We start from the raw sequence: 56,778 nt of genomic DNA on the forward strand, positions 1-56,778 counted from the left end.
ACTTAGTTTTTCCAGCTTATATATCCAGATATGTTAGAATAAAGTCCTCCCTCAAATATATAAAAGCATAGCACCTCCTGAGCTTTGAACCAGCAATCATCGGGTTATAAGTCAGTGCCCTTAACTCTTACAGAGGTAAAAACAAAAAGGTGGTAAGTGTGTCTACATACTGTATATAGTAGTGCAGGACTAACAGGAACTGTGAAAGTTCTGCTTATTTGGAGCGTTCTAGGAAGAGGTTCAGATCTTACTTTACTTCCCAGCCCCACTTCTTGGCTTCTTGACCACTTTGTGTCTTTGTTGAGCCAGTCCACTGACAAATTTATCTCCATGGCAACAGACTGATGCTGGTGATGAGGGATGAGTCATCACAGTAATGCAGTTAAGGCAAGGAGCAGAATTCAACAGATAAAACAGAATCTGACTTTTCAAATACAGAGTAGCACCCTTGTTACAGTTCTCATTTCCTACCAATATAATGGCTGTGGGACATTGTACTTGGACATAATTGTTTGTTGCTTAAAATTAAAATAATTCCACTGTCTACATGGCAGTCTTCTCAATGCTTGACCTAACATTCATCTGCAAGTCCAATAATCTGCCCTCAGCCCAAGTCCTCAGCTGCTCCTTGCCACATGCACTTGGTTCCTGAATCCCTAACTCTTGCCTGCACACACTGCATCCATCCTTGAAGTCCTGTATTTCTTAGAAGTAGTCAAAGCCTATTCATTACTTTCACATTGGTTTGGCTCCTGCTGAGACAAACAAAAGTGCTTGCAAAATGAGACACCCTTCTATAAATGAATTAGTGAAATTTACTAGAGATCCAGGTGGCAAAACTGTGCTTTACCTGTAACAAATCAGGCTTGAGACCAATGAGTTATGGCTTCAAGCCTCAAAAGAACTAATGTTTAACCCTGTGTGTGGGTACATAAATTCATTCTGAAAGAGATAAAACCACACGAATAGAAAAACTAATCTACATATATTGTTTTGTATTCAGGTTCTAGTGGAGAGAACATATCTCAGTTTGGTTGAATGAAATCCTTTCTGAAGTCTGGAAACCATGTTTTATGGCTAGAAGCAACCACAGTGGCTTGACTTCCCAGTTTTCTGATACTGTCAGGAAAGCCAGAACAACACCTTTGTGATGCTATCACCACATGCCATAGTTTTTGCCTAGAAAAGGTTTTACATGGACAATCGGGGTCTCTGAACACCTCCCAAAAAAAAAAAAAAAGGTCATGCAAATCAAAACTATAAAACCTTGTGATGCTTGTTAGGTAGCACTTTCACAGTTCTAAAGGACAATCTCCAAACCATCTTTAAACCCTGGTACTGGAGTAATATGAACACTCAGGCACAAAGTAGTGAGAAGTCAGCCATGAGATACTTGACCAGGTTTTTAATCTCCTGTCACAATGACATTTGACAGTGTTCACTACTGACAGACTTACTCATACCTTCATGTACACAGAACTGTCATTTAAACATTGCACTTCAGTTTTGAAATATATTTTCCCCATCAAGGTTACAGAAAAGACACAAACATAAAAGCAGCTGTATCACAGTAATACCACCAGAAAGTAATCTCGGAATTTAGTTTTCAGAATCTAAATTAAATTTTCTATTTTAAATATGTTTCTTTTTCTAAAAATGTTAATGTGATATGCCACAGGCTTTCTACTGGTTGTGTTCTATAGTCATCAATCAGCCCCATGTCCTGAGCTTTACTTCTCTGGTGAAGGAACAGGAGAGGACCATTTATTCATTTATTCCCATGACTTTAAGGATTTTCCAATTTTCCATTCTGAGTCACTCTCTGAGTTCCATGAAGCCTTCACACAAGGCTGGATGCCACAAAACATGTGCTTTCTTTACACCTTATGCATTAGCTGTCCAGCCATGGAAAAGGTCTCATCGCCCTGCACCTTGACGGTACCATGGGGGAACAAAGAAGAACTCTGAGGTGACTCTGGTGGATAACCCAGCTCATTCAAACCACTTTCTAAACCAGGAAGGCACTTTTATCACTGACCCACAAATGCATGGCTTTGACCTGGGGGGTTTCAAGAAAAAAAGATGATCCTAAAAAGACCTAAGCTCAGGGATGCTAAATTGCCCTAAATGTCATGACCTGAGTGGAAGAGGCACTGAAGAGGCTGTACTCTTGATCTCCCAGCATCTTCAGTCAGTCTCCTGCACCAAGGCTTGGGCATGTGGGCCAGTGTGACATCAGAGTTGAAGCACCAGGCCACCACTCCACCTTCGACTCCTTTGCATCATAGAGCCACTGTTGCTCCTGTGAACAGAGGGCATATGGGTCCTGAACTGGCTCCAGAGGTGCTCTCCCTGACTTCAGGCAGGACAGGGTGTGGCCCAGTGAGAGTTGCCGGGCTACTCAGCCTGACCTGCACCAAGATCAGCAAGGTTTGAGTTCTGGTTGGGTGCCTCTGGAATTCTCAGACCAGGATGCTTATCTGGGTGGGGCAAGTGGGAAGATCTTATGGGAAACTGACTCCTTGGTGTGTTGCCAGACTTCTTTGGGGCATATGCCATGTTTTGAGTTTGTGTGAGTGTACTTGGCAGAGATTTTATTGGGTGGTCGCTAGGGGTGACAGCTAACTGGAACTTCTCCTCACTGTTCTGGTCCATTAGGGAGTTTCTGCTGCCCATGTCACAGTGAGGCACTGTATCAGCAGTGGGGGATGATGGTCCAGCACTGGACACTGTGCTAGGGGGTCCACTATTGTCTGCAAACAAAAAGTGACAGAAATAGTCACAAAGTCTCAATTATTTAAAGAGAATCACTGTCAAGCTATGGCAGATCACCAGCTCCAGCAGAGAAATCCCCAACAATGCACCTTGACAACAGAAGATCTACGGAACTTACAGCGAAGGGAGGCTGCAGGGGACAGCACTCTTTCAGGGAGGTAGTTATCCACAGAAGGCTGGCTCTGACACTCCAAAATGGTAGACAGCGCTGGAGGGATATCCGCATCAGCTCAGTGACAATGCTTTTCAGCAGTAACTTTAAAAAACACTCTTTCAGTTTTTAAAAGCACATATGACAGGCATATCTATGATCTTAATAAGAGTTAAAGGCCACTCTTCAAATACTGTTGTGTATGTTATATTAAATTTATCAATTCAGCTGACACTTTTCTCCAAAGCAACTGACCATGTTATGTTACTTATAATTACTTGCATAGTTATACAGCTGAGAATTGTTAGAACAGAGTAAGTACCTTGTTCAAGGGTACTACAGCTGCAGGTGGGAATCAAATCTGCACATTTTGGGTTTAAAAGCATTGCATTTATTCATTTAGCTGACACTTTTCTCCAACAAAACTTATAGTATTAAGCTATTTACAATTACTTATCCATTTATACAGCTGGGTAATTTTAATGGAGCAATTAAGGGTAAGCAGCTTGCTTAAGGGTACTACAGCCAGAGGTAAGATTCAAACCTAGAGCTTTTGAGTCCAAAGGCAGCAGCTCTAACCACTACCCTACCAGCCATCCCCTATGTTAATGCTGTGTGCGCGTGTGTGTGCGTGAGTGTGCGTGTATGCGTGAGTGCGCATGTGTGAGTGTGTGTGCAGTTCAGGGGTACCTTTACTGGTTCTGGAGTCCCCACCATTCTCACATACATCTGTCAGGAACTCGTCCATCTGTTTGAGCGACAGTGAGTTGTGCAGTGTTTCCAGTGGGTGGATAGAGGGCACCATGGAGCAACCTTCAAAACCTGCAACAGAGACACACAGGTACAATCTCAATTATCCCCCTGTCAATGTGTGCCACAAAGACCCTCCCACACATGCACAAATCCTCTCTAGGAGGAAGGGAAACATACACACTACTGCCCCAAACTAGGGCCAGTTTTCATGCAAGATCTCCCTTAAATCTCTGACAAACTGTGCAAAGCAACCAAATACCCATCATAGTATAGCGTTCTGACTATTAATCTAACCTTGTGTATTCCTTAAATAGACAGGTCTTTCATGCTGCTACTTCCAGCAAGATGGTGAAGTCCTACATATAAAGTGTTCCTCATGGCACGTGTAGCCCACCCACTCAATTCTGATGTTTTTTTTAACATTACTAGCATGGGAGGTGACTCGGTGGTGTCTACAACACAACTTTGGGATGCGTGTACTGTTGCTTCCCCAATTGCAGGGTATGACTCTCGCTAGGGTGAGGAGAGGCCCAGTTAGCGTCGTGCAGCTATACTGTTATACTGTGTGAGTACAAACCTCCCATGCATCACACTTAGCAACCTCAGCCCCTTTTCCTTTCCCCAAAAAAAACATTTACACCCACACACAGGGACTGTCACAAGATTCAGGTGAAATAAACCCAACAAACATTTAATATAAAACGTCCACACAAATAAACATTACACAGTATTCACACCAACAAAGAAAACGAACACTTCTTTTGTGCCTGGGTTTTTTCTTTTTTTATATATGACTCATTCTCTGGTACCGTCGTCTCGTTGGCGCGCTTTAGTCTGGAGCTCCTTGTCCACCACGGAGGAAAATTCCCGCCGTTACTCACGGTTTTCGTGCGGTGCAGGAAACCGACAGCGACCTGTCCTCACATCCACCCTCTCTCCAGCGAGGGTGGAGCGATGATGGCGAGTCCTGGCGACACTCTCTCCGGGTCCAGTCGCACTGGCCAAACCCTAACACTTCCACTGCCCCACAACTCCGGAAAAAAAACTAGGTGCAACGCGGTGTCTCCCACACACGTGCTCCGTTCCCCCCTCTTTCTCTTAAACTAAACTACTCAAACCTAACTGACTGCACGCCAGCTGGTTGTGTTGCTCGCGCCGTTTTTTCCAAACACCCGAGCGAGAACGAACCCAAACCGGCTTGTTCTCCTCACCCGGTCTCAAAAAAAACTCCCTTTCTCCCCACGCGGTGTTCCAACTCTCTTTCCTACTCCATCTTCTTCCCCTTCTCTCCCGGAACATCCCGCCCCACAAGGTCGCAAGCACTTTCCCCACCAGCACTGATTGGGCAGTCCCTAAATGACATTTCTCCCACCAATAAACACCAAAAAAACATACAATATACGTCACGTTACAAAACCATAACCCTCTGCATATTTTTATAACTATTTTCCACCCCAAATATCCAACTACACATGGGAACAAGTTGCGTAGGGGCTACACACGTGTAACTGCTTTTGTACAGGATGTGAACAGTCCACATGGTGAAGTTAGGTTTAGTCTCAGCTGACAGATTCGCACAAAAAACTTACTATAGAACAATGTACCATAATACAATGCACAGTGAAAAGTACAACTCATACAAAACAACTCAGCAACTGCTGCAGCGTTCAACACTGTCGGACACGAGATTCTACTCTCCTCTCTTAGTCAGCTTGGGATCAAAGGAACAACACTAAGATGGTTTGAGTCCTACCTATCTGACAGATCCTCTCAAGTGGTCTAGCAGGGCTTCCGTCTTCTCCTCTGCCTCTCTCAACCTGTGTCCCGCAGGGCTCGGTACTGGATCCTCTTCTCTTCTCGATTTACACCTCCTCCCTCGGCCCTGTCATTGCCTCCCATGGATTCAAATATCACTGCTATGCTGATGATACCCAGCTCTTCCTCTGCTTTCCACCTGGACCATCAGACACTTCCGCACACACTGCTGCCTGCCTGTCGGACATCTCTGCATGGATATCTGATCACCACCTACAACTCAACCTCTTCAAAACAGAACTCCTATACCTCCCAGCTAGCATATCTTGCTGTTGTGAACTCTCTATCAAACTGGACAACTCATTCATTTTGCCTACCTCCTCGGCTAAGAGTCTGGGAGTGATGATTGACTAAAGTCTATCTTTCTTTCACCACATTAAAGCCACAACCTGGACGTACAGATAGATCCTGCATAACATCCTCAGGATCCGTCGTTACCTCACAACAGACTCTGCCCAAGTACTTTTCCAGGCTATGGTGATATCTCGTTTGGACTACTGCAACTCTCTCCTGTCTGGCCTTCCCACTACTGCCATCAAACCTCTACAGCTGATACAGAACGCTGCTGGACGAGTTGTGTTTGACTTCCCGAAGCATTCCCATGTAATCTCCCCTACTCGATTCTCTGCACTGGCTTCCCATAGCTGCCCAGATCAAATTTAAGACCCTTGTTATGGCCTACAAAAGCATCAACAGAACTGCTCCCAGCTATCTACAAGACAATCATTCACTACATGCCAACCAGACTGCTATGCTCTTCCACATCTGCCCACTTGGTGGTCCCACACACAAAAGGTAAAGCACGGAGGTTCTCGGTCCTGGCTCTGTTGTGGTGGAACAAGCTCCCCCTCTCACTCAGAACTGCCGAATCTCTGTCCACATTTAAAAAGGGTCTTAAAACTCATCTCTTCTGGACTCACTTCACCCATGATCTCTTAAGTCCATCTAAAGAATAAATGTTCATGATCACGCTCAGATCATTCCTTTACAGAGCCACTCCTGCAATGTAACGTAAATGTTTACATTTATCTAAAAAAAAACTACTAGGAAGGTGATTAGGAATTGTCGATATCCTGGTAAAGGTTTATGCAGCTACCTGTGTGACAAACGTTGATGCATATGGTGAAGGAAACAATCTGTACTTAAGAGCCACACATCTGCAGCTGTCTCTTTCTCCTAAGATAATACACAAATTGTATTTTCTATGAGATATACATCACTTTGGAGAAAAGCGTCTGCTAAATGAATGAATGTACAGTAAATGTAACTTATATAGTATTGTACAGGAAGTGTTTTACAGGAAACTGATTCTTTTCAGACAGAGCATCTCTGAATCTAATCAAATGGAGACTTGGATACTTCAACACATCAAATCTGACAGTAATAACAAACTGTATGCACTGAAGCTGGACAAAGATGTACTTCAGCTGTTTACTACTACTCTTCCAGTTTTGCACAACCAATGATTTAAACCTGTCTTTTACACACAGATGATATTGAGCTGCCAATAAAATAAACCAGTACTCCTATGATCACAAAGAAGGGGCTACTGAAACTAAATCAAATCCTGAGATTCGGAAGAAAAAAAACTGGTTTTTGGGACAGGAACTCGGTCACGGCCATTTCTTAGGGAAGAGCATATGAGGCTGAATGAATCTAAGCAGTTTTTCTCAAAAGAGAACAGGATGAGAAACGCCTACAGGGAGAAATATTCCTTATTTAGGTCAACATTAGCAAATATCTAAATAAAAAAAGAATTGGCACTAATGTCATTTCAGTTCACGCACTTTTTCAGGTTAGCATACAGCTAGGGAAACAGGACATGTTATCCGTAGAGGGGCACAAGGGCATCCTGGAGAGAAGTGAGCCAGTTTTGGAAGACACATAGGTGGTCAGAGTGATGGTGAAGGTGGTCCACCTTGTCCAGCTTGAGTCAGCACCTTGTGGGCTGGTCGCCAGAATAACGCCATCTTAACCGGGCCATGTGTGGTTTTAGGAAGGAAGAAGAAGTATAAGGAGGAATAAGGTGGAAGAAGCAAATTGGGGAAGAACAGGGAGATAAGAGAGGCAGAATGAGGAGGACAAAAGTGGACAAGAAGCGCAAGGAAAAGGAGGAAGATGGAGAGCAAAGAATGAAAGAAGACAAGAGGTGATGGAGAGGTACAGTTAAATAGGATAACCAGGACAGATCAGGTAGATAATGAGGTAGAAAATGGGAAGAAAACAGAAGGTATGAGGACGAGAGAGAGGAAGAATACCAAACAGCAAGAGCAAGGAAAGAGGAAGTAGAAGTGCCTGCATCAATGCAGCACAGGGGAACTGCCGATCAATGTGCCATTTCTCCAAGCACCTACCTCCAACTAGGAGTGTAACTATACGTGATGATGGGCTCCCCGTAACCTGTGGCTAGTTAAGTGCAACAAACTGTATGATGACACCGCAATCTTCCGGGGTGTGCTTGTGCCTATCAGCTAAATGAAAAAAATCCTAACCAAGCTCCCATTTTTGATACGCAAGTATAAAATCATAACACTGGGACCTTCATGCAAAAGGACCTGCTCCTGTCCAGAGCTAACACACAGACCATCCTGTCCTGACCCATTTTAAACTAAGAAGTCCAAGTCCTAAGAGCAATCTAACAAACTGTGGCAATTTCCAGTTTCATTGTCCCTTTACCAGCCCTAACCTCATAAGAGGAATCATGGACACCTACTTGGGAGCTATAGTCACCCATAAAGCTTACTGGGTTTAGCTTGATAAGCCATCTTCATTGCCTGGTTTGGGGGAAATACTGTGAATCTAAACAGTGAGTAAAACAATTATGAAAGTTAAACCCATAAACCTCATTATTCAAAAACTGTAGTCACGTGAGGAACAATATATATTCACATGGAATGAGTGTATAAAAAAGGAACATAACTAAGCTTCCGATTGTTACCTCATACAAAGGATAAAACTGGCAATGTTTAAAACTGAAAGTTAAGGGTTAATTTCTTTTATAACCTAGTGCTGCTATTTATTTAAAAAAATTATTTTATAGAAAGGGGGATGCAGTGGCGCAGTGGGTTGGACCAGGTCCTGTTCTCTAGTGGGTCTGAGGTTCGAGTCCCGCTTGGGGTGCCTTACGATAGATGGGCGTCCCGTCCTGGGTGTGATCCCTCCTCCTCTGGCCTTACGCCCTGTGTTGCCGGGTAGGCTCCGGTTCCCCGCATGGGACAAGCAGTTCAGAGAGTGTGTGTGTGTGTGTGTGTGTGTGTGTGTGTGTGTGTGTATATATATATAATATATATATATATATATAGAAGAATGTAATAATACAATGGCACGGTGGTACAGTGAGTAGCGCTGCTGTCTCACAACGCCTAGGTGGTGTGAGAGGATGTGGGTTTGATCTGTGCTCAGTCTGTGTGGAGTTTGCATGTTCTCCCCCTGTCTATGTGGGTTTCCTCCCACAGTCCAAAGACCTGCTGTTCAGGTTCACCCATAGTGTGTGAGTGACATGGAGAGAGTGTGTTCCACTGATGATGTGTGACCCTTTGTAAGTAGTGTATCTAGCAGTGTAAGTCACCTTGGTGAACGAGGTGTGTGGGCTGATAACGCTACATAGAGTTTATTGGAAGTCACTTTGAGGAAAAGTGTCTGCTAAATAAATAAAAGCTATAAAAGTCAGTGACCTAAATTGCAAACTGAGTTCAGTTATTAAGATTCAGCAGACTCTCCAGCTTCAGACAACAGCGGCTTCTGAAGGAGCATGTTAGGTACAATACTGGGGTCATATGTGCATGATCTCAGGTTGAAGCACATTGCATTCACATTAATACAACAGACACATTTCCCCAGAGAAACAAAATTGCTCATGAATGCAGGTTTACATGCCTTTGTCCCTCATGTTCAAGAGCACCATGACATTCATAGCATACACACACACACAGCCAGCCTGAAACCGCTTGTCCTGAGCAGGGTTGCAGCAAACCGGAGACTAACCCAGCAACACAGGGCACAATGTTGAAGGGGGCAGGGACACATCCTGGACAGGACACCAGTCCATCGCAAGGCACCCCAAGCAAGACTCAAACCCCAGACCCCCCCAAGAGCAGGACCTAGCCAAATTCGTTGCGCCACTGCGCCCCTATTCATACTGTAAATTCCATAAAACCAGTCAGACCAGCAATCTGTCTTCAGACCTTCTACTGTAATGACTGAGATGTCACATACAGTACTGTGGTTCTCCTACAATATCCATCCTTTTTCATTAACTGCTTGCCCTTATCATACTTCTAGAATATTTACTCCTAAATGCTTCTCTATGGTTTATACAGCTTTCATCAACAGGGTAAATATGATGAAGTCTGGGTATTCAGGAACTCGAACAACACAAAACTTCTCCAAAGACCTGTGCCTCTTAGAAACCTACGGCCCTGCTTCCTTCAAATCTCACTCAAGAGGCCTTCCAAAGCCTAGCAGTGAGTGAGAAGCAGACAGCCTCCCAAGAGAACGTCAAAAGCAAATGAACTAAAGTGTGATCCATAGACAGTCAGTCAGTAGCCTGTCGGAATGCAGACCTTCCGTGGTCAGTAGCCAGTTCCCTGGTGAGCCAGCCTGAGCAGGAAGAACAGAAATAGAAGGAGTTGCAGAAGGAGAAATGGGGGTCAACACGGGGCGCTGCAGAAGTCCTCATTCACAGCTTTGTAGTGCAAAATGCACCAAAGTGGATTTGCACTCTGAACCATCGCCCCTGTCCTCTGTGCTTCTAAGACCAAAGCCTCTAACCATGTCCTGAGGCCAGACATACACCTTGTCCTAATCACCACCCACTAGATCTTAGCTGCTGGAAACAAATATCCTCCTCGCTTGTAAACCCTTCACAGGTACAGAACAGTACAGAAGTATAATGTTTAAGGTTTGTATTAAAAGTAATAATGCTTCAGGGATGGCTGGTAGTGTAGCAGTTAGTGCTACTGGATTTGAACCCAAAAAAGGGCAGGTCTGATTCCCACCACTGGCTGTAGTACCCTTGAGCAAGGTACTTACCCTGAATTGCTCCAGTACCCAGCTGTATTCCGCACGCATTGCTGCCTGCCTGTCGGACATCTCTTCATGGATGTCTGATCACCACCTCCAACCCAACCTCTCCAAAACAGAGATTCTTCACCTCCCAGTTGGCCTGTCCTCCTGTCACGATCTATCGATCAAACTAGACAACTCATTCATTTTGCCTGCCTCCTTGGCTAAGAGTCTGGGAGTAATGATTGACACGAATCTGTCTTTTGCTCAGCACATCGAAGCCACAACCTGGTCCTGCAGATACATTCTGTATAATATTCGTAGGATCCGTCCCTACATCAAACTTCTACAGCTGATGCAGAATGCTGCTGCACGAGTTGTGTTTGATTTGCCAAAGCGTTCCCACGTGTCTCCTCTACTCATTTCTCTGCACTGGCTTCCTATAGCTGCCCGAATCAAGTCCAAGACCCTGGTTATTGTCTACAAATGCATCAATAGAACTGCTCCCAGCTATTTACAAGACTTGATCAACCGCTACACCCCAGCCAGACCCCTTCGCTTGTCTACTTCCACTTGCTTCGTGGTCCCGCACACAAAAGATAAAGCACGGAGGTTCTCGGTTCTGGCTCTGTTGTGGTGGAAAGACCTCCCCCTCTCACTCAGAACTGCGGAAACTCTGTTTACATACAAGAGGGGTCTGAAAACTCACCTTTTCCCGACCCATTTTGCCAAAGACCTCTCCAGCTCATGTATGGTGTAAATGTAACTTCACGAGCATCCCCAGATAAGCCTTTATACAGCCTTTACTCTGGCATTGTATGTGATTGTTTGTATATCTCATTATTAAAAAAAAAAGAAATGATAGAAGGTTATCAGGATTCAGGTATCCTGCGTTTTATGTACCTGCTCGCACAATGAACATTGGTGGATCAAGTGGAGGGTAACAAACTAGGTTTACTTAAGAGTCACATGTCTGCAGCCATGTCTCTTTCTCTTCATGTAACGCACAAATTGTATTTTTGCTGAGATGTATGTTGCTTTGGACAAAAGCATCTGCTAAATGAATAAATGTAAATGGGTAAATAATTTTAAGAACTTTAACATTGTAAGTCGCTTTGGAAAAAAGTGTCAGCTAAATAAATAGATATAAATGTAGGGTAAGCTGCCTACCTGTTTGTGTATTTCATTTCCTGTGATAAGCCTAGCGAAATGAATCTGATGGATAACAGAGAGATGTTTCAAATTCCTAGAGAAATATGATTATACTCTCAAAAAAAATCTCAGAGAAGCAAGTTGCCAGGCAAGACAACTCACTGCTGTTACAAAAGTACTCCCAAGGGAAGCAACAAATTTCCTCCTGAGGCTACAGAATAAAAGTGACACCAGACCAGCCACAGAGGTGACACAAAACCAGATGCAGTTTCTCTCGATGTTCACTTCCCACAAGCACACATTCCCAGGTGATAACCGATAGAGCAAGTCCAGAAGATGTGCCACTGGGTCGGCGCTTCGATCTCCTTTCTCAGGCACTGGTTACCATGAACAGAGCAACAGAAAAGTGCATAGAAAGACCGCCCAGATAAATTCATTTCTGCATTAATGAAAAGTACCTAAAAATACACACACACACACACACACACACACACACACATACACTGTCTGAAACCACTTACAGTCAGCTAAAATACATACTGCATTTTCTCCTTTGCAGCAACTGGAAATCGGTCATTTCCACAAAAAGTCACCACAATGAGGTATTGGCAACGGAAATCCACGTCTAAAACACAGCATCACTAAGACAGCAGAAATTTCTGGATCCTAAGTGAGACAACACATGGCATTAAAGGAGAGCAACTGTCATTTCCAGTCATTAACTGAGAATTAGGTGATAATTGTAACTGGGGCCTCAAAATATTTTCTATTAAAATTATCCAGGCAAAGTGCATACACAGAAAAATGGACCCTTGGGGACGGGCAAGCTGAGTGAACACGAAAAGTCTCGCTTGGGAAGCTTGGGGAATTAAGAATGCAATTCATTGCTATGGCAACAAAACCAAAGTATAAGAGAATGTTGTGGCTATGGAGGATGAAGGACAAAAAACAAGGGTGATGTAGCATGTGAGACATGTACCACTATTCAGATGCTTTGCAAAGAAGACAGAAATGCACTTTACTGCTGGAATTGACAAAATAAATTAGGAAATAAGAACACTACTGTTGTTACCGTATCAGTGTCACAAAGCAGTTTTCAGCAGGAGGAAGTGGGGTAGAAAAGCATAACACCTGTAAGCTGTGGGAACCACAGGTTTAAAACCTTGAGAAGATGACCAGTCATTATAAAGAAGCATTGATAGATCAACTAACAGCTCTAATGAAAAGTTATGAAATAATACACAGACATTTGCAGCTGGGAGGTGGATAATTCAAATCCTAAAGAGAACCAAAAGGAAGTTTCATCAGTGCTGACCATTCAGCCTTACACGCCAATACATTCTCTGAACACGTTTGAAAGAACATGCTAGAGCCCCTTCTTCACACCAGAATCAGCTGGATCCGCCATCAGACAGACACAGCTCTATACTCAGTCATAAGTCTGACTCACTGCCCTGTCCCATGAATCTTGTCATGAGAATCCCACTCCATAGCTTCGAGTTTCACTTTACAGGAGAAGTGGTTGACATTCGCAACTTATATGGCAGCAGTATTTTTCAGCACTCAGCTTATGACATGGTCCCTTGGAACCGATAACGCTATTTGTCACACAGAAGACCTGCCAAATATAAATTAACTGTAAGGTAGAAGCGGCTGGCATTAAATCTGAATTTTAAGTCTATGTACATGTGTGGCTATAAAAACACACACAAAAAAAACAAAAACAACATTTGGTTCTAAAAAGCCATGATGTGTTGTGAGTGCCTCTTCAAAGGAAAGTCCTGGAAGGAATAATTAAGGGAAATTACTTAACGGCACCATGATTAAAAATTAATCTTAAAGATAGTAAAGATAAATAATAACAAAAAATAATTCCCAGGATGGACAGTTAATTTCAATTATTTGACAGTGCAGGTGGAGTTACGGAACATCACAGCATGATACAGAAAGATGGTGTGAAAACAGGATGCTGGAACCACAGCAGAAAACATCCTGGGAGCTACAGTGGGAAGAGCCTTTTTGTGGTGTCATAGTGATCTCTGGTGGACAACTGTGCAATAACTCACTTCAAAATACTGTAAAAAAAAAAAGTTAAGACTCTGAAGGTTAGTGGAATCCATGAAAAATACAACACAGCTGCAGAAACAAAACAAACAACAATCCAAGAGCAATTCCATTTTCTTTAATGTTTTTTAAAGGAGCGTGCAGTGGTACAGCGAGTTGGGCTGGATCCTGCTCTCTGGCAGGTCGGGGGTTTGAGTCCCACTTGGGGTGCCCTTTGATGGACAGGAATCCCATCCTGGGTGCATCCCCTCCCTGTCCAACCTTGCGCCCTATGTTGCCAGGATCGGCTCCGGCTCGCCACAACCCCAGTTGGGACAAGCGGCTTTAGCCAGTGTGTGTAATGTTCTTTAATTTTAACCTGTTTCCTATCAGTTTAGTCAGATAAATTTAACCAGTTTTGAATTGCTTTTAAAGCATGTCATCAACACACAGGCACACACGCGTGCGCACGCACACATCCTTCAGTGTGCATCCTGTGAGTTGCCTGTTTCTGACTATGAGCTGCAGAATCCATCAGGCCACAAAGTGCTATTTGTCAGATTCTTTATCCTGTGGCCACACAGCTGATCATCGACATTGCAGTGAGAAATGACAGAAGGAGTACCCCAGTCATCAAACCTAACCAAGATAACAAGGGGAAATTTGTCTTCACTGAGCCCCTTCTTTCTTCCACTGGACCTCTAGCCTCCCTTATGGTAAAGGTGGGAATCAAAAGGCCACTAAGGAGGCCTAGAATTTAATTCTCAAGTAAAATAAAATAAATGAAATTCCCACGCTCAAGCAAGTTAATTTTGATTCTCTTATGTGAGGATTGTCCACCTCCACAGAACAATGCCTTACGTCCTTTAAAGATCTGAATGAGAGAATAACTTCTGAGAGCAGTATTGAATCATGAAGACAAACTACCTTTGTAAATTTCACCTTTGAATTCATGGAAACTGAACTTTCCAGCACTAAATACTAGAAGAACCCTATAACACGGTAAAGATGGTAGTGGGGCCTCCTGGTGGTTATAATCATAATTGCAGCAAATTAAGCCAGCTACAATTATTTATTTCTTCAAACGCATATCTTGCTTCAAAAATATTCACATAATGAATAAAGTTTATAAACAGCTATGTCTGTTCTGAGTGGTTTGTAGTTATTATTAATGCACAAGTAGAAATTTTTACGGTAACATTTGTATTGTCAGAAGTCCTGGATAGGACTGCAGCTACTGCAATGACACTCCAATGCACTTGTAATTCCAGACATGTAAATCGAAGAGGACAAAGATCTCTGTTACCTACTCAGGTAAGCTCAGCACACGCTCAGGGCTACAGGTGAGCAGTTATGTAGACGAGCACCCTGGCAAGAGCATTTGAATGACAGATTTTTGTGTCTCACAAGACTCCGATTGCAGGCTTATCAGTCTGGGACTATTCTTAGGTCTGACTGACCATGTCACTAAGACAATCTCATTGCCACAGCAACAGGACTCAGTGATTCAGTGAACCTACCGTCTAGGTAGCACGGGCTGTCAGAGGAGAGTTTTTTGCGTTGTGTGCATGCCAAGTCCTGTAGGCTGGGGGTGCTTGAAGACCCCCCCAGAACAGTGGTACTAAAGAGTCCAGCACACTGAGAGCCTGTGTGAAAAAATCATGGAGTGGGGGGTGTTAGTTTCTACTGCAAAACATGCAGTTACTGAGAAAATGCTCCTGGCTCCACTCACACAATGTATCCAGTTGTGTCCATCCTTGAGCCGTACTTGGAGGACGTCTGACGTCTAAGCACCTGAAGGTCGTGTAAACATTTGCACTTCCTCCAGTCACTGGCTACAGCCCCCCATCAGTGAGGTTCCAAGGACGTGTGAACCGTCAGCAGACATCGTATCACCAAGGCACACACAGCACACGCTGTGGGCCACTGCCCTCACCAAGAGTGAAACGCATGACTTCAGCCTTGACCAGCTCCACATGTTCTACTGATTAAGTGAAGCATCAGCTGTAGCCGGAGGCCATGAGTACTGTATTTAATTACACCACTGCCTTACATACCTCACTGCATGCTTTTCACCACTGAGCTGATACCCTGCACTTTGAGAACAAAACATCTGTATTGGCAAAGAACTGCATTTTTTACTTAATTTGCAACTTGGAATTAGACTCTACAATTGTGATCTTTATTTAGCTCATTACAAATTATCAGGTTGCTGAAATCCTTTTTTTGGATCTATTTCCATTATGGCTCTGGCATATTTTTGTTCAGAACACGATCCAGCATTGGTTGCTGGTCATATAGTTGACGTCACAGGAGTGAAAAGGATGCCGTCTAATCCACTGACCGCGTCATCTGACCTGTAAGGTCATCAGAGTTTTCCGTGGGCCCCTTGGAGCCTTGAGATGGTGACATCTTGTAACCGCTGGGACATGTATCAGTGACAAAAGGGATGTGGCACTGAATGAGCTACCAGAGACAGGAATGTAACACTAACCTAATCCACTTTGCTTCATCTCAAGAGGCTGCCATGAGCAGGAGTGGAAGCGTCGGTAGGCGCTAGCCTTTGTGAAGGTTTCTGACAGGACCTGTGGAAACATCATCACAAGGGATATCCCATGGTCAAAGGCCATTATTCAGCAGGAGACAAACTTCAGAGATGCAGAACATAGTAATGCTGCATAGAAAATCACTACATGACTGGCCCCTGCCTGAGGGACATCTTGAATGTAGTCATCATGACAACAGATGAAGTCTCTTAGCCTTCTGACGCACCTCCATGGAGCCGGTGTTGCACTTGTGGATTAGTGGTGATCTTCTCTGGATGCGAGCAGGCTCTGAGAGCAGTGCAATACAATCAGGTTCATCACAAGACAGGTCCTCCAGGCTACCAGGGTCTCTCTGTGTCTGCACAGGATGGAGGGCACAATATAGCTGTAGCACCATGTCAACCAACAATCACAAACACAAACCACTGCCCACCCCAGCTCTGGAACCCCCAACAAAAACTACCATGGAGACAACCCTCACGAAACGACACAACCACAAAGAGCCCATCCTCTACAAGCCACACTCACTCTTACCCCTACAGAAGCAGGACGGAAGCCAAAGCCCAGGGGCACATTCTCTTCATCCTCACACCCCTTCACCCCAGGGCTGAAGTGCAGCTCCACGTGAAAGCGTTCCTCTGATGAGGGGTCCTGCAAAGGACACAGATAGTCCATTCATGATGTAAGGTAACATGGTGGGGGCTGGTCCGGAGAGAAACTTCGGGGAGAAATCTGACCTTATTATTGTCCTCATACAGCATGATGACAATCTGAGTCATGTAATTGAGTTCGGAGACAGCACCCAGGTAATCCACTGCTCGCTTCCATTGCTCATCTTTCCCTTCCTGTTTCAGACAAAACAGTAAGAAGGAGGACCCACCTTGGCAGACATGCAGATGTCTTTCTTTGCTCTGCACTGTTTGACATGGCCTGTTTGATGCTTACATTGAGCAGGCCTCCATAACGGAAGATGTTCAGTAGTGAGTGGACATGGCTTTCACTGGTGAAGTACAGCCTCGTTCGAACGTGTCGTCCTGGTGACATAACCCCACGGGAATACCTGAAACGAGATACATCCATGGCTCACAGAGACAAGTCATATGTCCAGAAAACAAAGCAAAGTCATACCAAAGATTGCTGTCATAGGTTCCACAAGGCTCTCGGTACAAGGTTCACACTCACAGGGGATGTAATTTGTTGACAGACTCATCTTCATGGGTCCTCTGAAGATCAAGCTGGATTTTCTTAACCAGTGGGAGGCAGTAAGCATAGGCTATGTCCAGCTTCTCAGCTTTGTTGATGCCATACTCCTGGTGAGACCAAAATGAGGTGGAAGGCATGTGTTTGCAAGGAGACAAGGTGAGTGCAGTACAGTGCTCCTAGACCACATCGATATGTGTACCTGAGGGATGATGATGTCTGCCAGCGCTCGAGACAGCCTGAAAAGCTCACGCATGTCTTCTAGTCCCAGGGAGGAGTTGTGCTGTACATCGTATTTCACACAGTCATAAATGTCTGGGATCTTGCTGATCTCATAGCGGCCGTTCTTTGAGCGGAAGTCTCGCTCCAGTTTGGACCAGCGCTGAAGCATGAGCTCTAGGGTCTCGCTGTGGTAGAGCTGCAGGTCTATGGGAGATTCACAGAAATCAGCTAAGCCTCACTGTTATTTCTCATCCGATAATCACCCATCGGATCAAACTGAGTGGAATGAGTACTCAAGAAACCTGAGTGAGAAACAGTGAGAAGAACCATTTGAAGGAAAAAAAAAACAAGTAAAGACAACAAGGACGTAACAGGCACAACCACAGGCAGACCTGCGGATTCTGGGTTCTCAAGTTTTCTGCGGATCTGGGAAGTCAGGCTCTGAATGAGGGTGTAGACCTGGTCACAAGTCTTCACTGGGTTTTCCACAACCTTCATAGAGTTTACCAAGGATGGGCTGTTGGTTGGGGCAAGCTGAACACACAAACACACACATTTAGGGTTAAAACAGGAAGCGCTGACACTCCTGACAGCTGCAAATGGTACTCATTGAGGTGCTCAAGGACAGAGGCATTAATTTGCCAGGCAATGAAGAGTGGAAATAACGGTACTTAAAAAAGAAGGAATGTTTTGACAAGATAATCAGATACACACATGCTATAAAAGTAAAGCCTTCTTCACTAGAATTAACTAATGGGCAATTAAAAGGAGTTATAGTAGTTCTGAGTAAACACTAGCAGAGTAATGTCGTAGTTATAACTTGGGCTATCATTTATCCCATCTACTTTCAGGGGCCATGCAGGAAATGACATATAAACTTCATCACAGATGCTGCATAATCAGTTTTGTCAATTGTGCCAATTCAATTGAATTCAAATTTTAATTACCCTCCTGAAGTCTTCCTCACTGAAGCAGCTGTCCTTCTGCATAATCTCATGTAGGCAGGCCTTGACACGGCGCTGGCACCCTGTGAGTGAGTCACTGTCACTGTCCAACAACCCGTTCATGTTGGCACTCTTCACCATCTGCACCAGGATGGGCGTGAGCTCGCCCTCCAGGGCAAGCAGGCCCTGCCACAGGTCAACAAAGGCAAAAAACACAAGAACAGCTCATTAAAATTTAAATTAATAAAATTAAATTCAAACAAAAAAGTTCAGTTGTATGGCATATGCATTTTAACTGCAGATCACGACAGGGAGCTTATGGTTCAAACCAATAGGGAACGGTCAGTGCATCAGCCCATCTCACGACAGAGTCTGCAGCTCCACTCAGGGGTCTTACCTTCGCAAATGCAGCTGCAGTCATTTGCACCCTGCCCTCATCAGAGGCGTAGATCTTTAGGTCGTGCCTGTAGGTGCTGTGCAGTCGAAGCAGGCCACAGCCTGGAAAGCCAGCGTAGTCCCCTAAGGGCAGGTACAGTAAAGTTGGAGCAGGAACTCGCACAAACTAACCCTCCACTCATCTATATCACCAATATCACCCAACTCATCTGCTACCAGCATTGGTGGGAGAAGCATATCTGTGGGCAGAAAGGGAACTGAGACATGAGGAGCAGCTTCACTTTGAAGAATGACATAGGTACACCTGCAAGCAACATTAACATTCTCCAGATAAAATCCAATAAACTTTGCATCCCTTTCATTCATTCTTCATTCATCAGTATTCAGAATACCAGAGAACAGACTATGGCTGTTAAATGGATTTTAAAAATGTAACTTGCATACAAAAATCTGCATATGTTACTCACTGACGTAAACATAATTAAGTCTCTTTCAAATCAAAGTTCAATACTCTGGTTTTGGCCACTGAGACAGTGAAAGGATCAACACCTGTAACACTTGATCGCTTTCTACCCCCCAGCAAGAGTGCTGCACTCTTGCAGGTCAGCCTGCTTGGTGGGCCCACTCACAAGCAGTCCAAAATCAAAAGCCTTTAAGTTCCTGCTTCTGGTTGCAATGTGGTGGAATGAGCTCCCTGTCTCTCTCTGAACTGCTGAATCCCTCCCATCCAGCATTCAAGAAAGGCACAAAACAAATCTCTCCAAAACTCACTTCTTTCCTGATCTCTTAATAGATCGATATATTTCCATCACATCATCCGCCATAATCACCTATGTATGTCTGATCTGACTCTCAGTTCTGTGGTCAGCTACTTGAGTAATGTCTACTCACAAAAACTGTCCAATTAGGTAAACAACCCGGGCTAACTGTCTGTATTTAAAGCTCATCTCTTGTGAACAGCACTTCTGTATACCCAGAACTGTTCATCATTTTGAAGACAAGCATTTGCTAAGTGAATAAAATGTAAATGCACAAAATCAATGATTGATTCCTCCTGTACATTGTTTTGACATGAACTTGTGGCCTATGTAGACGGCCCTTGTTTTCCAGCCAGGAAGTGAGTATAGTTCAATAATTGCTGGTATTATACGACAGAAAAAAAAAATGTTGCAAGCCAGATCTTGAAAACTTTTTGAGAGCAGGTATAATGAAAAATAAAAATGTCATGAATGTTAAGTTGCTAACTAATATTGTTCAGGGAGGTCATGCGTACAGTAAATGGACATAATCCAAGGTGGAGTAAGGCCTACACTTTCACTAGGCTAAGGAGATAAATTTGTAACCCAAATGTTGTTTGCTCAAGTCCCAGTTCCACCACTGCTCCAGTACCCTAGAGAAAGGTACTTATTCTGAATTTCTCCAGAAAAGTATCCAGTTGTTCAAATGGGTCAAACACAAGAAGTTGCACACACACATTGCCTAAAACCGCTTGTCCCAAGTGGGGTCGCGGCGAATCGGCACCCAACCCAGCAGCACAGGGCACAAGGCTGGAGGAGGACGGGACACTAGTCCGTCGCAAGGCAGCCCAAGCAGGACTCAATCCCCAGACCCACCGGAGAGCAGGACCTCATCAAACCCAATGCGCTGCTGTGCCACTGTGCCCCCAGAGAAACTTGTTTTCGATAAAATATTCTACCTAATGGTAGATTAGACCCCTGAACTACTTTGTGAGAGGTCATTTGAAAGGAAAAAAAATCCTGATAGAATGCATATTTTGGTTAAGGACAATGAGGTTTAGTCCAAACATAGCTTACACATACAATTTTGGTCAAATACATGCATCCCAAAAAAACAGTAATAAATCCCACACAGCCTGTAATAACACCTCACAGCCTTGTGTCTGTTTTTATACAATAACATGGACTTATAGTATTTAATATTTATATGATATTTTGTCTGACTGACTGCTTGTATTTACTGCACCAAGAAAAACTCTCTCACAGGTGCAGATACTGTTCTCTCACAACGAGAAACATGAAATCTCCATTCATTGTCATGTAGACATACTGTACAACAGTAATCTCTGTGCTGAAAAGATACCACACCACGGAACAGTAACATTACTACAAATGTACTTGTTCTGTTCGATGGTGTTACTGTGGAGAACTGGATGTGCTTTTCTTCATTCGTGATCAGGACAGCTGAGATACAGGAATTCTACAACACAGATTAGAGAGCAGTTGAAGTAGCACCACACAGTATGGAAGATAAATACAGACAGAAACAGCCTGCACCGCTTTTAATGAAAATTGTCTGGTTTGTTAGCGCTGCAGCAGTTCATGATTTTTGCCCCAAATGGCATGAACCACAGGGTTTAGACTTAATGTCTTTTGGAATGGTGTTATTCAACACAACTAAAGCAGAAGGAAGTGCTATTATAATTACAACAATAATCGCACACGCTGGCTGAAACCGCTTGTCCCAAGGAAGGTCGCGGCGAGCTGGAGCCTAACCCGGCAAGACAGGGTGTGCGGCTGGAGGGGAAGGGGACACACCCAGGACGGGACACCAGACCCACCAGAGAGCAGGCACAGGGCAAACCCGCTGCACCACCGCATCCCCCTAATAATAATAATAATAATAATAATATTAATAGCAGCAGTAGCTCCTATAAAAACAACCCTGTTGTACAGGGCAACTTACAATTCTGGATACACTGCCCTAAGATGTCTACTGTTATGTCCCCATCATGCATTTGAGCAATGTGAGACACACACTCTGTCACTCACACAATCACGAGGTGGTGCACCCACTAAAGGAAATTTAGAGGCAGAAATTTACGTGAAACACATGTCTTTAGACCTGGAGAACTGGAACACTCAGGGAACGCTCATATGTACACGGGAATAACATGCAAACTCTGCACATAAAAAACTGGATTCGGAAACATGTCCGAACCCACAGCCTAGGAGATGTGAGGCACCAGCGCTCCCCACTCTGCCAGGTGTTAGCATGAGGCCTATTGAGAGTAGTGATGAGGAGGGGGTTTAGTGAAGGGGGCTTAACAGCCCTTCTTACCGCAGTCAATGGGGGACTCGCAACCGAGGGAGCTGCGGCTACCGTCTGGTTAACAGGGGTCAAAGAGCAGGAAGAAAAGAGAATTAACAGAACACTTTCACTCTAGAGTGTTACCCACTTTCAGAAGTTATGCTTAAAAAAAAACCTTTCTTTAACAGAAAGTTGTTAAAAAGATGAACAGCCAGAGCCAGGAGGGGTGTTGTTCTTAGCTAAAAAAGTGCATCTGAAACAGCCCTTTTTCTTCAAAATTCTCACCATTTTCAGCTGGCTCTCTAGTGTTGACTTTCTAAACTACTTGACATTTTTTTTTAGGTTAATCTCAAAAGGAAGAAAGAGGTACAGCACGTACAAAGATACTCGTTCTTCCAGCACTCTGTGTACTTTCTACTAAATACCTGTCTCACCATCAGCAATAGCAGAAACATCATGACTGCAACAGACAAAAATGCAAGTAATTGCTGGCAGGGATGAAGGATAGAGATGCATGGCATTTAGTATTGAGATGCTAGGGAATTTGTAATGTAAAGATCATCTTGTAATGGACTTGGAAAAACCATAAAACTTTTCCTTGCATGTCTGCTGCCATACCAACAGAGTAACCACACAGTGCAGTCACTGGATATCCCTTTACTACAGTCATTTGACAGCAAAATGTCCCTAAATGATTCTGTCTAGTCTAGCCCAGTCTTTCATTTCATCCATCTAGATGATTATTTTTGAACATACAGTATTACAAGCACCCTAAGGTTTTTTTGTTTATGACAGCCATCATATTTTAAAGCTATACACAGAAACAAGGCAAATACATTCCCTGTTGCTTTATTTTTACAGAAGTACATGACTATGAATCTGTGAACAGAAGTACTGATTCCACATTAAGGACCAAATTATTGTCACAAGTCTGTCATAAGATCAATAAATAGTCTGCCAGAAGACAGAGCAAATTTGAGACCACAACGAATCATGTTAATAAGCATTTGTTAAGCAACCAAAGGTAACCTCTGTTCTTTTTGTTTCATACTCAGCTGCTCTGTGTAGTCCTACAGTTTTACACTGGGAAAGAGTGAATGGCAGAGATGTAAAAGAGTCTATAATGGGCAACAGCCAATGGTAGGGAAAGAGGATTTTTAATTTCATACTGGAAGGGAGCAAAAGCCAGTGGCAGAAAGAGGCCTGCTTTTTCTAGTGGAAAAAGAGAATGAGACAAATGGAGAGAGACCATCATTTTTATACTGAGAGGGACTGGCTGTCAGGCAGGTAAAAAATTACAGTAATTAGACAGCGAATATCAAACAGCTGTTTAAGAAAGCTGGACCACTGTGAAAGGCACAAATCCATCATGTGGACTTTACCTTGTCCGCCGGGGTACATGTAGCGGAAAGCACGACCCAGCTCCTCAGCCTGAATCCGGCCCGCAGGAGTCAGCTCTCCACCCCACTTCAGCACCAGCAGGAGGGAGGGGTCCTCTTTTTGCGTGTCTGTGGGGAAACCAACCATCAGTCAGAGCCCTCTCATACACACTCACACTCAAACACTCTCATACACACTCATACTTTACCTTCCTCCTCACTGGATGTTTTAGGCTGTCCATGGGGCAGATAAGTGAGCTGCACTTTCCTGTTAATTCCAGAGAAATGGCCATACCTATAAAAAATGACAGTGGATGGGGCACAATTGCCCTTAATCCAAGGCCAGGCATTGCACACTCATTCATTCCTTCATGCATCATGACCTTGAATAAAGTAGTACTATGGGTGCCCTTACTTCAAATTATACTTATTGTATCAGTGTCAACTTTAGGAAAGATTTCTTGTGATATAGTTCAGCTTTAAAGATGTTTCCTGTACCAGTTTCCATTAACGTTTATTCATTTAGCTGACACTTTCCTCCAAAGCAACTTAAAATGTTAGAGTTACAACCCCTCACCTATTTATACAGCTGGGTAATTTTACTGGAGCAATCTTAGGGTAAATACCTTGCTCAAAAGTACTACAGCTACAGGGGGGGGATCAAACCTGCAACCTTTGGGTCCAAAGGCAGCAGTACTAACCACTATGCTACCAGCTGTTACCTTAAAGTACTCTTTCAATATCAGTCTACACTTTTAATGATAGACCCTATCAGTCCGCATCAAGATGTTGCAGGTGCTAAGTCACTATTCTGTCCAAGAGGAGGTGTCAATGTAACTTTCACAGTGTTTTTCCAGGCAGTTTCACAGCCCTACGCAGCTAAAATATCTCCAAACTTCTAGAAGCACTTTGAAAAAAATAACACTGTGGCCCACTGTAGAATGTTCCCTTTTCCAGCACAGTGGTTGTATAATGCTTCTGGTTTTACTGGAGTACAAGCTGTGCAGCCAGTGCCTGCACGGTCAGGCCATAAAGTCCTCAAAATGCATATTTATTAATGGGTTATTCTGGCCTGAGAAAGGTCAAATGACCACATGACCAAACAGAACCATACTGGAGAAGGGTTCAGACAGAGAAAGAGGTTGGTTAGATGCAGAAGTGTCACAACACTCACAAACAGACAACCCTCTAACTCAACTGGACTGAAAGAGATGAGCCACACCTGCATGGACTTCATCGCCTGTGGAGATCCAGGTGTAAAGTAGAGGTCTGCAGTTAAAAAGGCTGTCAGTGCAGGGTGCAATGCACTTGGGTGTTAATTGTAGTACTTGTTACCAGGTTGATAATAAAGAAGCATAAACCTTTCACTCCTGTCAAAAGTAACAGGAGTAAGGAGTGCGTACTGATAGTGATTCAGACTGGATTCCCTTCAGAGAGAAAGAGAGAATGGGAAACAAAGAGAGATGTAGAAGCATGACAGTCAGTAAAAGCATGTAAGGACACAGACAGGGGCTAGGAGACAGATCTGATATGGGGTGTATCCTAGATATGATGGTCATAAAGAGATCAAGGTCTGACAGCCAAGGAAGGAACAGCCTTCTGATAGTGATAGTGACCTTGTCTGCATTGGTCTTAGCCTCAGTGGTGCTGGTAGTTACACTGAAGATTGAAACAAAACTCGATCAAGAAGATTGCCGCTGGTGCAGGAAGTTTGTGAAGCACGTTCAAACATTCTGCCTCAAGTGATAAAGAACAACAAAGTGATCTGGACTCTGAGGTCCCCTGAGTGATGCAATGAAAGATTCAAATAGAGGAACACCACATCCAGCTAGGAAGTCCAGTAGTTAAAAATGGACTTAATAAACAACAGAACACAAAGGAGGTAACATATTAGTGACTGTACTACAGGAAAATGGGCCAATAAAAATCACCTTTTACAAAAAAGGTCAAACGGCACACAAACAGTGCAGTCAATATGACAGTTTTGTTGAACGTGGAATCTTGGGATTATCCTTCAAAGTAAACACAAAATTAATGGTACCAGAGTCCCTCTCCTACCTCTGTCCCCTTGCCTACTCACATCTCCAGGACTGTTCGCAGCTGCTCCAGCTTGGATTTCTTCTCCTCAATCTCACAGTCGTTGTGCTGGCCCAGATCTGCCAGCAACTGCCGAGCGATATCCAGCAGCTCCTGGTATGAAGGCCATCAATGTGAAGAGGTAACTAACAGCACCTGCAGACCAGCATCCACAAAACTCATTCACACACACTTCAGACAGACCCCCTCACACTTCTCCTACTGCAAACTGTGTCAACTGCTCAACACGGGAGAAGGACAGAGACCCTTGAATTTACCTGCAGCTGTTTGGGCTTCTTCAGCTTCAGTTTGCCCGTTTTGTAGCCTCCATATTTCTCAAACAGTTCAAAGAACCTGGAAAAGAAAACACAGAGACACCTTTGTGATTACTGGGATCTCCAAAAGAAATTTTACAGATACTGTCATGCTTCCGACTGGAAAGTAAGTCATCAGACCCAAGTGCAGCGCAGGGGCGCATAGGCTAGGGGATGATCCGAAAGTCGTTGTCAGGAAACTAGCGAAGGTCACCGAGGAGCAGACGTCGTTACGAGGAGAAGCCGAAAACCGTGAGTCGAAGATAAGGCAATGGGTCAAAGGAGACGAAGAGGATGAGGAGAGTCAGGACGAGGAGGGTCAGGGAACAGGAGCAAGGATGGGGAGGTCAGGAAAAAGGTAAGCAATGCTATCCGAGAAAGGTGAGCGAAGAGTAAGGCTGAACATGGTTCCGCATCTTCCTGCACTCCACGCTTCCCTTTTATGCGCCCAGTCCCTATCAGTCGCAGGTGTTCCCCATTGTCGAGACGGAGGGCATGACAGATACAATGGTGTGTATGTATTCACAAACACCATGCTTAATGAAGCACTTTTTGGAGTTATAATCAGTAGGGTCTATTAATGGTACTGAAATACTACAGAAACTAGTGACTAAGCAATTTCTGCCACAATGATTTCACAATTCTGAGGATGAGGAACTCACATTGGGTTCCGAACTTCCATTTTCATTTTCTGTTTCGGTGTCCGGTCCCCGTGTCGGATTACTGCGATCACACAGCGCAACTCCATCCTATAGGACAGCAAAGCTCCTCTTCAGTCACTTGCCCCAAACGAGGCAGGAACACTTTGAGACAAACCAGTCAAAGAATACCATCCCTCCTCTCATATGAGAACTGTATCTAAGCAATAGCAACAGGATGTGAAGTGCATTTTGTTGCACATTTAAAAAACTAAACTCAATATACACATATTGGACTTTTTTTCTCCAAAACACAGTTTAAGCAATATGAAAATGGGAAAAGCACTGGAGAGGAGCGGTAATGACTCAAGACCCACATAGTTCCAGAAGTTGTGGGGACAATGGGGATGTCCTCAGCCTCAGTGGGGATGGACCAGGGAATGTGGAATTGTGGGGCCAGCTCACGCATCACAATGTTCCTGAAACAACCATGGACTGGGTCTGTAAACTACCACCTTTCTGATTACTCACAGTAACACAACATAATGTACATATGGATCAAATCTTGGGCATAACGAAAAGTTCCTTCCAGCACCTACCCAAGAATCTTGGCACAGTCATCGTAGTACTTCATGGAGTTTTTCACAAAGCTGAAGCCATTGACATCGCAGACAAAAGAGTGGCCGTTTGCTCGAAGGAGGTCAAACCCACACACAGTTTGCTGCAGTAAAGCAATCAACAGTCGTAGTTCAACACCGAATCTAGGAGAACCAGTTTCATTTCACTTGCATATACTTAGGTTTAATATAATGTCTAGATAAGTTTCACTTCTATAGCTAAGCTTCAAACAGTAAGAGAATGAACAAGACAGAAATAGAGGAAGTTCACCTTGAATGCCAGGCACACTTTGCGAGCAACCAGCTTCTCCATTGCTGTGAGCATTACAGGATAGCGGATCTCCTTGCCCTCACTGTCTCGCTCCACCTTCCCATCCAAAGCAGGAGACTTTCGTGCCTCAGCATGGGCATAGTCAGGGCCCACTGTGTATACCTACACACACACACAAAGAAACAGTGGCCTGAGTGCCATCCGCAGTGTAGCATTCCAGTCAAAGAGGTATGGAACTCCAGTCTGATACCTTCACATCTGTGCCATCTGTGGGCATAAACTCCTCGTAGATGTAGGAGCCGGTTTTTCGCACGCTGCTCTCAGGGGAATACACGCTGCTCCTGCTGCCGATCTGTACGAGACAGAGGTATGTTAAGGCCTCGGTTTCAGCCTGTGTTACTGGAACAGGTCTGATCTGGAGCTGGATTAGACCCTGTACGGTGTTTACAGCCAGTCTATCATTTTGATGCCCAACCTGGGGATTTAACACTTGTTGAGCTTATATAGGTGAGGCAGATTCCAAAATCCCTCATTGCAAATCAGTGAGCTGCAAATACATCAGGGTTTCAAAATCAGCCAGTATTGTGTGTTTGGCAAACAACCCTTCTCCATTAGCGTAATGACTAAGGTGTCCTGTTTCATGAGTTTACACCTTGCTTCTACTGGTGGCCAAAGGCCCTGTCACCACCACCACCAATCAGAATTTCATAGCAGAACTCAGCCTTGTTTAGAAGGACATGGGGAGCAACATGTTGAGTTTCATTCTCTGTGGTCCAGCAGAGGGAAGTGAAACATAAAACCAGAGTTGGCTCCCTCCACCCTACACTGTCTGAGGGGAAAGAATGTGACGGCTGTGCAGCCCTCTCTATTTTGATACTTGCTGTTCAATCGTCACGCAAGTTGCCATGACGCAGCTATCCAGACTTGGGGAATGTGACAGTGGAAATGAAAGCGAGAGAGACAGGGTGCAAAACAGACATATACAGACGGTGATATGAAGAACCTTCCGGAAGAGCCGCTGACTGCCACCACCAGCAGAGGTTGGGTAGTAGATGTAGACATTGTGATCCTCAGCACAGACAGGCTTCTCTACGAAGGGCTTCTGGAAGATCTCTCCATTGACCTCCACATGGTCGTCACTCTCAATCAGGCTGCACTCTGAGATATGGCACAGTCCCTGGCAGTTAGACAGCTGGCTTTCCTCCACTGCTACCCTCTGGTCTTCTGATATTCTTCTATTATGTCTACTATTATCTTTACCCAAAGAATCTTACAGGAATGGATATACACAGTTCTGTACGTGTACATTTGCACAATTCTACAGCAATTCACACAGCTGTTTATCATCACTGAAGCAGTTTGGATTATTAATTTCAATTTTGGGGACAACAGCAGTGCCATTACAGGGGATGAGGTGCAATTCCTTAACAACTAGGCTACCTGCTGGCCACTCATAATTTCTTCTGTGATTTTCCTTTAAAAAACCCCAATGGAAACTAGAGGGCTGGTGAGTCCACCCCACCCACCCTGGGGTCTGTCTGGGTCTCGATTCAATACAGCATAGCGGGGTAGGTCGATTCCTTCCTCTCGCAGGATCCGGTACACCTCTCTCCTGAAAAGCAGGGGGAAAGCAACAATTTTTTGCTTTCAGCATGTGGAGATTAACGGGGACATAGACATTAACCTACATTTTTATAGTGAAAACAAAGTAGATTCTTTCCATTTTGAGGAAGATGTTTTGAAAAAATCAGGGGGTGTGGTGGCGCAGTGGGTTGGACCACAGTCCTGCTCTCCGGTGGGTCTGGGGTTCGAGTCCCGCTTGGGGTGCCTTGCGGCGGACTGGCGTCCCGTCCTGGGTGTGTCCCCTTCCCCCTCTGGCCTTATGCCCTGTGCTGCTGGGTAGGCTCCGGTTCCCCGTGACCCCGTATGGGACAAGCGGTTCTGAAAATGTGTGTGTGTGTGTGTTTTGAAAAATCTGGTGCATTTTACAATCTGGTTAAATGCAGTACTATAAACTAAAACTATACAGTAGTTAGCTATAGTTAACTATAGGTATAGTTAATTTCTATTTGTGATTAGAAATTGTTGAATAATGGATAAACTTTCATGCAGCTACTCGTGTGATGAACATTGGTTCATATGGTGGAAAGTACTGTGCTTTAGAATCATGCATCTGCACTGCAGTCTCTTTCTGTTGATGTAACGCACATTTTGCTATGAGATGTACATCGCTTTGGAGAAAAGCGTCTGCTAAATGACTAAATGAAAAATGTAAATGAAAATGTTTATACTAAAACTATAATTCACATCAGTCATGGAACGGGGCCTAGTAGTAGCGGAAGGGCTTGTGTGATCTAGGGATCTCCAGAGGTATATCATCGGGAGCAGTATGTTCCTGGTAGGGTCCTTCCATGGCGACCAGGTCTGGAGTGAAGGTGATAGTTGGACTCACCTCCACTCACAGTGTTAGCTCTGGAACCAAGCTCCTCAATAGGGAGTGGTTTCTCTCCTATTCAGGAGTTGCACAGGGTGAGAGGCACCAGGCGGGTGAGGGGATACTCACAAGCCCCTGGCTGGCTGCCATACAGTTGGAGTTTGTCCCAGTGGACGAGAAGGTCGCCTCAATGAGACTTAAGGTTGCAGAGAGGAAAATTCTGACTTTTGTGTGTGCTTATGCACCAAACAACAGTTCAGAGTATTCAACCTTTTTGGAGAGAGTGGGTGGGTTTCTGGACAGGGTTTCACCTACAGACTCCATAGTCCTGCTTGGGGACTTCAACACTCACGTTGGCAATGACTGGGAAATCTGGAGTGAGATGACTGGGAAGAACGGCTTGCCCGATCAGAACCTGAATGGTGAAATGTTATTGGACTTTTGTGCTAGCCATGGTTTGTCCATAACAAACACCATGTTCAAACACAAAGAAGCTCATAAGTGTACTTGCTACCAGAGATCCTTGGGCCAGAGGTCAATGATTGACTTTGTAGTCGTTTCATTTGACTTGAGGCCACATGTTCTGGACACTCGGTTGAAGAGAGGCACTGAGCTCTCAACTGATAACCATCCGGTGGTGAGCTGGATCAGATGGTGGGGAAAACTGACAGACAGACCCAGTAGACCCAAGTGCATAGTGAGGTATGCTGGGAACAAGTGTCAGAGGACCCTGTCCAGAATGATTTTAACTCGCACCTCCATGAGAACTTCTCCCATGTCGTGAAGGAGGTAGGGGACATGGAGTCTGAATGGATCCTATTGAAAACCTCTATTGTGGAAGCAGCCAGGTGCAGCTGTGGCAAAAAGCTTGTTGGTGCCAGTCATGGGGGCAACCTAAGAACCTGGTGGTGTACACTGGTGGTGAGGGAAGCCGTCAAGCTGAAGAAGGAGGCCTTTAGGGCCTGGTTGGCTCTGGGAACTCCTAACTCAGCAGATAGGTACCGGCAGGCAGAAAAAGCAGCAGCGGCTGCGGTTGCAATAGCAAAATCCGGAACATGGGAGGAGTTTGGAAAGGCCATGGAAAATGACTTTCAGTCGGCCTCAAAGAGGTTCTGGAGAACCATCCGGCGACTCAGGAGGGATCGGAGGAGCTTCGCTCAAGCTGTGCTCAGGAAAGGTCGAACTCTGACCTCAAATGAGGACATTGTCAGGAGGTGGAAAGAGCACTTTGAAGAACTCCTAAACCCAAGAGATATGCCTCCCTTACAGGAAACAGGGCTAGAGGCTTCCGGGGTGTCAAGAGTCCATTTCCCTGGTGGAAGTCACTGAGGTAATTGGAAAGCTCCACAGTGGCAAAGCACCGGGGGTGGATGAGATTCACCCATAACTGCTTAAGGCCATGGATGTTGTGGGGCTGTCATGGCTGACATGCCTCTGCAATGTTGCACGGACCTCGGGGACAGTACCTTTGGATTGGCAAACTGGAGTGGTGGTCCCTATCTTTAAGAATGGGGACCAGCGAGTGTGTGCCAACTATCGGGGTGTCACACACCTCAGCCTCCCTGGAAAAGTCTATTCCAGGGTGCTGGAAAGGAGGCTCTGGCTGACAGTTGAGCCTCAGACTGAAGAGGAACAATGCAGATTCTGTCCTGGCTGTGGAACAGTGGACCAGCTTTTTACCCTCTAACAGATTATTCAGGGGGAATGGGAGTTTGCTATTCCAGTCTACATGTGTTTTGTCGATTTGAAGAAGGCCTATGGCCGTGTTCCCCGAGAAATTCTGTGGGAGGTGCTTCGGAAGTATGAGGTGCTGGGGCCACTGCTGCAGTTATTCAACCTCTGTACATGGGGAGTGAGAGCTGTGTTAGCATACTCGGCATTAAGTCAAGCCCGTTCAATGGGGGTGTTGGACTCCACCAAGGTTTTGCCTTGTCCCCACGCCTGTTTGTGGTTTTCATGGACAGGATATCAAGGCGCAGGCAAGGTCAGGAGGGCATTCTACGTGGGGGCCGAAAAGTGATGTCTCTGCTTTTTGCGGATGATGTTGTCCTTTTGGCACCGTCACATGGATGCCTCCAGCACGCACTGGAACGGTCTGCAGCTGAGTGTGAAGCGGTTGGTCAACAGCTCCAAGTCTGAGTCCATGGCTCTCTGAGGAAAAAGGATGTCATGCTCCCTTCAAGTAAGGGGAGAGAATTTGCCCCAGGTGGAGGACTTGAAATATTTTGGGGTCTTATTCACGAGTGAGGGGAGAAGGGAGTGTGAGATCAGCTGCATACTGGGAGCAGTGGCAGCAGTAATGCGGTTGCTGTACCAGACTGTAGTGGTGAAGGGGGAGCTGAGCCATAAGGCAAAGCTCTCTGTTTAACGGTCAGTCTGCGCTCCTACCCTCACCTGTGGTCATAAACTCTGGATAATGACCGAAAGAATAAGATCGCAGATAGAAGTGGCTGAAATGAGTTTTCTCCGCAGGGTGGTGGGACTCACTCTCCATGACAGGGTGAGGAGTTCGGCCATCCGAGAGGAACTCGCCGCTACTCCTCCACGTTGAGAGGAACCAGTTAAAGTGGTTGGGCATCTGGTAAGGATGTCCCCTGAGCAGGCATGGCGAACTGGCACAAGACAGTCTTTTAATGAGCCATTCCCAGGTCAGCCCAGGACCCACTGGAGAGATTGTATCTCCCAGTTGGGTCGGGAGCAGCTGGGAATCCACCAGGTTGCGCTAGAGGAAGTCATGAGGGACAGGGACATCTGGGCTTCTCTGCTCTCCCTATTGCCACCACGCTGCTAGAAGGACTAAGCGGCCTAGAAAATGGATGGCTTGATGGAGAAAAACTATTATTTAGACACAGCCATTGTTGGTATCCAAAAAATCAAAAATGTTGTTTGCATACTCTTGATGTACTCGTGTATACCAAATAACCAAGATTAGAACACTTTAAAACATTTGCTTGACTTAACAACCTGAAAAAACATATGACTTCTGTTAAGTACATGCAGTTTGAGGACAGTGTGTCATCTGCATTGTCTTACCTGTCCTGGATGAAGTACTGCATGTTCAAGTCATTGATGAGAAGCGGGTTTCTGAGCTTAGCATAACTCACTGCCTTATCCAGTGGAAACCCTACAAACATGCACAGAAATAAATACAAACATAATAATGAATATATGTATTAAAATTAACCATACAGTCTTTTAATGAGCCATTCCCAAATGCTTAATAAAAGTACTTAGACGTACTTTCAGATCATTTAATTTTTGTCAGTTATTTTTCTGGTAAAATGAATCAGAGGTTTAAAGTTGGCAAACTTGGTAAATTATTCAATGTATGAACTGAACATATTCCGAAAGAAAGATTCAATGCTGGCTGTCAGTGGACCAAATCTGGGCCTGCAGTGGAGACCCTGCTGATGCTACCTTTGGAGTGGAAGGAGATGAGGCAGTCGCACAGAGGCCACTGCTCCACAGGCTCGTTGAGGATGACGTCCTCTGAGAAGATCACCACTGTGATGTACTCGAACTTGCAGAGTCGCTCCAGGATTTGGGTCATGGGCTTAGACATTGACTTCTTCATCATGGCACAGATCCCAACCACAATCTGCCTCTCCCAACCCTGAGGGGACACATAGCTCAGAGATGTTCCCTGAGAGTCACTCAGCACCTTAAATCAAAGTTGTCCTATTAAAGGCAAAGCCATAACACATTGGCAAGCAAAAGGCAAGGTTGTGCTACTATTACTGTAATTTAATTGCACAGATAATCCCCTCCACTGCCTCACCCCAGTTCACCACTCACCGAGTCAGACTTCTGTGTCTCCTCATGTAGCTCCACATCTGTCCTCATGCTGCTTAGCCCCAGGCACTTGGCCTCACTGTCTCACTCACAATGAAAAACAGGGCAACCAGGCACTGATATCACAGCCCCCTGCGTTGACCTGGGGACCTAGATGCACCATCATACATCAGAATGCCGCCAACATGCTGTCCTACAGGCTGGCTGGGGTCCTTGAGCACAGACCACTATGTTGGAAAAGTACATCAGCACAATTCTCTACTGCAATCTACTATGAGCCACAGAACCCTACCAAATGCAGGATGAGTGAACCACAACACACTCCAGGAGAATTGGTGGTACTGGGTGAAGAGGGCACAGTATTATGGAAAAGAAGGTGTGTCTGTATAGATGTTGTTTCAGGGAGGAAGGATTAAGACACACAGGAGGAACCAATCTAAAGTGTCTTTCTTCACTTAGAAGTGGACTTCCATATTTTGGCTGTAATAGCTTGAGCTTCTTTCACAATCAAAGATCAGTGGTCCTGCAAGGAGAGTAAAGAGCATATAAATCAGTGCAGAGGTCATAAATCGCAACCACTTGCGAGATCTACCACAGCTCCTCCATGTAATGGCTTGACAAAACAGCCGAGTTGTTTCTGAAAGTTGTCCAGTGAAAAGTTACAACTGAAAAGGACTTTGGCAATTTAGTCTACAGCTATAGTAGATATAGTACTAACAGTTATGGGGAAATACACACACACTTTCAGAACCGCTTGTCCCATACAGGGTCGCGGGGAACCAGAGCCTACCCAGCAACACAGGGCGTAAGGCCGGAGGGGGAGGGGACACACCCAGGACAGGACGCCAGTCCATCACAAGGCACCCCAAGCGGGACTCGAACCCCAGACCCACCAGAGAGCAGGACTGTGGTCCAACCCACTGCGCCACCATTATGGGAAATATCAAGTCAAAATAGGTCAGTCTTGGAGATGACATTCAGAAGGCCATGGGAACAGCAGCAGATAGGAATGGGGTTGTGGTAACTGGGTATGACATGAACCAGAAACTGATCTGAAGGACAGGAATCTCAGTTCCATCCAGAAAATATCACCCTTGAGTCAAGTGCTGGTTGTTATGTCACACTGTGTTCACACTGGGTTTTGTGTGGGCAGAACCAGCTCCACATGCATATCCCCAGTCAAGCAGAGGTTCAAAGCTGCTTTCTCCCAACCATACTCTGTTCTCTGAGTAGCCATGCCAAGACTGGGCCCTGCTTTTACTCCAGATCCCTGGGGGGCAAGTTGCTGAGCTCCACTGCTGCCTAAAATAACTCATCTTCTGGTTGAGGTGATGAAAGACTGGGGCAAACAGAAGGTGACCAGTCATGCAGATTTACTGAAAGAGAATTATGAAGCTAAAAAAAGCTGCATAAATAAATACAAACGTCGTGGACTATAAACCACTTTGACTCTGATTTTGAAGTCACCCAGATATTCTACAATCACTACAACATCCACAGTAGTAGACACCAACTGAGACCTTGTGGTTGTACCCATGAAAGGGTACATAGCCTGAATTAGCTCAAGGAAAACAACAGGCTGCTTAAAACATAGTCTCTTTAACATTTGGATAAAATTGTTAGGAAAAAATTGCAACAGTAAAAGCTTAGACTGCTATCCAACTGGCTGACAGCCACAGGTCATAGTAGTACATTTGTTTGTTAGCATGGGAATGGAGATAAACTGAAAGGGATTTTATCAGCTTCCTTGTTATCAACTAATTCACTGTACGGAATTTATCCCATGCATTAATCCACTTGGCAGCTTTCTGTACCATGCATACCAGGGATCATCAAGCACTTCAGATGTCAGCAGATGAGCCAGACTGTGGATGAAAGCTAATTTGGGAAAATTATAAGTAATCACCTTCTCACTTCTGTGCATAATGTTCTGTTGACTCATGATGTGAAATAAATTCCTGTCATCACTGCAAGGGATATTAGAGTGGAGAGAATGGCAGGTGATTGGCATTTGCAGGTACACCTCATGGTTAATTAGATGCAGAGGATTAGCTGTTAGGTTTGTGACCTTCCATCAAACTCCAAACAAAAAAAAAACTTCTCAAAACATATAACCCAAAGAACGTGTACACACATACACATTTTCTGAACCGCTTGTCCCATACAGGGTTGTGGGGAACCAGAGCCTACCCGGCAACACAGGGCGTAAGGCCAGAGGGGGAGGGGACACACCCAGGACAGGACGCCAGTCTGTCGCAAGGCACCCCCAGCAGGACTCAAACCCCAGATCCACTAGAGAGCAGGACCCGGTCCAACCCACTGCGCCACCACACCCCCTCAAGCCAAAGTATTCAGCTTTCTTTCTTCAACTTTTAATTAATGACCTTTAATTTCTGCAAGAAATTTCCAAATTACATAAACAGCAATTACAGATGACTCAAATGCAGTAGGTTGCACCAGCATGCAGAGTTTTCTGGAATATCAAAACTGAAACATAGCTCCCACTGTCTCTCTCAGACACAAACACACACACTTTTTGTTACTTAGTGAAAGCAGATATTGGAGGGCAAGTTATTCAGGCCTTCTGCAGTTGTTGTCTTGGATGGCCAATGGAAACTATCACTCCCTTAAGAGTACCAAAGCACTATGCTATATGAGTGCATGGAATCCACAACAACATTCACAACACTGCAGTTACCTGATGCTTTAGAAGTGTAATTTTAACACTATAAACTGCTTTTCACCAAATCAACTTGCATTGTTAAGGTTACAATTATTTACTCATTTATAGAGCCATGTAATTTTAGTAAGCACCTTACTCAAGGGTACTACATCCAGAGGTGGGGACCAAACCTCTAACCTTTGGATCTACAGGGAATAGCTCTAAGTACTATGCTACCAGCTATCTTGATTTGTAATGAAGCTTCAGAAGGAGAGACAGAAAAGGGATAAAGACCTATGGCACTTGGACTCATGACAGGTTCTAGTTTGAGCAAGGTTTTTGAATCTGTGCCATTTCTGGGACAGAGCTATTACTCTCAGTGTTGGTGGGTGGACTTGGTCCAGGTATGACATTGGAATGACAGAGCTGTCACCGTATAAAATGTTCCTGTTCCATGACACCTGTCTGCTTAATGAATCACATCAATAAAAGAATCAGTCCAAACCACAAAGTGCTTAAAGAAATCACATGAACATAGCAAGAACTGTTCTAAACACATTCTGTACTGTAGGGTACTTTATTGACAACTTGAGATTTTCTCTTTGGTCACCAAACTAACGAGTAAGTAGTTAGTATTAATTAGTAGTAAGTATGAATACTTTTGAAATACAGGTAACAACAGTTGTTTTGTAGAAAAAAAAATCCCTGCATATACATCCACTTTCCTTACCCTGTGATCTATTCAGTAGGCTACTGTGTCCGGTAAAATAATAGAGAAACCAATACACTACACCTCCTGTGACTTCTAGGATATGTCATGACATAACAAAATACATTCATGGAAGTTATGTTTTTTTTAAATTTACTTCACTATATCTTCAGTTGAAAAATAATTCCAGTTGCTCTCCATTATTAAAAACATCATTGTATCAATTAAGCTGCGTGAACGTTGAATGGTTGATGCTTAGCCTTAAACATGATAGGAAGATCAAGTTAGTTAGATGATCTCCTGCACATCTGAAAAGATTGTTCTACTACTAAATTGTGCACACCGCTGGAGTTTTGGAGTATGATTATTTTTTAAAGTGTCATTCAGTGCAAAATTTGAACTCAACCATTGACTGACACTCTAGCCTAGGAAGAGGAAGCGGAGAGTTGAGCTAACGCTCCGATCTCACTCCTTGATGCAGCTGTTCGAGACACACGCGGTGCGCAAACCGTGTTTCCACAAGCGCGTCTACCTCAAACTCTTCTTCTCTTGTCAAATGTTCACCCTGAGCTAACACCATCTGTTAAATTAATAAATGCACGTGTAAAAATAAAGTAAGAAATTGATCACTTGTTCATACGGAGACGAGTGTCGACACTGAGTAAAACAGCCAAATGATGATCTGCCTGACCTAGACTTAAATTCGTCTATTCAATGAAACTAATTCAGTAGATAATTATATGCGTACTCACTGTATGACACTTGACTCCAGAAGAAATTGAACTTACCTAAAAAATCATAACCCATCATGACAGTGTTTATACTTACAAAGTAAAAAGAGCCTTCCTCCGCTTCCTTATTTCCTGACAGCTCTGCGTATCACTACACGAGCGCTGAAAGAGGAAGGCGCATAGCCGACAGCGAGCGCCGTCATGGACCGTATCCGCAGCTCTTCGGTTCGCCTCTGCGCCAGGTTGTGGACCCCTCTAGGGGTCGAATGCAGAAGTGCAGCGCACGTCTCGTTGAACATGTTTGCCGGGTTTCCAAGACACTTTGTTCAATTGACGTGTATTGAAAAGCGATGTGGATTTTGTATATACAGCTTTTTGATTAATTAAGGCTATGAAGTACCATTCAAACGTCGTTGCAAGGGATAATAATAATAATAATAATAATAAACTTTTTACATTTTAAAAGATTCCCTCAAAACAACATCTGAAAGCATTTTACAGTAAAAAGAAAAAGCATTACACTAAGCTGACTCCAAAGCAACTTAAAGCTGTTCACCTATTTTTACAGCTGGGTAATTTTACTAGAGTAAATTAATGGAGGTACTTTGTTCATGAGTAGGACACCTAGAGGGGGATTTGAACTAACAACCTCTGGAGCTAAAGACAGCAGCTCTAACAACTACACTACCAGCTGTCAAGCCAAGACACATAAAGTTACCAAATGAAACAGCAAAAGTGATAACTATCACCATAAAAAAGTTACAAGAATAAGACACGAACAAAAGACACTAAAACATTATTTTAACATTTTTTGATAAAGACAAAATAATTGCAAAAAAATGATAAAGGAGTAAAAAATGAGCATTCAGGTGTGTATCTGACAGCAACTGTCAAATGTAAGTGCTAGGACTGGTATTCCTGCATTGGGAATTCTACAGTTTAGGGACATAGCAGGAGGAAACCCAATCTCACACAGAATGCAGTGAAGTTTGAGGGACCTGTGAGAGTCCACAGACAGATGGATGAAGACCTCGAGGTCAGGAACAGGCTGACAGAAGGACGGAGAGGAACAGAGGTGCCAAGCCATGTAAAGCTTTATAGCAAAAGATGAGGAGTGTGAAATCAGCTCGAACCCTTACAGAAAATCAGGATTGTTATGCAGGTATGATGCGGTGTCTTGCACAGCATTTGTTCGGCATTCCAGCTGCTGAATTCTGAACATACCGGAGCTGGTGTGAGGGCAATATAGAGGGCCCAGCGAGGAGATGGTTACAGTAGTCACTTCTAGAGAAGACAACCCATATAAACCAGCCATGCAATTTCAATAACCACTTGTCCTGAGCAGAGTCACGGTGAACCAGAGCCTATCCCGGAAGGATTGGACACAAGGCTAAAAGGGAGTTCACCCTGGACAGGATGACAGACCCTGTCAGTGATGTCAAAAAGTTCCTAACTAGTCAAATGTACACAAGTTTTCATTCCAAACATCTTCCTTTAATTACCTAATTAGCTCTATTAGTTATTCACGCAAATGTAGCTATTCCAGCCTTTTCACTGTTGATTTAAATGCTTGGCAGAGACCCATTGCTAGAAGCTTCAGATAATAAACTGCTTTGACTTTCCCTCTCAGGGGAAATGCCATTCAGGGCTATCTGGAGACTGAGAGGAAACAGAAAGGGAACACAGGTCTTCAGCAGGACGCTCTCTCGGACCTCTGACCCACAACCATGTAGTGTTCGGGACACTGCGGAAATGTGCGTGTTCCTGTGGACTGGATACACAAACCCTGCAGATTCCCGATCGCAAAGCACACAGCTTTTGCATATGCATGTGAAACACTTCCTGCGGGACTCTCTTGTCTCTCAAACAGGGGCGAGGATGTGCAGGAGCATCACAGGAGGCCTGGATGAGAGGTTCAGCCAGGGGCTATGCTTTCCAGGCCAACAGAAGGCCTCAGGGAGACTTGTGTTCTCACAACAAATGTCTGCTCAAGGCAGCATTATGACTCGGAAGGAGGGCAGCGTTCTGTGTAAAAAGGAGTTAAAAATAAATGAGGCTTGACCCATATAGAAACCCTCCTTATGCTTGTTTACATCCAAAAATGCCAGCCTGAGGACTATAGACCAGCACGGCTCCATCTTTCTATTGTCCAATACTTGTATCAATGGGAGGGTCCTACAGTCCTACAATATTGTATTATTTCTTCGAAATGCTTTTTTATTCTATTTCAGTCACAACCTGAATCTAAGTAGCATCCGATGTACTAATTTGGCAATTTAATCTCTTTGTTCTTGTTGCTTAGACAATTATCATTTGCTTGTTGGCAAGATCATTACACAGCAACAAAAATTTTGTCCATTTATTTTACATACATGACAAAATTGCACAGTACATTATGGTGCTGGAGGGAGCTAAAGCAAATCAGCAGCTTTCTGTTTATGAATCTATATCCTTGACCTGTGCACTACCTGTCTACAGTTTTCATATTTAGTATATGACACACACTCACACGCGCACACACTCACACGCGCACACAGTCTGAAACCGCTTGTCCTGAGTTGGGTCGCAGCGAACCGGAGCCTAACCCAGCAACACAGGGTGCAAGGCTGGAGGGGAAGGGGACACACCCCAGACGGGATGCCAGTCCATCACAAGGCACCCCAAGCAGGACTCAAACCCCAGACCCGCCTCTCTGCACACAACCAAAGTTGTAAATGCACTCATCACCTTTATTTGGAATTTCAACTACAGAGACCCAACATTATAGATTTCTTTAAAAAAAAATTAAACCACACACAAACACAAAAGTCAGTGTACTATTATTGATTCTGTGTATCACAGTAATGTTCTAATCACACAAAATATCTGTTTAAAGCAAATTATAGAAAACTTGGATGAAGAGAGAGAGCGGAATTTCTTTAGAGCTGATATGTATAGACTGAACAACATGGTAACTTGTTAATGAAATGTTACAGTGTTAATATGCGCATCCAAGTCCTGAAATAATGTATTTCATAATGGTTTGTGCATTTACAGCATTTATGACTTTAAACCTGTGCCTTTTGTGTCTAGCTACAAGCAATTCCATCTGCTCTTCCTCTGATGGCCTCAACTCTCCATTAACCACCCACTTATTGCACACATCCAACTTTGGGAAATGAGTCTAGAGGAATGAGCACCATGCCGACTGTAAGGTCATGGGAGAGACAAGGTGCAGCTGCAGAAAACTGTGCCTTTGGCCCAGTTTTACCAGACACCTGTGAGCTTTATCCCATTCAAGGGTCACTTTCCTCTCTATGCAAACCCTGTGCAGCAAACATCAGGAGACGTAACATGTAAATTATTTTCACAGATGATTGAAGAAAATGAAAAACACACAGAAAAATACACCCACCTACTGTCTTTTTCAAATTATTTTTCACAATGGGATTTTCTTCCTTTTGGAAATGACTGAAATTTTCTGCATAGTAAAACCCATATTAGTTAAAAACTGTTTCAGGTGAAGATTAAACTTGATTTGATGACAAAGAAAGCCAAGGCAAAGGCAGGCTTTTAAAATGTAACACAATAGACAGTTGTAATGGGCTCTCCATTTATATTCATATTATTTCTTCTATGTTTTCTAGTACCCCCAAACAAGCAGTTATCACTTATCTAACTCTTGAGAATATCCATCTTCACGTATACCCGTTATTGATGTTAGGCAAAATATCTGCTACAGTCGATATTTGTGCATTTTCAAGAGTTATACAGTGCATTTACAGTGCATTGTCAAAGACCCCATAGTCCTCCCCACTACAAGAACCTCGGCAGAAGCTCCCAGATCTATTCAGACCTGAGTAAGGCCCTCTGGAAGCAGGGCCAGGCCTTATATCTAGCTAAATCCATTTATTTATTTAAAGTGAGAACTAATGTAATCATGCTTATAGGATGACTTCAAAGCAAATAAATTGGTCCACATTAATACCAGAAATCTAAACTAAGCAAAGCACTTTTTAGAGAACACTGTTAAAAAATAAAATAAAAATAAAAATAAAAAAAAAATAAAAAAACAGTGAAGCCTTAGTACAAAGACAAAGGTTTACACCCTGTGGGGTACTAGAGTATTGGAATCGGCTTGAGTCCATATACCAAAAAACATTAATATTTTACCAGTATTCACTGCATGCTTCTATATCACAGGGTGAGAATATCCAGAGCGGGCAAGTTAAGGTCCATGCAAATGAGGCTGTTCAGCTGACACAAACTGCTCAGGGTATCAAGTGAGGTGTGATGCTGGCATCTGCATTTGCAGACAAGGCAGTACAGGTATGGCAGGGGACAGAGCTCAGTAAGCGAAGGACTGGGATTAGAGCCTGGGTGCTATTCATCACAGCCGAGCAGCTCCACGCGCAGGGTGATGCGCTCGTGCCATGTCCAAGGCAGGATGCGCACAAAACGGGCATAGACTGCTGGTTCAAATACGTTCTTCTTGTGCGCATTATTGTCACTGTTTCCTTGGAAAACCTAGAAAAGAAATAGTACAATTATATACTGTGATGCATGAAGTGATGAAGTAAAAAGCCAAGGTAAACTTCAAAATGTGGAAAGGCAATTTCGTATTATGACAAGTGTGTCCTGTTGTTTTTATATTTATGTACACTGTTCTAATTTTCACACTGTTCAATCATTTTATGCACTTATAAGTCACAAAATTTTCTTCCACAAGAATGTACCTCTGAGAGTCACATCAACAAGTGACCCAAATTTAACCCCATGAATGCAAAGACTGGAGTTTTGTGACCTTAAGGTCATTAAGGTTAATAGGTTTTATAGGTTCATAAGGTTTACAGGTTACTATCATTAAGGTTTATTAGATTATTATCATTACTGACCTTATCGGTCTTGGTCTCTTGATCCTTTACCACGGTCCAGGAACGGCCATCATCACTGTATGCCACTTTGAAGGCAGATACAAACTGCACCACTCCAAAGTCTTTTGCCCCCTGGGTAATGATGCCTGTGATGCGTTTGGGTGTCTCCAAGTCCACCTATTCCGTCAGGAAGGCAGGGGGTACACAAGGACATTAATGAGAAGCTGTGCCCACAGATGCAACAGGAAGGTGTCCACCAGTTTAATCCACAGATGAAAACTAAAACTAAAGCAAAGGAGAAATCTGCTATTCCAGCTCCCTAAGGTGGGCTCTCCCTACCTGCAGCCATTCTGAGCGGCTGTTTGATGCTGCGGTCCAGGCATTGCTCTTGCCCTGTTTGTCCAGCCGGGCGTAGTGGGGGTACCAGGTGAAGGCTTCAATGCCCCAGGTGCGGAAGGCACTGGAAGCTGTGATCTGCCTATCTGAGATGACGCGTGACTTCATGCCCAGGGGCTCAGAGCAACCTGCCGTGTTTAAATAAACTGTGAAAAAGACAGCAGAGAGAGAGAGAGAGCGACAGACACGGATGAAGCCATGGCACATGCAAGCGAGCAAAAGAGTGCATGAACAAGCAAGCAGCAGGAGAACCAGCAGACAAATAAGGCTGGCATGATGGGCTGTGTTTTAACAAGAGGCAGAGAGGGGTTGAGATGAGGTCTTTTCAGAAATCACGTCTTATTCTTTCAACCATTTATTATGTAGTGCGACTACTACAACTGGGATGATTATTTCTCATATTTCTCACAGAGCGCTAGAAAACAACTAATTGACTACTGCACAGTGTCTCAAGTTTTTTTTTTTTTAAAAAAAAAAGTCTTTTCCAGTATCCATCAGGCAATTTTGCCCACATTCATCCTAGGTGGACCACATGCTTTGGAAATAGCTGGTAGCCACAGCCCATTTCCTGAAAGGCAGGACCCATGACGTGAATCCTTTTGTTACTGAACAAAGAGACGCATGACGAGTGTGACGGCTGAATGCTGAATCACGCCGTGGAAAGCAGTGGGGTGTTTGGTTAACAGGTGCTCAGCCGGCAACCCCTGAAAGGCGCCACCAGAGCACATGACATGCAGGCCTCAAAACGCCAGCCTCAGCTTCACTGGCATCCCGCCCATCCACTGCTGTGCCAGTGCATCTAGTAAGTGCTTCACAGGGGGGACTGTGGTCTGTGGACCGATCCAACCCCGCAATGCAACGCATCACATTACCAGCCATACAATAAAGCCAGCATGTTCAAACATTGTCAAGTATAGAAAAACAATGCAAAACAAAATAAGTGCAATTATTTTTACAGTTAAGTAACAAAAGCGCATGCTGGGCCTTAAGCTGCACGGCTTAGGTACTGATCTAATTTCATTGCGAAAGATTTACATGTTCGTTAAAAAAATAAATTAAAAAAATTCCCACGTTGGTCAGCACATGACAACACAAAGCTGATCACATAAGCCATGCTTTTACCATCTAGCTCGCAGCCTACTAGCTCCATACGCAGGGTGCAGGCCCTGCGGCAAATTACTGGGAGGACGCGGAGGTGTTGTGCCACAATGGGGGGATCAAACATGTTGGTCTTGATACCATCGTTGTCCATGTTCCCAACAAACAACTGTCGAAAAAGAGAGAGAGAGAGAGAGGACTGGAGATCCATAAATCCTAGTGCCCATCCTGAGAATGTCTTCAGCAGCTACATCGATAATGTGGTACGGTAGGCTCATCTACCAAAACTCCATGGCAGCCTCACCTCGTCCTTCCCCTGTCCCTCACGCCGGTATATGGTGTACTGCCTCCCATCCAGGCTGGACGCCACCTTGAAGGCTTTGACAAACTCTGCCGTGCCCATTCGACTGGCACCTTGGGTAATGATGCCTGTCAGCTGCATTTTTCTCTGCAAATTGATCTGGTAGATGTAGGGAGGGTAAAGGCCAGTAGTCACTATTGCACATATTTTAACACTCCAGCCACCCAAAGCAAGCAAAAAGCTTAAGAGCTCAGCGGTATGCGCGCTGTTCTTCATTCTAATGTACAATACCCTACAACTGCCATCAGTGGTATCATAGTTACAATTTGTTTTTCACTCTAATCCAGTACAGTGCTTGAGGGTTCAGTTCTGTGAAATGCACTGTGACTTCTTCATCCCTCTTGTAATAAAATAAACAAAATGGTTTACAGATACCAAGCAGTAGTATCAATCTCAGTGAGAGGCCCCAATGAAATCAGAACACACACAGCAAAGAGCGCACCTCAATCCACGGGCTCTTGTCGTGAGTGGCTGCGGTCCATGCGTTGACAATGCCCTTGTTGTTGAGGCGAGCGAGCTCCGGGCCCCAGCGCTGCAGCCCCAGCATGCCGTAATACACAGAGGAGGCCGAAATCTGTGATTCGGCGATGCCCCCTTTCTCCATCCCCAGCAGAGAGACACAGCCTGAGCAAGGAAGTGGGAAGACAAGGGCTGATCTCATGCTCACTGATGGGAGGAGTTGAAGGAGAGCAGGAAGTGACTGGTACTCACGAAGCTGGCAGCGCTTGCCCACATATGGCGAGGGGCAGCGGCAGCTATAATCTCCATCAAGCTTTTGACAGACCCCTCCATTACTGCACGGATGGCCATCGCAGTCATTGAGACCTGCAGAGGAGCAATAATAATTTCACTTAAAATTTCCGGCTACAGGTCAAAAGGGAACAATAGAGTTCACCCAAAAACATGATCTGGCTTCAACCTTATGGCAAGATTCATCAAACCAGACCTAGTAGTGTCCCTGTGTGTCCAGCAGGGGGCGGCAATGTACTGAACGCTATAGTGACAGGTGACGGAACACACTCATCTGATAAAAATACACACACACACACACACACACACACACACACACACACACACACACACACACTGACTGAACTGCTTGTCCCATATGGGGTCGCAGGGAGCCGGAGCCTAACCCGGCAACACAGGGCGTAAGGCTGAAGGAGGAGGGGACACACCCAGGACGGGATGCCAGTCCGCCGCAAGGCACCCCAAGTGGGACTCGAACCCCAGACCAACCGGAGAGCAAGACCAGGTCCAACCCACTGCACCACCGCACCCCCCTGATAAAAATATTACAAATAAAAATAAAAACTAATATGTTCACTCCACTTCCATTCGGTAAGGATGATTCAATGCTTTACAATGCTATGATTATGCTTCATGAATATAGCGGAAGAGAAAATGTTATTAGTTCAATATGCGTTTAACGTCCAGTTTGCAGTGAGCTGCAGAAGTGAGTCTCTCTGTCCCTTCATAGGACCATCTGAATGGTTCTGTTAATCATCTGAAACCGAAATGCACTCCGAGGTGGAACACTTCTTCAGCAAAAAAAGTCATCATTGGCTGTCTCTTGGATCAGTTTGTAACAATGCATAGCAAGAAAAAAAGCATCTGGCATAAGCCAAGAATGTCCCACAGGAGGAGCTTTTAAGGCTCTCTATTTCAGCAAGAATCCAAAACGCTGTACGCTGTGGAGAGAACAAAACCTACAACCCTGCCGCGGAACCATTCTGTGCATTTCAGTCGTGCAAAGCCGTTGCGATTAGTACTGTTTCCAGATCAGGCAGCTGGAAATTAGACCATTTGACAAACTGGCTGAAGTCTTGTGATCACAAACACGCTGCTATAACCACAAGTGGAAATAAATCACAGTTTTGTCACGGTCTTATCTTAGGAGACATAAGCCAAGGATGCCAAGGACGTCAACAGTGAAACATCCTGCATCTGTTTTACTGTCTCTTTCCCATTAAGAGGATTGCACCCCACCATCCACCCTGTACCAAATCTCACCCAGCGTCACCATATATGGACACAATTAATCTGCTTAATGGAGGTCACTGAGAAACTACAGCTCTGAACCGCATTCACGTGTGCAAGGATTCACCCACTGCTTTCCCAACAGTACGGCCCACAACATGGCCAGAGGCGTGGGAGGGTCTGCTCTCCTGTGTTAAGAAAACAACTGTGTCCCTGAAGACTGCAGCTGGCCATTACAGGGTGCCAAGTATGATAAATACTTGGAAACAAGAGGGTTTGATACATGGTAATATATTTTTTTATTTTTTTAGATTTTTAAACATTTTAAAGATCATTTTAAAAAAAAATCAGAAAGAAAAATAAACATTACGAAAAAATAAAAAAATAAAATAAAATAAAATAAAACGTTCAGCGACATAAGCCAACACAGTGCTTGGTCCCCGGAGACATGTTTGGCATCAATATTGGGTGGATGACTGGAGACGTAAACTAAGTCCTTTTTCCCCATATGGAGAAAATGTACCAGCTCTGCAGTTTACACTGCTGGCAAAACGTTCAGGGTCAGCTCTCGTGGGAACATGATGAGGTCCTTGGTCAGTCTGTACGCCCATCTTGGAGGACGGGAAAAAACAGGACACTGGGCACTAAGCATTTTTTCAGCCTTTTTCAGGGCTGCAGGCGATGATCACAGTTTACACAGCTTAGATTACATTTACATTGGATCCCAGTTGAGCAGCAATACTGTATTTTTTCAAACCTTGGCCAAAAAGAAACTTTGCATGAACAATATGGAATATTACAGTAAATACTCAGAGTGACAACTGAATCTGTATTATGAAGACCCTTTGAATAAACATGGGGGTGAGAGTACATAGGAGTTAGTTATAAATTTGCAGCGTTAGAAAGTGAGGGTGTCAATACTTCACAGAAGTGGTTCTTACTTATCTGGCAGTGTACACCATCAAACCCCTTTCGACACTTGCAGACATATTCGCTGAAGACGTCCCCTCGCCGGGATTGAGAGATTACTTCACATGTAGCATTGTTCTTGCATGGGTTGGGATTGCAGGGCCCTGGGGTGGAGCGGGAAACACTTGTAGAGTTATCGTCAACTTGGACAATGTGGTTGAGCAACCACTAGTTGAAGTAGAACATCGCTGGTTTTATAAACTTCACTATGTTAACACTCATCCTGAAAAGGATCAGTGGAAACAGAAAGATGTTTGAGAGCTTTGCCTTGTGTCACTGTGTGAGAAGAGCGCTCTATAAAAATACATTGAATTGAATTTAATTGTTAATGCTTCCCTTGCTGGACACACACACACACACACACACACAAAAAACAGCACGGCTCTTATTACCTGTCTCAGCGGTATTGCAGGTTTCACCAGCAAAGCCCTCTGGACAGATGCAAAGAAAAGGGGAGTCGCCCACCCTAATAACACAAGTGCCCCCGTTGTGGCATACGTTCACCTTGCAGAACTCACCTACAGGAGAGAAGTGTGTGAAAGAGATACAGAGAAAGAGAGAGAGAGAGAGACTGTAAAAATGTGCAAACCACCCCTGTCACCAACCATAGCCATGAGGAGACATTTACGTCAAACTTTCTTCTTAATTTCCACGCCAGCTGCTGATAGGCCTGAAAGCATGCAGTCGATCACACATTGTCAGTCTGCTTCCAAATAGCTGCTGGGACTCAGGATGTAGGTACGCCTGGCAGTTTTGGTCAGCGCGGCTCCAAAGAGCAATAAGTCAGGGGACAGAGGTCCACCACTGTGGTCAGACCACCCGCCGGATGACAGGTCACATGCACTTGATGAGCCTGGCCACAAGACCCGCACTGCCAACAGTCCCGCCGGCATAAGTGCACGGTTCCACTGAATGAACCACATTATGCAGCACCAGGTACCGTTGGTTTTAAATGTCAAAGATAATTTGGCTGATTCATCACAGTGAAATCAGGCAAAATCATCATAATTTGGTTAAAACTGATTATTGACAAAAATGTAATTACATTAGACTTAAAAAAGATTCCTGACCCTCCAGATGTATCACACCTTTTAAATTCTAAGCGTGTTAACTTGAAATGGTAGTGTTTTTAAAGACATATGTTACATGGTCTCATTGAATTAGTTTGCTACAAAAAAATCATGTTCCACCTACACTGTTATCTATGCTCATATATATGAATGATTATATTTTCATAAAAGGCTGCTGTGATTTAAGAGAGAATGGAAAGAATGAAAAGATAGAAAAATGACAACATTTGTCAAGTTAGTGCTTTATTATTAGAGGGGTGCGGTGGCGCAGCAGATTTGGCTAGGTCCTGCTCTCTGGTTGGTCTGGGGTTTGAGTCCCGCTTGGGAGGCCTTGTTACAGACTGGCGTCCTGTCTTGGGTGTGTCTCCTCCAGCCTTACACCCCGTGTTGCCGGGTGAGGCTCTGGCTCGCTGTGACCTCACTTGGGACAAGCGGCTTCAGTCACTCTGTGAGTGTGTGTGTGTGCTTTACTCTTATAAAGAAACAATGATTTGCAGTAATATTTATTTAAATCCCAATCCATAATTTCATTTACACATAATAATTAGGCTGATAGTTTGCAAGATCTTTCTGGGTACTCGTAGTTCCAAAATTTGGTCCTGCCTTAGAAAAACCTGAGAAGTTGAGCAACACTTAAAGGCCATTTCCTGTGAGACCAACGAAGAGATTTGAATTAACTGTAACAGTAAGGTAAAAACACACATGCCTCCACACAGTTGGTTGGTGGGCTTGCAATTTACCTTCTTGGCGTTGCAATACAAAATATAGATTAAGTGCTACAGAAAACAAAAAACAGAAGCAGAACAAACAGGGATGTGACGCCCCATCAGGAGTGAGATCCACAGGATTCAAAAGAGAAAAAAATCCCGATTCCAAGGATCACTTTCACTTTCCGTCCTTCGGTCGAAATCTGTTTTGTTTTGTTTTAAATTACACCCTTAGTTATTACCACATCTGGCTGGCTAAGGATTCTGTTACAACATCATTGCCAGAAGTGACTTTTAGAGACCTAAGACAGTTTAATTGTTTTTTACCACCTGAAATTTCCCCAAGTGAAATGAGAAGAGGGGAAAAAAAAAAAAAAAAAAAAAGAGTCAGCGGCCCGGGACTCTGCTTCTTCCCATTTTTGATTAACCGACGTCAGCTGCCTGCCCACACACTACCTAATTCTGAAGCGTCATTCCCCGAGTGTGTGTCTTTTTCTGTGATGGTTTTACACACGACACCTGTCTCTCTTGCTGTCACACTCTACTGAGTTTCTCCACCCACAGAATGACAGCAGCAAACTGCCATTTGTGCGCTGCTTTCTCCGTGAAGCGGAGACCACATTTTTCAACAGACATGCATGATCAAAATGCCAGTGAAGATATTCCACAGATTATACCATGCATTTACATTAAGGTGTTTATTAATTAAGGGAAAAAAATGGTATACCTTCTCAAAGGCTAGACTTCCATACATCTTTTTTTATTCCAATATCCAGCTGAAGGTCACGGTGCAGACGGAAATACAGCAACCTTAACATGAGTTCATGTCCTTTAAACTTACCCATTAGCTTTTAGAAAACTGATCTAGTGAGGCGAGCGTTTTCTCCAAAGGGTTCGACAACAGCAAACAATCTCAAAGCAAGCTGAGAGGACATTCCAGCTGTTTGCTTTTATCCCAGAAGCAGAAGCCACTCGCTAATGAGAAACGGACTTCCTACTGGCAGTGACGGAAAAGACACCCAAAGTCCCTGATGACAGGAATTTAGAGCAACAGTCACAGCAGGGAAGCAGAGAACTTCTGAACAAGCCTCCAGAGGCATGGCAACACATCGTTCTGAAGGCCAGGGAGGAGAAGCCTGCAGCAGCAGCAGGATTTAGTGCTGGAAACAGGGCTACTGCAAAGCACCGAATAGCTGATGACAGCCTGGGGCAGGAGTTCCACACATGGCACAACAAATAAAAGCCCTTTGTCCTGTGATTTTATCTAGACAGGGAGAACAGCCAAGCTGATCTGTGACAGTAAATAAACATAATCACATTACAATGCTGGAACCTGAGGATGGGTTTTCTTAAATGCTGTGACTCTCTCTTTAAAATGTAATTTAAATAAAACAGTAATATCACTAAACCTATTACACTTTGCTTAATAAGTCCGAAATGACAGTGATCACACATAGCATCGAAGTTGTGCATGAAGCTTATTCATAGGAAACTATAAATTATAAACAATTAAAACCAATTAAATAACAAGTGTGCAGAAATTCACAGAACTGCTTCTTCACTGAAGACCTGGCCAACATAAACACAGTCTTCAGAAACACCCTTAGCCCATGGAGTCAGCAGGTAAGAAGGTATCTCCTTGGCCCATTACTGCCTCCTGGGTCTTCTCCACAATAGCACAAAACCAGAAGCATGAAGGTCACACTGGAAACTGATCCTTCAAACCAGTGTTGGGCAGTGAATCTACAAGGATCCTAAATAACGGAAGGACTAACGTCCTGTTTGGCTCCACCGAGATAATCGGGTGAGTCATCTGGCTCTTAGCAGGAACATCTATTCTTCTGTGTCCTGATATGTGGTCTTACATTTATTAATTTATTCCAAAGCGACTTCAATGCTAAGGTTATGTAGCATTATGTCGAATTTACATGTAGTATATTTACTATATGTAGTAACTGACACCTTACAAAGACTTACAGTGTTAGATACACTACAATACACTACAGTACAGTAAACCACTTATCTATACACTGGAGCAACACACTCGCAATCTCTCTCACACACACACACACACACACACACAATATGGCTAGTTTAGAATCACCTGAACTGCATGTCTTTGGACTGTGGGAGGAAACTGGAACACCTGGAAGAAACCCACATGCACAACTACACAACCTAACAAAAATAAAAATGGGTTCTGGTCCCAAACTGAACCGACATGCAGTGCTGGGGTAAGAGCCTGCATTGCCACAAAGAGCCTGAGTTACTGAACTGTACTCGCTGCTCATTGAGCTTTAGACACGAGCGGAGAGAGCACTGTGCCAGTAGCACATAGGAGCCTGTCCCCAGGGAGGGGCCTCTGCAAGTGTGAATATCAGTGTCACTCACACAAGCTCCAGAACTACACCGAGCCACAGGGGCTGTCAGTGAACAATGCCAAGGAGCTCGGATGAACACAAAAAACTCCTCTCGCCCAGCAGGGACGAGCAGCTTGCACACTGGAAGCCACAGGCTCAGGCCTGGAGCTTCGTAATCTCAGTAATCTGTAAATATAATTCAAATGCTGAGCAGTGCCTAAAAATAGAGCAGGGGAGCCTGGGCCACAGAATATTGGTCTGTTTTGCTCGCAAGAAATAACACATTCAATACACATTTAATCGTATTTAATCTCGCATGAATCACAGAGTACTTTGCGATTCACTTTGTGACTCCCACTACTCTGTACTTTGAAGCCTAAAAGTCAGTAAAAGTGTTCACATTAGTCCAAATGACAATGCCTGCACACACTCATTTATAAATGACTCTGCGCCAGACTGATCGTGTGAACCCTATGCTACCTTCTGTAGCTGAGCACAAAAAAATTCTGATGCTTAGAATAACTGGAAGATTCCGAGCATTTTGAACACATTGTTTTCACACCCAGGCTTCTGCGGTCCAGTAGACAGTACATCTCCAACGCAGCAGATCCAGCAGATGATTTCCTCTGGCTTTCACCCTAGTCATGCCTCTGGCAAGGACCTGGAGTTCATTTCCTTTGGCTGTCGCTCGAGTCAAGGCTCTGGCTTCAACCCGAAGGTTAAAAGATAAGTTAAAAATAACCTAGCCCAACAACTCCACAACAAGTAGCTGGGCCAAACCCCACCAGGGAAGGTGGGGTTGTAATGGAGGGTGCACACTAAAGTCACCCCTCATGCAAGAAGAGGGACAAAATCAAGTCCTCCTCAAAAAAGATCTGACAGGCAACACTAACAACGAGTTTCCTGCATGATTCATGGGTGACAAGAAGAAGAGGCTGGATCCAAAGTTACTTGAGTGTTTAACTATGCTGTTTGTTTACTGTCAGGAATCTAAGTCTCCCTTGGGGACAACAGATGCATCAACAAAGTACATTATGTTACCCCACCTACTTCTCCATCTACAGGGAATTTTGTACATTAACTGAGGGTTATTTTTTAACTCAAATATGTGTCTGTGGGTGACAAACACCAGCTTTAACTCTGTCAAAAAGCAAAATATATATGTTTTCAACAGAAGGCTAAACTTTATTTTAAAAATCGAACTCTCAGGTGATTAGCTGAGTATGTCTGTAAAACAACGGAATAACACAGTGCCACAATTAAATGCTACTGTCTCACTGATGTTATAGGTGGCTGTTAACAGAACAGATGGAAGCACTGGGTAAATGCCCATTGTGTTTGTATGTTCATTGGGGCTGTTTTGATTCTGAAAGCTCCCACTTGCTGATGGAGATCTCACATGCCCTTGGGTACCCACTTCCAGGAGGACAGGTTCAGTGTCCACAGCCCATTTTCGCTACAAAGCTGAAAATTCAAGGGTGCCTTCTGCTTCCCTCATACAAAGGTTTCATTTGACCAATATGCTGAACAAAAGCATGCTGTTGCAAGGTTTCATTTACTTGTCAAGACCACAGTGAGGAAGCAATGAAAATTTCTTCACTAGAACAAGCGAACAGAAAGTAAAATATGAATAAATCAACAATTTCGGAAATATTAGAGAAGTGTACCCTGTTACACTGGTTTCAGGAAGTTACATGAGATATAAGGCAGATGTTGAGAAGAGACCTGCATTGATGGGAGCTGCACTGGTAGAACTGGTCCAAACACGAACACCCTTCCAGGCTTCTGACGACTACACAATTCAGTGCATCAACAAAGAAAGAAAGACGGAACAAGAGCTGGTGGTCCTTTAGATGTCTGGAGGGCCATGACACTTAACAAAAGAAGAGGGGAAGCAAAGACCCCGTAACCCGAATGAGATGGGAGTGCTGCGTAAATGCCTAGAGCTACATTTTCCGACATATAAGTATGTGGGCACTCAGGTCAATGGAGAACAACACGTCCTTCATGTGGTATTGGGAACCTGTTTTGTGCTCATCGTGGACATTACACTTTTTTTGGGGTGGGTGGGGGCCATCTCTGGAGGGCATGTGAACACCGATGACCTGCAATTTCACTTTCAGGCAAGTCCATATTCCCCGTTTGGACGACAATGTCCACTCTTTAAATCAGAGTGTCAGCAGATGCCCCCTAACTCGCTTAGTTTGCATATTTGCTGCCAGTGCGCTTAGGAGAGAGTGGAACGGAATACACACAACTACTGTGGGCACCACAGTAAAAGTTCAATATGAATGATTCAGAGGAATCATACATTGCCGTGAAAATAATCGAAATGCAGGAATTAAATGCAAAATGTGGGAATTTTGAGCTTGAAACTGTGCTACCACTGACCCATGAAAAAATTCATTATTATATATACTGCATATTTATATATTTTATTTATACACACTATCAGCATCTTACATGTCATGATGATTGAAAGATTTCCGGATCATGAACACAAACAAGAAAAAACAGCAACGATAAAGACAACGGACTTACTTACCGTACGTTTTGCAAACAGCTCCAAGAAATAAAAACACACTGAGAAGCGCTATGGAAACAGATTGTTTCATTGTGGTGTTGCTTTGATTGTTGATGTGTTGTTGTTATGTTTCAGCTGAAGCTCTGAGCGAGTCGTCCACAGCCGCGCCGCGCGCTCCCTCCACACTGTGACTGAGGTGCATCGCGGAGGGAGGGAATCATATCAGCACCGACACGCGTGTCCCGCCCCCGTCCAATTAGATCGCATTTCCACACGACGAGGCCGTCCTGTCCGTGACTGGACTTTCCCCCTTTTTTCTTTACTCCTTTCGCCTCTGCTTATTAACTGTTAGTGCTGCAGCGCCGGATGACTAATGTAACGCGTTTAATCGCGGCCCTTTCCAGCGAAACGGAACTTAAAGTTTAAGTGTGTGTCGGCCGGGTTTGCTCTAACTGGAGCGCACACTAGTCTGGATATCGGGGAGTGAATCATTTACAGTGTAGGACTGCGCTGGATACTCGTCCTGTTAGCTGCATGTCTGTTTACATTTGTTTCAAACACAATACAGGAGCAACAGAACTGTACGAATCCTGTAAGAGGTGCAACTCATCAAGGGTGAATGAATGGAGGGTAAAAGAGTACAAACAAAGAAAGAGTACAGTACTGCATTTCTCCACTGCTGACAGCACCGCCTAAGACAGGGCTCGTCTGACAGCTGTCAGCGGTAGAGGTTTCGGACTCAAAAAAAGGACCGCAAGTTCGCAAGTCCAGCTTAGAAAACCACGACTTCGTGTACTTGTTGCTTGGACACCGTCCGATTGCTATGAATGTGTATGAAAACCTTTTCTTTGCTGATATACTGTAAACACCAGCCGCTTTAAGAAAGTCACAAAACTACTGACTGTTCCATTTTGGAGTCTTTATATAGAGTAATAGCATTTTCTCGTTATAGATCAGTAATAAAATTATATCAGAAAGTAAAATTTAACATTAGGACCACATGGAAAAACAGATTTAATCAACTTGTTTAGCGATTAATTTTATTTACGTCGGCGCATGTGTGGTTTCACTTTTATTTCACAATAAGTAAGTATGGCAATGAGATTCTGAGATCTGAAAACAACAGAAAAGCAGGAACTATTTCTCAAACATTTCACATACTAGTAAACACTTGATACATCTTTGCCCTTTAGAGGTGCATTTTTTTGTAAAAGCTGAATGTTTTATTTCATAAATAGATATTGGATATTTAGAACCTCTTGTGTGAGTTATATGGACACTGGTAAAATATGTTTATTTCAAACAAGACATTGAAGTGGCTGCTAATATGGGGTGAATAATGATAAAAGCAGAACTCTGTGTCCAAGAAAGGGAAGCAGGAAAAATTATTACACTATGAAATGAGGATCTCTTTGCCATTTTTCTGTGAAGTGTGATTAATCATTTTCAAACATATCCTAACAGTCATTTTGTTACACCTCATTACCCAATAAACTCTTCTTGCGGTGCATGCAAAATGGATAGTTAAAAGTACACACACACACACACACATCTTCAGAACCGCTTGTCCCATACGGGGTCACGGGGAACCGGAGCCTACCCGGTAACACAGGGCGTAAGGCCGGAGGGGGAGGGGACACACCCAGGACGGGACGCCAGTCCGTCGCAAGGCACCCCAAGCGGGACTTGAACCCCAGACCCACCGGACAGCAGGACTGAGGTCCAACCCACTGCGCCACCGCACCCCTCCCCCTAGTTAAAAGTAAAAAAAAAAAAAAAAGGGGGGGTTTGAGAGCAAATCTTTAAATTACCATTGTCAGTTGTACAGTATCTTATGTTCCCTTTGATTTGTCATGTAGAACCATTATGGTAATTAAATTAGCTATTCTAATACGCTGAGACCATCTGTTCCTGTCACAGTGCTCTTTCCAGCATGTCTATTTTTCACTGGATATGGAACTCAGTCTGCAAGAACATTTTAACTCTGTCCAATGATAAAGCAATGACAAAGTATGCCATTCATCACACTGAAAGGAATTTACTTGAGCCTTCTATTAAACTCAAATTCAGTTGCTGTACAAAGGAAATAACAGTCTCTACATTTTTAAAGGTACTCCTGTCTTTTTAAGGCTGAAACGGCTGACCTCTGTGAGTGCTGATCAGCAGCTGATGTCTTAAAAGACACCACATTACTGGCACAGAAAATACTCTGTTTGCAGTTAAGCACCTGCTGAGATTTATCGCTCTCTCTCACTTTCTCTTTTTTGAAAATATTACTTTGCAAGTGTTAACACAAAAACGCTAGCTCGCAGTGGCCAGAAGCTGTGAAAGTGACAAAAAAAACTGATTGGTTTAATAATCTTGAGTTTGTACAGACTATAAAAGTGGCTTAAGACAGCTGAAATATTTATATATTTATTGATTAACACTTTTATAGGATCCAATTCAAAACCAGTTTGTAATTATTTAATCGTGATTTATGGTTGTGTAGGCCTTATTCCCATGTTAGTCTACAGAATCATACTGAAGGATTCTGAACATGTTACTGTAACAGTTTTTTTAAAAGATTTTAGTATTTTATATATTATAGTGAGCTATTCATACTGTTTGTACTACAGGAAGAAAAAACTAAAAACAAATTAAAATGACCTACTTTTTGATAAATTTGTCACTGTACAGCGCTTTAGCAAAATCTTGGAGGAGGCTATGAAGAGATATTTCTAAATGTTGACTATGTCGCCCCCATGTGGCCAAAAGCTACTTTTACAAAATTGCCCGCAAGTCGTCG

The 56,778-nt window shown here is 44.0% G+C and overlaps 2 protein-coding genes across 12 annotated transcripts; both read right to left on the bottom strand.

The window, feature by feature from the left end:
- Window positions 1-1,371: 1,371 nt before the first annotated feature.
- Window positions 1,372-37,875, bottom strand: LOC108942030 (inositol hexakisphosphate and diphosphoinositol-pentakisphosphate kinase 2-like). 10 transcript variants are annotated; one of them, XM_018765053.2, is made up of 30 exons: window positions 37,770-37,875; window positions 33,574-34,093; window positions 33,196-33,391; window positions 32,812-32,902; window positions 28,871-28,956; window positions 28,348-28,502; window positions 27,595-27,696; window positions 27,345-27,506; window positions 27,056-27,177; window positions 26,834-26,935; window positions 26,481-26,567; window positions 25,783-25,858; window positions 25,509-25,618; window positions 23,638-23,696; window positions 23,432-23,557; window positions 22,080-22,124; window positions 19,003-19,124; window positions 18,609-18,791; window positions 18,054-18,195; window positions 17,642-17,865; window positions 17,422-17,549; window positions 17,185-17,299; window positions 16,977-17,084; window positions 16,774-16,890; window positions 16,466-16,597; window positions 16,188-16,278; window positions 15,214-15,339; window positions 3,617-3,748; window positions 2,894-2,983; window positions 1,372-2,753 (listed from the first exon to the last, which is right to left on the bottom strand). In XM_018765053.2, the coding sequence occupies exons 2-30, from the start codon at window positions 33,619-33,621 to the stop codon at window positions 2,398-2,400; spliced, it is 3,633 nt and encodes a 1,210-aa protein (XP_018620569.2). In that variant the 5' UTR covers window positions 33,622-34,093; window positions 37,770-37,875; the 3' UTR covers window positions 1,372-2,397. The 10 variants fall into 10 exon arrangements, with proteins under 10 accessions (XP_018620569.2, XP_018620566.2, XP_018620568.2 ...); XM_018765050.2 differs by having other exon boundaries at window positions 23,638-23,723; window positions 37,770-37,874; XM_018765052.2 differs by lacking the exon at window positions 37,770-37,875 and adding an exon at window positions 35,477-35,749 and having other exon boundaries at window positions 23,638-23,723.
- Window positions 37,876-40,383: 2,508 nt separating this feature from the next.
- Window positions 40,384-54,172, bottom strand: LOC108942071 (lactadherin-like). Of its 2 annotated transcripts, none has more exons than XM_018765135.2 (10): window positions 54,012-54,172; window positions 47,722-47,847; window positions 47,302-47,433; window positions 45,092-45,205; window positions 44,823-45,004; window positions 44,324-44,479; window positions 44,044-44,188; window positions 42,865-43,049; window positions 42,547-42,702; window positions 40,384-42,178 (listed from the first exon to the last, which is right to left on the bottom strand). In XM_018765135.2, exons 1-10 carry the CDS (start codon window positions 54,079-54,081, stop codon window positions 42,035-42,037), a joined length of 1,410 nt encoding a protein of 469 aa, XP_018620651.1. In that variant the 5' UTR covers window positions 54,082-54,172; the 3' UTR covers window positions 40,384-42,034. The 2 variants fall into 2 exon arrangements, with proteins under 2 accessions (XP_018620651.1, XP_018620650.1); XM_018765134.2 differs by having other exon boundaries at window positions 42,865-43,067.
- Between the last annotated feature and the right edge of the window lie 2,606 nt (window positions 54,173-56,778).

This window comes from Scleropages formosus, chromosome 7, assembly GCF_900964775.1.
Source record: "Scleropages formosus chromosome 7, fSclFor1.1, whole genome shotgun sequence".
Taxonomy (NCBI): domain Eukaryota; kingdom Metazoa; phylum Chordata; class Actinopteri; order Osteoglossiformes; family Osteoglossidae; genus Scleropages; species Scleropages formosus.

What these genes read in the sequence shown, in the direction of transcription:
- LOC108942071 (XM_018765134.2), bottom strand. Translation starts at nt 54,081, where the DNA reads ATGAAACAATCTGTTTCCATAGCGCTTCTCAGTGTGTTTTTATTTCTT. An exon ending in AGCTGTTTGCAAAACGTACG is followed by an intron (nt 47,848 to 54,011) that starts GTAAGTAAGTCC and finishes TCTCTCCTGTAG; the next exon opens with GTGAGTTCTGCAAGGTGAAC. An exon ending in AGGGACAGGGGAAGGACGAG is followed by an intron (nt 44,189 to 44,323) that starts GTGAGGCTGCCA and finishes CTTTTTCGACAG; the next exon opens with TTGTTTGTTGGGAACATGGA.
- LOC108942030 (XM_018765050.2), bottom strand. Translation starts at nt 33,621, where the DNA reads ATGAGGACAGATGTGGAGCTACATGAGGAGACACAGAAGTCTGACTCG. An exon ending in AGACCCAGACAGACCCCAGG is followed by an intron (nt 28,503 to 28,870) that starts GTGGGTGGGGTG and finishes GCCATATCTCAG; the next exon opens with AGTGCAGCCTGATTGAGAGT. An exon ending in GTCAACAAATTACATCCCCT is followed by an intron (nt 17,300 to 17,421) that starts GTGAGTGTGAAC and finishes ATCTCGTTTCAG; the next exon opens with GTATTCCCGTGGGGTTATGT.